Source organism: Sparus aurata, chromosome 21 (assembly GCF_900880675.1).
Source record: "Sparus aurata chromosome 21, fSpaAur1.1, whole genome shotgun sequence".
Taxonomy (NCBI): Eukaryota; Metazoa; Chordata; class Actinopteri; order Spariformes; family Sparidae; genus Sparus; species Sparus aurata.
The window spans coordinates 3,537,149-3,609,237 of NC_044207.1; the positions used below are offsets into that span (position 1 = coordinate 3,537,149).

Genomic DNA, 72,089 nt, shown 5'->3' on the forward strand with positions numbered 1-72,089 from the left:
GCTCTATCACCAGGCCAGGATAGTGTGGTTCCTTGAGAGATGAGCTCCTCCTCTGCCCTTAGCTGTCACTAACCTCCACCTGTTGCATTGTTTGGTCAATCAAATGTTACTAAGCCACAGAAGAAGCCAAACCTTGATCCCATGCCCTCCCAGCTCCCTCCTTTTCAACAGCTTTTGACCTAGTGTGAATCAGAGAGGGAGGGATGTCACAGCTAAGATGCCATCAGTGAAGGGGATTTGTAGGTTTTAAGTCTCTGCTCTTTGGCCTCCTCACAGTAGGACTTCCTGGGGGCATGGGGCTGCTATGTGGCACAAAAGGTAAAGCTGCCTGCTGCAACAATGACACATTTAAGGCTTCCACAGACATTGAACTTAGTTGGAGTGGTGACCTGATCTCATAGTGATCAATGGGAAGTCATGCATTGAGAATGAGAGGATGTATCATGACATGGTGACACATAATATCATAGCCCAGAAATGTGACCAAGTGAGGGGACATGTGGTTTACTTTTGTTTAATCTAATCCATGGAGGTTATGCATTTTCTTTCATTCTTTCTCAAAGGAATAGTTTGATATTCTCCCAAATACAAGCATTTCACTTCCCTCTGAGAGTGAGATAATATCCAGGAGTGTTGGCCGCCAGATGTGAATAATTTATACAGGTTTTAGGTTTGTGTTCTGCTCAGGCACAATAGTACCAATAAAGACGACTTCACTGTAATGAGACTTCAGAAAGCTGCAAACAGCAACTTTTCTCCAACAAAGCATAGTTCCAGCACTGCAGCTAAAGCCACCAACTGTGGATTAACAGCTAATCCACTGGTTAACAGTTACATGTATTAAGTTATTGGACAGCACAAGAGGCTCAAACACTGTACAGTGTACAGTACAAAATGTACCATGATATTGCTGCTAGTGTTAGCTACCTACAAACTTACATACATTTTGTAACTTGCTGTGAGACCTGACTTGCCGCGAAAGAACTGCACAAAGTTTAAAGGAGCACTCTGTAATTTTGGGGCAGAAATGTTATTGAGCAGAGAAAGATCTTCATTGGCTGATTTTTTTTTCTGCCTAAACAAACTAAATAATCAAACTGTTTGTTTTCATCACTGAATAAACTCAATAAACAAACTGACCTTCAAGGACAATACAGTTTATGCAATTTTATTCCTGTGGCGCACCCTGCCACCTTACCAGCTTCAAACAGTGTTCTGGGAAGTGATTTCCCTCTGAGAACAGCTGGTTTATTCACGTATGGGAAAATAAATATCTCTGACTTTGTATTATTACCTCATTATTATTGTTATTATGTAAGTCAGAGTTTGAATTTCTGCTCCGAAACTACATAGTGCTCCTTTAACCGTGTAACAAGTAGTGTCTAAATCATTGTGTATCTATTACCATCTCCTCTAATAAGTTGTTGGTTCACTTCAAATTCCCAAGGTTTTCTCCCACTACAGTGCCGCAATTATCCATTGGTGGCTGATAGGGAGTAGAGCAACAAAACCCCAAATCTGTTAAATTTGTTTGGAAATACAGCTTGTCTTTATGGATCATATACAGTCATGGTCAAAAGTTTACTTGAAGCTTAATTGGCGAAGTTTCAGGAGCAGGACCACACCTCAACAGCGCCAACTTCCGCATTTCTATAAATAACCACCTGACCCTCTCCTCTGCTTCGCTCTCGTATTCTGCGCTCTCGCACCCAGAAACGAGATCACGCGACATCGCCTCGTCCGAGCACATCCAAACTTTTGTACGAGCAACATCAGGCTCCACTCACGTCATCATGGACTTCGTATCACTATCCCCGTCGGACAATCTTTCAGACGAGATGAGGATCACATTCATCTGAAGCCGACTACTTTCCCGTCACCTCTGTACCTGAGACCCCGATTCCAGTGGCCCAACAGCCGCGTAGGACGCGAGCGGGTCCGAAGAGCACCAACTTCGTCTCATCCATGGTTCGCATCCCGCCTGGTTCATCTCTCCTCAACATCCAAAATTATCATAGTTCGTCCGACGACTCTCCCGTGTCTCCCAGCCCACCTCCTTCCGCAGCAAAGAGAGTACGAGGAAATTCCAGAACAGAAAGTCACCGTCTCTGCAGTTCGCCACAGTTCGCCGACTCCTTCACCTCCAAGAAGCGAAGCCTCCCGCCATCGTTCCACCAACACCGGCCGAACAACTCGCCGGTCGCAACGTCTCCACGCTCCGGTGAGTTCCCCCGACCGGCTTTCATCTTCTACAGTCACCGATTGGACAGTAGCCACTCCCCAGAAAATTTTAAACGACAAATTAATTCTGTTTCACCGAATGAACTATAAAGCCAAACTTTCTTCACACGCATGTGAGCTTCTTCCGTCAACACCAGCTCTCTTCCGGGGGACGTCATCACGCGCACGCAACACACCGCGACGTCGACGCTCCTGTTAAAAGGGACAGTACAATTAAATACTACAGCCCAAAGACAGCAGAAAGCTCATAGACAACAGAAAGTGCAGCAGCAAAAGTGGAGACAGTGATCCTCAGCCAGATCAAATGACTCTAGAGTTTCTGCTACCACCTCTCGTCATCACTCCACTCCAAAGGGAGTACCCAGATGGATTTCAGGACCTTCCAATCCCCATCAGGATTTTCATCATCGACACCAGCAACCTACAACATGGTACCCACTGCCATCCAGTTCTAGCCACCACAATATCCAATCTTTGAAAAAAAAAAAAAAAAAAAAAAAAATAATAATAATAATAATAATAATAAATAAACTCATGGCTGCTCGTTCCGTTAACACCAGATCGCTTCCAGGTGACGTCATCACGCGCAGCCCTACAGGCAGTGACGTCTACACTCTTGTTAAAGGGACAGTACAATCAAATAACACAGCCCAAAGAAAACAAAGAGCAGCAGCAAAAGCAGAGACAGAGATCCTCTGCTTGATCAAACAAATCCAGAGTTTCCGCCACCACTTGTCGCATCACTACACTCCAGAGGGAGCGCCCAGATGGATTCCAGGACCCTCCAACTTCTATCAGGATTATCATCATCAGCTACAGCAACCTACAACCTCAAGGGCCAACGCCACAGTGCCCACCGCCATCCAGTTCCAGCCATCACCGCAGCTAAACTTTGCGGGGGCTCCTGGCACAGGGATGCCAGTGCCCCCTACTGCCCACTGCTAGCAACCACAGCAGCCTGTTTCAGCGGAGGCTCCTGGCACCGGGATGCCAGCGCCCTCTGCTTCCTGTGTCCAGCAACCACAGCAGCTCGCTTCAACCGGGGCTCCTGGCACCAAGATGCCAGCGCCCTCTGCTTCCTGTGTCCAGCAACCACAGCAGCTCGCTTCAACCGCTCAGGTCTGTATATTAAAAATTACTGTCCATTCTTGCACTACATCATGTAAATATGTATATGCGTCGATTCGATTCCATTTTCTTTCCCTTTTTAATTATAGTGTCTATTCTATTATCTATTTTGCTATTGCTCTGTTCTCGTAATATTCTGCTGCTGCGACAAACAAATTTCCCCGTCTGCGGGACATTAAAGGATTCTGATTCTGATTCTGGCACCGAGATGCCAGAGCCCTCTGCTTTCTGTTTCCAGCAACCACAGCAGCTCACTTCAACCGGAGCTCCTGGCACCGAGACGCCAGCGCCCCCGGCTTCCCGTTTCAAGCAACCACAGCAGCTTGATCAACCGGGGCTCCCGGCACGAGATGTCAGCACCCCCTGCTTCCCGTTTCAAGCAACCACAGCAGCTCGCTTCAACTGGGGCTCCTGGCACCGAGATGCCAGCACCCCCTGCTTCCCGTTTCAAGCAACCACGGCTGCTCGCTTCAACCAAGATGCCAGCGCCCTCTGGCGCCTATTTCCAGCAACCACAGCAGATTGCTTCAACCAGGGCTCCTGGCACCGGGATGCCAGAGCCCTCTGCTTCCTGTTTCCATCAACAACAGCACCTCGCTTCAACCAAGTCTCCTGGCACCAAGATGCCAGTGCCCTCTGCCGTCTAATTCCAGCAACCACAGCACCTCGCTTCAACTCCTGGCACCGGGTGCCAGCATCCTATGCCGGGATGCAGGGAGCTTCCATCTCCCAGCTCCATCAGTCCCAGCAGCTCATGTCGGCTGGGGTCGTCAGCACCGGGATGCCGGCACCCGTTCTTCCCCCTCAGCAGGCAACCACTAATTTCACTTTATACACAGCTATCCACACTGAGCTGCACAAAAAACCAAACGAGAGCTTCAGCCTTTTCTCGCCTGTCGTCGGCAGCTCCACCAGCACCCATACCTCCAGAACAGATGTCATCTACCCCTTCAGTCATCTTCCCGTAATCAACGGCGTATATAAGAAAGGCAGGCCCATCATGCACCAAGGAGGTCGTTCGATTTGTAACGGCTTCAACAGTACCGGATGCACCGTGTCCCAGTGCCGCTTCCTCCACGTTTACTCCTTCTGCAGCGGGGGCCATGCCCACCTCGAATGCCCGTACAACCTACCTCGCCAAAGCTAGTTTCTCATAAAGGACTTGAAGAAGGTCTTCACCCCGGACTCCCACACAATCATCTATCTCTTTTGAAATCAAAAATCTTCAGTCGACCATAACCAAGCCAGATTCAGTTGACCGCACGCTCGCTAAGGAAGTTAAGGAAGGTCCAGGAACAGACCAGTGCTCTTAAAGTCCTCCCTATTCACCCCGACTTCTGCCATTTCTTCAGCATCCACTGGCGTGGTATATATTACTTCGCCGTTAGGCTCACCTTTGGTCGCAAAGCAGCCTAAACTCTTCGACACCCCACCTGAAGCCCTCAGCTGGATCCAATCTAACAATTTCCCCCCACCTCATCGCCACCCGCTTCCGGCCTGATTACCCTGACTTCAGTCTTCTCCAACCTCGGGGTCCCATCGTCGCAGAGAAAACAGATGACCCCTCCACATCCCTCAAGTTTCTCGGAATCATTCTTGACACTAACAAGTTTTAGACTTCATTCCCGTCGGAAAGCTCAGCCGAACCTTCTTCTGCGCCCCGTACCGCACCAAACGTCAACTTCTGTCCCTTCCGTCCCATCACTCTTGACCTCCATCTCCCTGGATAGCTCGAGCCTTGCTGAAATCCGTCCATGACTCAACCCTCTCACCAATTGGAACGGAATCACTTTCTTTTACGATGACCAACCGACTAACCCACATGACATCCATCTGTACATCGATGCTGCTCCTTAGGCTGGTTTTGGGGGGTTTCTACAAAGGAAGATGGCTTGCAGCAGAATCGCACCCGAAGCTCACTAATGAATGCCAGAAGTTCAGAAGCTTGGCACTTCACGCAGATACCTTCCCTACGCCAGTTGGGCGTCGACATTCAACTCGTAAATCCTACGCTTATACCCCTGATAAGCGACTCCCAGAGCTCCACCATCAACAGCTTATCACCCTCGACCCTCTCTTCCTACTGGACAGCTTGGAAAGCTTCCATTACTTTCACGACCAATACAACACAACCTTTCCGTCATTCGATCTCATCACCACGACTTCTTTCAGTACTTACGCCCATTCCTCATGACAAATCACGCATCACCAAGCTTACCTTAGCGGTATCAGCTTCTTTCCAAGACAATAACCGGCTGTTCGTTAACAGTTCGTTAAGCCCTCGCCGTCTTCCTCTTAGTGCCGACTTGCTGTTAATCTGCCTCCACGCTATCCGTTCCGGATACGGCACTCCTCAAGTCGCCCAAACCCTGGAAGCCATGTTCTGGCTTGCCTTTTGGTTTCCTCAGATGCTCCGAATTCACCTCCTCAACCATTCACTTCGACTCAAGCTGTCATGCTTGCATTTCTGACTTGTCTCTCTTTTCAGACGACACTATGGTGTTCCACTTAAAGCAAACCAAAACCAATCAATTTGGTCTGCCTACACCCGTCTTCTTCTTCAAGGTCCAATGACCACTGAATCCCTTCGAAACCCTCACAAATTTCTAGCAATTTCGTGAATCTCACAACAACGACAGATCCTCTCTTCATCTCCAAATCCAGCCAAGTGGCAGTCGATTCTGGTTCCACCATCACTTTCGCCGGGTGCTCTCATTGTCTGGTATTTTGCCCGACAACTACTCTGGGCACTCCTTCAGAATCGGAGCTGCCACTTCAGCCTCCCGTAATGGCTTCCCAGAACACTTCATACATCTCATAGGCCGCTTTTCCTCCCAAATGTACCACCGTTGCATCCGTTCAGATCTCAAAGTTCTCAGATCCGCTCAATCTCTTCTCAAGTAATTGGAAGTTTTTGGGGGTCCAAAAACTTAAAAACATTCTCTACAAGAATCCCCACAACGCACTCCAAGAACTCAAAAGAACCAAGATCTTCGACACTTCGTTTTCCTTTGTCACTAATAAATCCTTAAACGCATCTCGTTGACGGTGTGGTCCTTGCTAGTGAAATACAATTGTAAAGAACATGTATATCCTGGCAGTCTTCAGTTCCAGTGATTTCTACATCTCTCTTGACAGAATCGGTGAATTCAACTAAATATTTTTGTCTTCCTGGCACAGACTTGTTTCCTCAGCGCAGTCCACTTGTTCTGATGGGGTTTTAGTCAGGACTTTGGGAAGGCCATTGCAAAACCTCAATTCTAGCCTGATTGATCCATTCCTTTATCACATCTGCTGTGTGTTGGGATAATTGTCCAGTTGGAACACCCAACTGCACCTGTGACCCAATCTTCTGCTGATGACTTCAGGTTTTCCTGAAGAATTTGGAGATAATCTTCCTTCTTCATTATTCCATTCACTTTCTTTAGAGCAACAGATCCACTGACAGCAGAACAGCGCCACATCATAATACTACCAGCACTATGCTGGACAGTAGGTGAGATGTTCTTTGGGTTAAAGGCCTCACCTTCTGCCCTCCAAACATATTGACGCTCATTGTGGTCAAACAACTCAGTGTTTGTTTCATGTGACCACAGAGTTTTCCTCCAGAAGGTTTTTTCTTTGTCCATGTGATCAGCAGCAAACTTCAGTTTCACTTTAAGGTGCTGCGTCTGGACCAAGAGCTTCTTTCTAACACAGCAGCCTCTCAGCTCATGTTGATGTGAAACACACCTGACTGTGCACACTGATACCTGTCTTCCAGCAGCTTCTCATTCATTGCAGACTTGCCTCTTGGTGGTTTTTGGTTGACTCTTGATTATCCTGACCAGTTTTCTCTCAGCAGCAAGTGATAGTTTGTGTTTTCTGCTTGTGGTAGTGACAGAACTGTGTCATGCACTTTATACTTATGGACAGCTGTTTGTACAGTTGATCTTGGAACATGTAACTGCTTTGAAATGGCTCAAAGTGACTTTCCTGACTTGTTCAAATCAACAATGTGCTCTTTCATACTTTCATATCAATGCTGAGCTCCTTAGACTCTCCCATTGTAGTGTTTGTGGCTGAGTCTAATGGCTGTATCGAACAGGTCCTATTAAAATGGGCCCAGAAAAGTCAGCAGCTGGTATCAATCAGAATCACTCAGACCAAGTTAAGAGGCCATGCTACAAAGAACATTAGATTCACACAACTTTCTGTAATCACCAGAAGTGATTGTTCAAGTTACTGTATGTACATTTTTGATCCAGCTGATTTGGTCACATTTTCAGAAGACCTATAATAAATCAATTATTGAACAAAACTTCATGAATGTTTTTGTGACAAAGTAGTTTAGTTTTGTGTTCAATCATTCATCACAGAAACATGAGAGCTGTAGAAATCACTGGAACTGAAGTCGACATGATGTACATGTTCTTTACAAGTGGATGGAACCTTTAACCAAGACTGTACATGACAAACTGACAAGAAGACTATCGATGCTTTTCTTGTTAAATAGGTTTTTACAGGTGCAGAAGGGATTATATAATGTTCTATATGCAACTTCCTTTCAATCAAACACTGTTTGTACAGTTTTAATGCTTTGTCACCACCACAGAAAGATGGAGTAATTGCTGCCATTCATTGATCGCAGTTAGTTATAGATAAAGTTTAACTGTCTTATAATGTGTGTTCATTCCAGGATTGGGATTAAACAAAAAAGATAGAACATCTAAAGCAGTTGACTTTAGATGTGTCAGTAGGTGTATTTTTCAACTTGAGAGGGTTTACAGACGATCACAATAAAGCTAAAAAAATTTCTATGACGGAACAGTGAAATCAGCATGCTAACCAACTAATCCTAGCATGTCCTATCTTGAAATTCCATTTTATAGCTCAAGAGGTGATAGGCATAATGTCACCTGTGAGACGCGTGTGAGTCGCAAGTTTTATAGATTTCACTATGGTGAACTTCCTTATTAAACAAAAAATAGAACTGCAACCTCTTAAATTTATGTTTCTTTCCTTTACCAAACTATGACAAGCCTAATAACGTTATTAGCTCATAAAACAAACTTCCTTCAAACTCGACAGTAACAAAATAAAATTCACCAAACAGTAATGTCAGTTTTAGTTTGATTGATACTCAGTACACCAAGTAAGATGAGTGTAGGCTGTGCTTGTCCTAGCGTGATGTCAAGCTGCGTTCAGTGGCACGCTGCCAAGCCTGGTTGAGCCCATGGTGACTCCCCCAGATCCAAGCTGCGCGGCCAGCTACAACGACAGCAACTACAAGCTACAAGACAAAGTATACAGTTAAAAAGTATAGTGAGCAGCAGTTGGTGGTTCCTCTGCTTATATTGCCTGGCTTTAATGATGCATGTCATTTACAATTGCCAGCTAATTACACATCGTTTTAATATTTCGCTCTTGTCATAATGAAGTGATTTTACTATCATCAAATCTTTGTCGTAGATATTCTGATTCACTTACCCATAATTGCTTAAATGGCATAATGATAAAATAACCTTTCATCTTCCCCTTTCACTGACTGCTTTGATGACAATATCATTATTATTACTATTTTCATTCCTCTTAATATTATTATTGCTATTATTATTATTACTATTATTACTATTATTATTATTATTATTATTATTATTATTATATATTTATTTATGTATCTATTTATGGGTGTCCACTGGTCCATATCACCAGGATAATGACATTTAAATACTGCTGGACAGCGGTGCATTAATGGCCCCCTGTCCAATGGGAACTGAATGGAGGATAGCATCCCTGAGAAGCCTATTCTCTGCCCCCTCCCTCCCCCATCCATTCTTCAAATAACACTGTGACTGACAGCTCCCTTTCACAGGGCTGAGAGTGGCAAGGAAAAGGTTTAATTTCAAACCATTTTGTAGCATGGTATAATAATGACTCAAACCCAAGCTCACAGGCTGAGACGGGCGGACATATCAGGCAGGGGGAGCAGTTATTCTGTTTTTAATGGGATTTGGATGACATTGAGCATTCAGTTTGGGTTTAAATATCAAACTAAATTTCGTCAAATTCAAACATGACAACAAAAGGTACTTTTGAGTCGTTAGACAATGACATGATTTAAGACGATAAAAATATAAGTCAAGATTTGAAGAAGAAAATCTATATATTAAGCAGAAGGACACTTGTACAGACTCGAACAGATACACTGTCAACCCCAATCCATTCATGAAACAAAATTGGAATATTTTAAGATATTATATATGTAAGACAACACAAATGTTTAGGCCTGTCGTGTCGACATTAAAACTTCATGTTCTCATGTCAGAAACAGACATCTCTTAACAAGCTTAAAACATTTTTTTCATGTTAATTTCTTATTTATTTTTACAAAGTTAATTTGTGAAAATGTTTTTAAGGTAATATAACCTAGCAGAGAGGGCCAATTAACAACACCTACCTTATGCACTTAGCATATATTCTGATTGTTTAATGAAGTAAAAATAATGTTGTTAAAATGCATTAAAAACAATTATGATCATTCGATAGGTGGTCGAGTCAGTGAAATTAAAAATGTGTGTTTACTCTGCATAACAAAAACAATCACTACAGCAACAGTTGCAAAACTATGCTGGACACAAAATTGTTCCACTTTCTTGCATCAACACAACTTAAATCCTTAATGTTAAAACTGAATATATGTTGAAGTCAATGGATGGCATATAATTTGTGCACTGTGTACTATACATTTTATTAGTTGTGGTATAAAACACATCTGCTCAATTTTTTAAACATTTATTTGAAAACTAGTCATAGTTAAAAAAAAAAAAAAAAAAAGTGATAAATGTGTGTTCACTATACATAGCAAAAACACAACATTACAAGAGCTGCAGAGCTATGCTGGACTCAAAAACATATTGCTGTGTTAACATACAACTGACGTGTTTTTACCAAGTAATTATTTTTAAGTACGCGTAATGTAAAGAAAATTAATTAAAGCAACGTTAAATTCAAAGGTTGGTCACAACTTCCATCTCCATGTGTCACTTAAATTTGAGTCAAACCAAAACCTGTAATTTGTGTTATATGTTTATATCAATACAACTTAAGTACCTAAAGCCAGAATGGCATATATTGTTCAGCATCTGGTTGAAAATTTGTCTTAAACTGACAGAAAAGTTCATACAGACAGGGACAGGCAGACTGGCAATCAGGAATCTTGAAGACAGGTAAAACCTGTTACCGACCTGAACAGTAGTGGAGACATGATAAATAATAACTCATAATTCAACCAAAAGCTATATATTATATCTCCCAGCATGCTTTGTGACAATGTGTTTGGGCCCATAAGCCCAAGAAAATGGTTTAAATGTGTTCTTAATCACCATTAATGTGTCTTGGTACACAATTATTATTGTTGCTGTTCTGGACATTAATTTGTCAAATGTTCCTAATAGCTAAAATTGCAGTTATGGTAAAAGACATTTTAGCGGCATGAATGAAGTGATCTGCACTGTTACTGATGTGTGGAATGAAAATGTAAAACGAATAATTTGTGTGAGGTCATCTGTGTGTCTGATATCTTTTCACAGGGTATTCTAGACAATGTGGACTGCTGTCACATTCCCTGCTTAGTAATTATCCCAGTCTACCCCTCCAGACAAGGGTCATGTGAATAAATGATTATGTGTCTTCATTATTATATATTAGACTTGATAAAAATTAACTATTTAAAGTAGTGACAAGTAGCTTCAGCTTAGCCAGCTGAAACACAAAAATGCTACTTAATGAGAAGAATCTGTGATATCTATGATGATAATCATAAAATCTATGCAATAATAAGAATTCCTGAAAGGGGTTGTTTTCCATTCATGTATTTTTAACTTTTAACTAATTACCCAATATACATTTTGCTGGCAACACTAGCTTATCTTCCAAAGTTGTAATTTTTTTTGGCCTTTTATGGCTTTTGTTGATAGAACAGCTGAAGATATGTCAGGAAACAGGGAGAGAGAGAGGGGGAGTGACACGCAGCAAAGGGACCCAGGCCGGGAGTTGAACCTGGGTCCGCTGCAGAGCCTCGGCACATGGGATGCGCGCTCTACCCACTGAGCTAAATGGCGCCCCGTTTTTATTTTATTTTTTCATTTTGAATCTGATTTCAGAATACATGCACTCTTTGCTGAACTAAAATATTTTTAACAGAATGAAATTAACAGGCTGAAATATACAAATAGAAGATAGTTATAGATAAAATGATTTCAAATACAACGTTAAATTTGAACATTCATTTTTGACATTGGAAAAGTGTAACTAAATAAACTGATGATTTTGATATGAATACAAATCATTTGAATGCTGGTGAGGACCATAGGCTGTGATTAAAAGTTTCAGTAAAAGCTGGTAGACAGAACTTGAGTAAAGATGACTTTATATGCCATATTTAGAGATCGAAGAGATTGATTTGGCTGATCAATTGAAAATTGATCACCAGTCATTTTTTTGTGGTTTAAGTGTAGACATTTAAATATGTCAACATGGGTTCTAGGAAATTGTGTTGGGCAACTTGAACAATTTCTGAGAGTTGTTTAGACCATAGGCTTTATGAACTGATTGAGACTGGAGTTTGCCCATCAGTGGATGATAAAATAATCAGCCACACAAATATTCATATGTGCAATTTCAATGCTAGATCTAATCATTGATTACACTCATGAATTAATGAATGAAATTTTGCCACTGGTGTCAAAGTCATCACAAATAGACTTTGATTGATAGGTGAAGCTCATCGTCATTGGCCTGCATGACCTACATCCCTCAGTGCTCGGCCTCCAACCTTTGGCCCTCCGCTGTAGCACATTCTGTTGACTTGCCAACTTCCTTCCTCTTCAGCACAACAGTGTTGTCAAGCTCAAGGGATCTTCTGCTGAATTAATTGGTCAAAGAGTTGGGTTGACCTTAAAGACAAAAGGATTAGTAATTGGTCATATCTTTACTGTGAAAAAGTTATTTGTTGAGCAGGGGAATGGGCAGAAAACAGAATGCAAAGGAAGGATTTGGTGGCAACAGATGGCAAAGGGACCCTTTGTCACTTTGTGACATCTCTCGGTGTGTGTGTGTGTGTGTGTGTGTGTGTGTGTGTGTGTGTGTGTGTGTGAGAGAGAGAAGCCTTGGCCTGGAAGGGAACGTGGCCAATTCTGAAATGAGACACAAAGGGTCAGGGAATAATTTATCTACATTGTTACAAAATCATGCACCAAATTGCCATCCCACCCTCCCCTCTTCCGGTCTTCTGTACCCCCCCACTCACATCCTGCCACCTTTTGACCAGGGAAGACAAGGAAGATTTCCTCCTTTGATCAGTAGAGGATGGAGGGGGATGAATAGGCCACAAAGAAGCAGCAGGAGCAGTGCGAGGGCTGGGAAGATGAACTGTTTACCCTGCACTTGGCTTCTGTTGAGGCCTCCTGCTTCTCCTGTCTCCTCTAGCAAGCCCACTATTTTAAGGAAACCAACCCTCCAGAGCATTTCCCCTGTCAAAGAACCCCAGCTGGGGATAGTGAGAACAAGGTATCGCACCTGTCTTGGCCTGTCTAGACATCACTGCCTTGCTGCCCACCAAGTTAGTAGGAGAAATGGTGGATGGTGGAGGGGTAGGGAGGATATGCATGCAGGTTAAAAGTCAGCGTTGGGATTTTAGTGAGGATAGTGAAAACACAGCAGAAACAAGAGGTCACCCAGCTGACCCACATGGAGCCTGTGGTGTAAAACAGCTGACAGCGGGGCAACCCAGACCCCAAGGAGGACTGTCGACATCAGAGTGGTTTATGAAGTTTTGCTTTGTGACTGTGACTGTGTGTGTGTGTGTGTGTGTGTGTGTGTGTGTGTGTGTGTGCATGTGTGTAGGGGGGGGTCTCACCGTAAGCTAACTGTTGTTTGTCTTGGCTGGTGTCCAGGGTAGAGACACTAGTTCCATCTCAGACTCGGGAGTGTTTTTTTTTTTTTTTTAGACTTTGAGGTTAGGTTTATTTATTCATGCATATATCTCCATCTTGGCCTATGTGTGTTTCCCCATCTGTCAAAAGTATGCATTTGAGCTGGTATAGCAGACTGGAAAAATCAGAGGGACGTGATATGACAAAAGATGAAGACCAGACTGGAGCCCACATTGTGACACTCACAGGACAAAACAGCTTTCTTCTCCTGTCTTCCTCTTCTCTCTCAGTTTTATGGGCAGGTACCTCTCGCCCACTCAGAGACACATATCAGAGAGCTCCTGGGGAGTGTGTGCAACAGCATGAACAACAATGCCCTACACGTAGATCCCGATAGGCAGCTCAGATAGTGTTGAGCTTTACTTCTAGTAGCAGCAGGGCCTTCACTGACGTTAAAACTTCCATTATGGTCAGACAAAGGCAACTAACATCCTGAAATCACAGTGAGTGAAAAAGTGCATTATCACACTGGAATATACGTTATTTGTGACAACTGTAGAGTAATTGAGAATGTTGGGTACACACACACACACACACACACACATATATATAAATATATATATAAACCGGCCTTTCTTATAACACCAGAAGCTCAGCTCGATGGATGACTTAAATGTCCTAGATTCTACTACAGTCCATTCCATTTGAGCAACAGCTTCAATTCTTTTTAAGCACAAAATTAAGTTATTTGTCAAAAATAATCAGTCATTGTTAGGAAAGATCATAAAAATACCAAAACACTCGCAGCACTTAAATGCCCAGATGGAACTGTTGACTGGAACACTGTTCTACAAGCTTATAATATCACCTCCTTTTAAAGTTCAGAACGTCCATTTATTCACTCATCCACCAAAATACATTTGCACATAAATATTTTTAAATGCTTGTGGCAGATATTGGCATATGCGATAAATTACAATTCATTACTCACAATAATTAACTAATCACAAAGCTTGTAAATAATTACATACATTTTTCTAATTGCTTAGCAGCCCTAATATATATGTGTGCGTGTGTGTTTATACATATAAACTGGCCTTTCTTATAACACCAGAGGCTCAGCTTGATGGATGACTTAAAAGTATATATATATATATATATATATATATATATATATATATATATATATATATATATATATATATATATATATATATATATATATATATATACACACATATATATCTATATATATATACACATATATATATATATATACACATATATATATATATATATATATATACACATATATATATATATATACACACACATATATATATATATATATACACATATATATATATATACACACATATATATATATATATATATATATATATATATATATATATACACATATATATATATATATATACATATACATATATATATATATATATATATATATATATATATACACATATATATAACCCGGCTCCATGCAGTTTGCTTTTCAGAGACCTCAAGCTGATGTGAACACCATGTAAACATGACATCATGTCCACGATTACAGCGTACGAGTGTCCCTCATTAAAATATTTTATGCACTGCTGCAGCATATCTGGTCCATCGATCTAACCCGCAAGCAGCACTGACAGTGGCGGTTCTAGACCAGTTTTAATAGGGGGGCCAGGTTGGGGCCGGCTTTTTTGTAAGGAAAACCCGTAAAAAAGGATAAATCCCTCATTCAGACAAAGCAGTGTTTACAATTTCAGCAATTTTGATTGGGTAGTAAACTGCTGAGACACTTTATTTCTGCCTTTCCCTTCAATACAAAATCATTGCAAGAAATCTGTCATTGTATTATTAATGCAGACTCACTGTCAGGGGGGCCACAGGGAGTTCCAGACTCAGAGTTACGGGGGCACTGGCCCCTGTTGCCCCCCCCCCAGAACCGCCCCTGAGCACTGAAGTGCTCAAATTACGTTAAAGCACACCCTCGAGGGTAATATTGCGATTATACAACTAATACCAACACAAATAAAATGTATAATCAAAATATATCCAGGTTGATGGACAATTTGCTCTAAAATTTTAAAGGTTTTCGCGAGTGTGCGTCGCGTATCCATAGAAACACATGGGGTCTGACTGATAACTGAATTAAAATCAGTCACGTCAGTTGACTCATAGCCTATGTGTAATGGAACGTAGTTTACCACTCCATCAAATTATCCAACCCTTAGTAACGACCTAGCAACAAAAAGGATTTTCTAGTCCCAGAAGAGTGAAGTCTGAGCTGACGTTAATGTTTTATCGCGATCACGGAATTTCCCGAACTAAATCAATACTGCACAGATAAACAGAGAAGGCTTATTTTTATCGCCCAAGTTATAACAAAGATGTTGATTTTTTTTCTTTTATATTTTTTATAAAACGTTTTCACCGCGGCCACAATAGTCAGTGCGTTTACATGCACAGCTTAGTCAGATTACAGCCATAGTTCGACTATGCTGCTCAGTCGGACAACTGCAATTATCCGAGTATACATGCCAGTGAGAAAATCGAATTACTGGCCGAAAGCATGTCATACCCCGGTACGCTAGGTGGCGCTGTACCCATTTCAACTAGTGTTAACGGCGCACCTCCGGCTGACCTCTTTACGTCACCAGCTGCCTCGGCATTCAAGAAAGATGGCGTACGAAGAGCGAGACGAAGCTACATCTTTGTACACTTCGTATATGGTGTACATGATAATGACACAAACTAGGGGCACTCTGGCGCTCTTTCTTGGCGTGATTTCGGAGGAAAGACGCCGCCGCCGCCGTCCGTCTACTTCCGGCTCACGGCCCCGGGGAAAAATCTCGCGCCTGCGCAGAACGCAAAATCCGATCCGATCCGCTGGAAACGTGTACATGCAGGAGTAATGCGACTTTCAATCGAATAATCTACGTAGTGTAATTCGACTATGAGAAATCCGATCCGGTCCGATTTTAGTCAGACAAAGGTGTATACATGCATCTTAAAAATCCGATCATAGTCAGACTAACGCAGTAATTCGGTTTTCTTGAGTGTCATGTAAACGCACTGAGTGTCTCTCACACTGAAGGGAAAATAAATAATAGCCGGGGCATTTATTTGTTTCAATCACTTAACAGACAAGGCGTTTATTTGGGACCAGGGGGCAATTTGGGACAGGCGTTTAATTCCTTCCTCTCAAAAATCCGGGATGAAAATGTCACAAACTTCGCCAGCTTCTCGGTTAATTCTCCGGCATCCTGCTGGGCAATAGTTGTCTTCTGCAAGTGAAGTTGTTGCGGCGGAGGAAATGATTCAGCCGACCAGCACTCACAGATAATTCCTCATCTGTGCTGTCACTCACGGTGGCGTACATTTGTTTCTCCATCGCCCTGATCATTTTGCGGGACACTCTCTCGTGTCGTGCCCGTTTGCTGATAACTCATTCCCGCATGTTTATCTCAGGCTCCTCACTAGCCTTCTTCCTCCCTCCAGCAGGCAGCCTGGTCCTGTTGCTGTCCTCCTCGGACAGCTCCATTTTTGTTTTGTTTTTTTTATCGCCAATCTCTCATTCTCTTGGGGTCGACAGAGAAATGTCTAGCGGCTGCTTCTCCCGACTTTTCCTCAGCATATTTTACGGCAGAAAGTTTGAATTTCAAGCCTACTTTTTTTCTTTTTTTTTTTTGCTCCAGCTCTGACAGTTACTATGTTGCCATGGAGATGGATACACTATTGCCACAGACTTGGCGGAGTAATATTTTGAGTAATGAGTCAGGCGTGTTGTCATGCTGATTTGAGCACGGTCAGAATGTCTTGTTGACCAATCAGATTGCTTGGTCCGAACTACTTGTTGTATCCACCTGTTTCCTCGGAAGCCTATGGGGGCTGCCATGACAGATAACTACTTCCGCCGGTGGTTTTCTGTTTCCGGTTGCCTTGCATGATAGCCCTAAACAACAAACGTTAGGTCATAAGTGCTATATTGTTTTTAAAATGAGCTCAGGTACAACATTTGCCGTTGTTGGTTGCCACAACAATTCATGAAAATTGAAGTTTTTTTCAGAAACGTCTCGTGTCGTACATCAACCACTTAGACAAACTTGTCCGTGCCCTGCGACCTACTCGCCATGCTGAGGAAGGAGGAACGGAGACTAGCGCGGCTCGCGGCTTTGACACTAAAATAAATATTTGGGTTTCTGAATATCTTCCACAGTATAGCTGCTGCATGACTACATGACTTCCCTAACCCGGCAATGTCCGAGCAGCCGCCTGTCTCCACGACTCCACTTTCCTTCAGCATTATCCACGCTGTATGTTTAGCTTGATTGACACTGTTGCTGGGCGCTACTGCTGCCTTCAGAAAAAAAACTTGCTGTGTTTCTTCAACAGTACTTTCCCTATGTTGTTACTGTGCAGGTAGTTGTATGCTTCTGTGCTTTTGTAACTGCGTAATTCTCCGCCGTCAACACCTTCAGAAAATATAAGATAAGCATTAGCCCGACGTTAGCTACGTCGATGTAGCTAACGTCGGCTAATGCCGGGCTAATGCTTCATGTCATCTGCCCACTCCGTGAGAACTGACGGGTGAGGCACTGTGAGAACTGTCCTCACGACTTATTAAAACATCTGTTCTGTGTATCCACTGCCGATTTTTGTCCATTCTGTCGCTTTCTTTGTGTTAAAAGCCGGTTTTTAAAGCGAGCATGACAGCTACGTTAGTGTAAACACCGAGGTCATCCAGCTCAACCGGAAGAGCATAACCGAATATCGCTATGAACCATGGGTAAACTCACGAAGTCAGGAATAAGGTGGATAATTCCGGTTCAACACCGGAGTTGGTATATTCCCTTTCGGGTTGATGTTATTAGTAAATTTGTTTTGGGACTTGTAAAAGTGTTTCACCACTTGTAAATTTGTCTTGGCATTTGTAAAAGTGTTTTGTATCATGTAAATTTGTTTTCTGAAATGTAAATTTGTTTCGGTAATGTAATTTTGTTTTATGATATGTAAAAATGTTTTCCAAAATGTAAATTTGTCTCAAACTTCGTAAAAGTGTTTCACATTTTGTAATTTTGGTTTGCACCTCCCGGCCACCGTAGCATTCAATACTCATAATACGTTTCTTACATTTTTATTGTATTGATTATTATTTTACTTCTATTATTGTTTATTACAATACCACTGTCCTTTGGCTGCTGTGATGAAGAAATTTCCGCGTTTGTGGGACAAATAAAGGAAATTTTTAGTCTGATTCTGATTCTTATTCTCTGACATACATCACAATGCCATCTGCCCTTCATTTTGGAAGAAAGTAAAGAACAGTTTGCATTACAAAACTAATGATTTTATATTGTCACATAGCAGAAACATGGACTGCAGAGAAAAACGTGTTCATCAGACAGCCACAAGGTTTTCACAAGGCAACACGGTTTACTTTTTTAAGTATGACAAGTGAGATCTTCAGAAACTTGACTGTCACTTTGTCCAGTGCTCTCTGCCAATGCCAGAGCTGCTCCTAGGAACAGGAATTTCATGAGTCAGTAACTGCAGCAATGACACTGTTTGATATTGACAACACTTAGAAACACAGTCATCTGTTATAAATGATGGTAACTAATAACCAACAGCAGAGCAAGAATATGAGAAATTCAATCAAACTGCAGAACCTCCGTCAAAATAAGACTGCTATGTTTTATTCCTCACATGTGGCGTATTTTTTTTAATCAACATTATTGCATACTGTGTTTTAGCAACACCACAGTAATGAGAAAACAGTCACGTCATGCCATTTGGAAAGTTTTTTGTCACAGTTTGTGTTGCTCCATCTAGGCCTACCAAGCCGTGGTTATCTCAATATCTCAATAATGCAATACATAGGCATTGACATGATGCCTCAACTGTTGCTTCTTCACAGTCTTTTGATGGATTTTTATCGTCGTTTTTCGTTACGTTTTACACTAAAATTATTTCCAGATCTACAAATCTTAGAAATTGTACCTTGGGCTAGGGTCAGGAGAGTAATTTATGTCCATGATCCAGCCCATAAGTAACTGTCGGAGTCTTTGTCTACCGGCAGAGACATGTTAAACCTTCAGCTTGTGGTTGTTTATTGGTGGGATTTTCTATTAAGTTAAATGTAACTGTAGATGATCACTGAAAGTACTAGGATAAAATTGTGTTTTTGAGAGTTCAGAGTGGAGGGAAATACTAGTTAGAGTATAGGCTATCATGGAAGATGAGAGAAAAGTTTGAGTACTTTTTTCGTCTAGGTGGTTTAACATCTAACTATTGCCAAGGGCGTAGTTCTCCATACATGTGGAATGCCAAGGTCTAATGTTGCCTGCAGTGGTTGATTTGTCTATTAGTGGGTCTAAAACAGTGTTAAAATCACCTCCTATAATTAATTCTGAGCTTGGGAGATTGTTGAGAAGAGAGAATAGTTAATGACAGAAGGATGTGTCGTCTTTATTGGGGCCATATAGATTAACAATTGTGAGGGAATTATTGTGGACCGAGATATATCAATGATGAATTGTTCTTTTGGATTAGAGATTGCAGTGTTATGGGTAAATTGAATTTTATATGGTATACAGTATTTTGATGACTGGCATCCAGACCAGACAGCTTATGGTCTATCGATATAAGTGTATAACTAACCATAGGAAAGCAGTCAGAAGTATTGTCTGTTTGGATGAATCTTTGAATAAATCTTAGCTGAGTGACATAGTACCCTGCCCTCAGTACCTCAGTCAACTGTCTTGTTTACTGTTAAGCTGTTAGATTAATATTTAATTGTGTGCTTGGTTGGTCTATATTGAAAAGAAACACGAGTCAAGAAGTTGGTTAGAAGATGTTGCTAGGGGACTTCTAAAAGAGGCATTTGACACCCTGACTATGTGGAAGGAGTTGTATTTATTCCAGTCCCAAACATTACAGCAACATTACTATGCCCAGTCACATTATTATGATGCCAAGATCAGCACTGACACATCATAATGTACACAGTCACATCTTCAGTTAGCCAGGGTTAGCAAAATGCTAGTTAAAGCTGAAGTCTGTAACTATTTGTGTGATATATTTGCTAAAATTGTCATTATGATATGACAGTAGAATAAGATACAGGTGAGCTGTGTAAAAATCCACTGTCTGTGGCTCCACCCAGTGGCTGTAATTTGATTTGCAAGAATCCACCACTCCCGGCTCAATACAATCAATAAGAGCCAAGGGGATAGTCTGAGAAGTGTCAATTACTCTTGTGCGTACGCTGCTGGCAGCCCCTCTCCTTCAGGTACTGGGCAGTGCCCCTCCCCCGTGCAGGCGCAGTTCTCTCATGGCAGAAAACAACAACAGAGCCGAAAAATGCCCAACCATTGCCCACGTCAAAGAGAAGAAATAAGAAGACTAACTATGGAGCCAGAACGGTGACTTTAAAATTTGTCATCCAAAAAAAAAATTGGCATTGAAAACAAAACCAGTACTGAAAATAGAAACATTGTCATTGAAACATTTGTATTGAAAACAGTTGTATTGGCATTGAAACAAGTATTGGCACTGAAAAAAGAAAGTAATTGAAATAATTCAAGTCTGAAAATCTTATCATTTTATTTTATTGGGATTTTTTGTATTTTTCAGTGACAATCTTTAGATTTTTTCTTCATGTCACTTTTTTTTCAGTGACAGATTTTTTCTTCATGTCACTTTTTTTTCAGTGTCACTGATTTTCAGTTTCAACTTTCTGTCACTGTTTTGGCGTCGAGAGGGAGGGGCCTGAGGGGAGGGGCAAGTAGAGCGTGCTTTGCATATCATTTGAGAGGGTAATGGCAGCAGCCTGCGGGAAGGCGGGGCTGGACAGTCCAGCCACAATACCGTTGTATCCGGCCGTCTCTGGGCAACACAGAGTCCAACTACCTCGCAGACTTTTCTTCAAGCTCTCTCCTGATGTGTCCAAGTCTCTGTGTATCTGGTTCTCTCCCTAGCTTCGGTCTCTATATGCGTATGGAGTGTGGTAGTAGTACTGGGGCGCCGAGCACGGAGCATTAGCCACAGTTAGCACAACAGTAGAACAGCCTGTTGCTCCGAGCCGGGGCTGCAGCGCCAACAGCAGCGCTCTGGTCTGCTCCCGAGCTCTATGCCACCATACCGCTACCAGAGACCGGAGCTCCCCTATAAACTAAGTTCATGTGAATAATATCACTATTCCTACAATGACTCCTTTGAGTCGAAGCGAATAAACTCAACAAGTCAGTATGCGGGTAAAGTAAGCTGTGATTGTGCTACTGTGGTTAATAGTAAAGCACGACAGACTGCTGTAATCAAGTTACAGACACATATTTTCATAACTGACTGACTTTTCTCCAAGCACTCTCTTTTATTGTCCGGTCTCTGTATGCGTGTACAGCGGTGCGGTGGCACAGAGCTCGGGGAGCAGACGGAGGGCTGCTGTCGGTGAGGCAGCCCCGGCTCGGAGCGACACAGCTGGGGCTAATGCTCGTTAGCTCCATACTACTACCACACTCCATACGCATATAGAGACGTCTCTAGTTGGACTCTGTGTTGCCCAGAGACGGCTGGGTACAACGGTATTGTGGCTGGACCGTCCAGCCCCGCCTTCCCGCAGGCTGCTACCATTGCCCTCTCAAATGATATGCAAACCACTTGCCCCTCCCCTCAGGCCCCTCCCTCTCGACGCCAAAACAGTGACAGAAAGTTGAAACTGAAAACTAGAAACATTTGCATTTCCTACAAAAATACAGTGTGAATGCTAAAAGCTGAAGTGATTTCGGAAATCTGCTGAATGTCCTGCCAAAATGCATAAAACTATACGCTGAATGGTTGGGAATTTGCAGAAAAAGCTGAATTTTCAAAAGCTGAAAAGGCAGAAAGGCTTAAAAGTAATGGGTTGAATGGGCTAACAAAGGTGAACATTTTGATAGCTGAACAGTTTATCTAGCTGAATATAAAGCTGAATGTATGAAAAAGCTGAAAATGCAGTAAGAAGAATATTTGAAAAAGCTGAAAATGCAGAAAGGCTGAAAAGTAATTGGCTGAATAGGCTTTAAAAGTTGAACATTCCTAGAGTTGAACATAAATCTGAATATTTGAAAAGACTGGAGAGTAAGAGGGCCGGGGGAGCATAAAAAGTTAAAGATAAACATTTTGATAGCTGAACAGTGTCTTTAGCTGCTCATATAACTGAATGTATGGAAAAAGCTGAAAAGCCAGAAGGATGAATATTTTAAAAAGTTAAAAAGCAGGCTGAAAGAGCTTAAAATGGTGAACATTTTGATAGCTGAACATAAATCTGAATGTTTTAAGGAACTGAAAGGCAGAAAGATGTAAATTAAATTAATTAAAAAAACACAAAAAGGGCAAAGACAGTCAGGGGACAAGCGGGAGACAGTACAACGGAGAACAGAAGCAATGGTGGAGTGTGGAATAGATGACACTGTTACAGAAAAAAACAGACAAAACAGGTACAGCAGCAGTCTAAAGGTGGCAGGGATGGATTGAAGAGCGGTGGGGGGCTGATTGGTGAGAAGAGTAGAAGGAGAGCGTAGAGGGGCTGTAGAGTAAGAGGGCTGAAAGAGCTTAAAAAGGTGAATAAAGGCTGAAAAGGCTAAAAAGCTGTGGAGAAAGAGGGATGAAAGAGCTTGAAGGGGTGAAAAAAGGTTGAAAGGAGAAAAGTTACAGGCTGAAAGAGCTTAAAATGGCTGCACACATGGTGGAGCAGGAGCAGAGCCAAAGATTGAAATGTCCCCATTAGAATGAATGGGAAAATGCCTCCCAAACCCCTGCGATTTTTGAGAAAACTGTAACGGTTATCACCGAAATATTTATATATCATAAAGTTGGAATGGTGTCTGTATTTCAAAAGAAAGATGAATATTTTAAAAAAGCTGAAAAGGCAGAAAAGTTTAGGAGGGCTAAAAGAGTTTGTAAGTTTAACATTTTCATAGCTGAACATGAAGCGGAATGTTTGAAGGAGTTGAAAAGGCAGAAAGATAAATATTTATAATATAAAAACCTTAAAGGGCAGAAAGGCTTAAGGGGGCTAAAAGATTTGAAAAAGTTGGACATTTTAATTGCTGAACATGAAGTTGAATTGTTGAAGGAGCTGAAAATACAGAAAAACGGATGTCTGAAAAGGCTAAAAAGCTGTAGAGTAAGAGGGCGGAAAGAGCTTAAAAAGGTGAAAAAAGACTGAGAAGCCCAAAAAGTTGTAGAGTAAGAGGGCAGAAAGAGCTTAAAAAGGTGAAAAAAGGCTGAAAGGTGAAAAGTTAAAGGCAGAAAGAGCTTAAAATGGCTGCAGACATGCTGCAGCAGGAGCAGAAACAAAGACGAAAATGTCCCCATAAGGAATGAATAGGAAAACGCCTGCCAAACTCCTGCAATTCTTGAGAAAACCTTAATAGTTATCGCCAAAGTATGTACATGTTGAGTAACAGGAGGCATTGCTGAACACACTCATGTCATTTTTATTTCTTTAGAGTGTATAATGAGGGCACAGGAGCGAGAGACAAAACATGTACCGTCTGCGATCCTCCAGAAATTTTGGCTCAAAATTAACATTGCGGCTTATGGGGAAGATTCAGGAGTGCTTGTCGCTCTCGGGCTTCTAAATCCAAAACCGTAAGTCCTACAGCTGAAATGAGACCATTAGCTGAAAGCCAACAATATTTCCTACATTTATATGCCTATATTGTCTATGTTAATTGAAATATGTGGTCCAATATGTTATCCAAATCAAGCTGAAGCAAAAAAAAAATCCCGCTTTCGGAACTGCTCCACACTCTGGGGTGCAGCAGTTGATGATGTCACGCACTCTAGCTGACGCAATACACACCCATTATAAACTCAGAAGACAGGCTAAAAAACCTTAAAACTAAAACTGCGACCATTTCAAAACCGTTCAAGATTTTTAAAAACTGACTGCATCGCCAATAGGACAAAGTTTTGTGATTCATTTAAAGTTTGAATGGTGTCTCTGGCTCAACGTATGAGGAACAAGAAGAGGTTGAAAGTCGATGAGTTTTGAAGAGGATTTGAAGCTTTTCCCATTTACTTCAATGTTAAAATTTTGGGGGAAAAAGCTGAATTGCTGAAAAAGTTGAAAGGTTAAAAAGCTGAAAAGTACCAGGCTGTTTGAAGAGCTGAACATTTTAATGTTTGAATGGTTTCTATAGCTGAAGGTATGCTGAAGTTATAGCAGAATGAAATTTAAAGAAATCCCCATAAGGATGAATGGGAAAAATTTTGCAGAAAAAGCTGAATATTTCCACGTGCGTCCAAGTATAAAAGATAGAAACAAGAAAAATAGACGCCATCATGTCCTGCAAAAGCTGAACATTTTGATATTTGAATGGTTTCAATAGCTTAAGATTTGTGGGAGAAGAAGCGAGCCAAAAAACGTACGGAAGAATAATAATAAACTCCAGAAGAACAATGGTCTGTGTACTTTGCGGCCATCCGACTTTCGTTTTGAAGTCGACAAGCGGAAAACGGATAACAAGTCATTTCCCGTTTTTCGCTTCAAAATAAAAGAACGAAAAACGGAAAATTACTCATATCCCGTTATTCGTTTTAAATTCGGAAAACGAAAAACGGAAAACGACTCGTTAACTGATATTAGATACTGTGTTCATGAATGGGAATCGGGGATGAAATAACAGTGCCATTTTTCATTCCAGATTTTGCCGTACGTCTATTTTAATGACCGGAAGACGCCGTGTTATGCCGCGAAAACACTTGATCTAATCCGTAGACTGATTCGACATGTCTTTATCTGAATATTCAGAGTTTATTACAGCCAGGAGATCAAGTGGGATGTCTTGTGGCGATATAGCCGCAGCACTGACTGACCACTTTGGTCTTCTGCGAGGCTTTTCCGAGAGGAATGTGTGAGGAATGCGACTGGAAGGCGAAGTTGCGAAAGCAATTTACAGAGGTAGGTCAATCATTGTCACTGTCCAATTTGGCTCACCACTGGTTCGATCTACTGTCAATCAATAGGCTATAGGTCTATAAGAAAGCCGGACACTTGCCTCTCCCCCATAAGATATTGCATGTGTCCTTATGATTATGGTGATGACTTTTTTTTTAATGGCATGGGAAGTAACGATGCCGCTATGGAGTTCATAGTCCAACGTAAATAAACAGGACACTGTGAAGAATGTATTATCCTTTAGTTCATGTTTGCTTTGGACCATAAACACTGACTACGCATGGGCTACGAACTTCATAGCAGCATGACATAAAAAAAAAAAAAAAAGTCATCACCATAATCATTAGGACCAGTGGGGTAACTATCGTCTGGGCCCATGAAGGAAGAAAAACAAAAACAAATAGTTGTCTTCTGCAAGTGAAGTTGTTGCGGCGGAGGAAACGATTCAGCCAACCAGCACTCACAGATAACTCCTCATCTCTGCTGTCACTCACGGTGGCGGACATTTGTTTCTCAATCGCCCTGATCATTTTGCGGGACACTCTCTCATGGCGTGCCCGTTTACTGATAGCTCACCCCCGAATGTTTATCTCCAGCTCCTCGCTAGCCTTCTCCCTCCCTCCAGCAGGCAGCCTGGCCCTGTTGCTGTACTCCTCGGACAGAAGCTGAAGCTCAGTTTGACTTTTTCGCCAGTTTCTCACTCTCTTGGGGTCGACAGAGAAACATCTAGGCGCAGCAGAATGAATGAATGAATGAATGAATGAATGAATAAATAAATATAAATAAACAAACGGCTGTCCATCGGCCCAGAATTGATCGGCCCACCGGGAAAAAAGTGGCTGTGCGTTTGTTCAGGGGCACAAAAAATATATTTGCATCGGGGCTTATCACCATGATGTTACGCTACTGATTAGGACACATGCAAAGTGTCCGGCCTTCTTATAGACATATAGTCTATAGATTGACAGTAGATTGACTGTGACGTCTCCAGTGTAAGCCAACGCAAAGGGGTGCCGTGTATGTCAAGGGGTGTTTCTTATCTCAACCTTATTTTTTTTCATAATGAACAGTAAGAGCAGATAAACATACTTATGTGGCCAGTGATACTGTATTTTCGTGTTTGAGATAAATAAAGACAAGTCTTTCACTGACATTTGTGCAGCCAGGGCATAACCTAGTGATTTTATCGTCACATAGCCAACATATATATAGTCTGGTATAAGATGCACTGAATAGATAGATAGATAGATAGATAGATAGATAGATAGATAGATAGATAGATAGATAGATAGATAGATAGACATTCCTTATTTACTGGCTCTACTGTTTCTAATAAACCCTCTTTGCACAATAGGTCTTAGACTTATATCATGACACATTATTAGGTAATGTGCAGTAGATCAACATGCACAGTATTTGGACATTTAAACACATATGAATTAATTTCAATAATGTCATAAATAAAAATCCTTTCCTCAGACTGGGCCTTCCTACGGAAGAAAAATGATGACCAGATATCTTGCAGCCAAAGGGGTCAAAGCTTCCGAGGGCAGAGTGGGGAAAGTCCTACGGACCATTCATCAGCCTTACCATACAGCAAGGCAGCAGGTAAAGCCAAATTCAGTGTCTGTGCATGTCATCGTAACATATTGAGAATTTATTCATACCAATGATCATTGAGTTTTCCATAATTTTCTTCAGGGTTCCAGAAACCTTAACCCGGTGCCTTACACGGCTGAGTACATGGGTCACAAAATCCACATTGACCAAAATGACAAGTTGGTGATGTTTGGAGTGACCCATATCATGGCTATTGATGGGTACAGTAAGAAGATTGTTGGGCACTCCACTATGCCCATCAAAAACAACATTATCATTTATGATGAAGTGTACAGGTAAGAAAATAGAAAGAAAAAAAATGTGCTTAACTGCTTAAATGTTAAAGGGTTAAATGTATTTGTAATGTCAAAAAACAGAATGAGTATGAAAGTTGAAAGTTTTCCTTCTATTTGTGTATTATCTTCAGACTATCACCAGCCGTGTTGTCCTATGGGATATGGGACCAAGTGCGGGTAGACTGTGGTCGGGAGTTATTCCTGAACCTGTATATGCAGCAGAAGCTGGCTGCATACCGTCACAACAAAGAAAGGCAGCCATACCTCCAAACTCCATCTACCAGGGTAAAATACATGTCATAAAAAAATAAAATTGATGCTTGTTTGCATTCAGGGGCCTGCTGCATGACACTGTCCTTGTAATCTTTTAACCTACACAGAATCATGTTATTGAAAGGATGTGGTCAGAAGTGAACAAAAGGGTAAATTTCCCTCTGAAGGCCGCACTAGTCGAGATGTGTGACCAAGAGGAAATTTGTATGGAGGACAGTCTGACCAAATTCTGCGTGTCCAACCTGACATGCCACATGGCCCGAGCTGGCCTCACAAATGTTGTCAAGGCATGGAATGCCCACAGAATTCCAGGTGTGATTTCTCCCATTTATTACGTTTTCTTTCCATTTTCATTGATAGAAACATAATATCAAGCACTTCTTTTTTTTTTTTTTTTTACAGGAAAGGGGATACCAGATCTCCTCTGTGGACAAGGATGCCCAGCTAAAATTCCAGAAGGTCTCCTTCCTGCTGGTGAGGTTGCAGCAGACCTCTACCAGCAGGATGTGGGGACAGCACTGACCAGAGAGGGTGTGTTTGGCACAGACCCTTTTGCCAACGAGGAAGCCCAGCAAAGTGCTGAAAGCGAGTTTGGATCGCAATTTGACCCTGTGTCACTGTTACACAGTACACTAAACAACAATTTCGCCCCATTTCAGAGTGCACTAAAGTGTCTTATTGACATCACGAGAAGATGTGCTATGTCTGAGGTGTAAAGTGTAAATATACAGAGAAGAAGAAGAAGAATTGTAAATAAGTTTGTTTCATTGCATAAATTGTTCCTACAACTTTAGAATTGTATCACACTGTCACACTATCAAATAGATAAACTATCCTACTATTCTCTGTATGGTGTCATGCTCGAATGATCTATGGATGGACAATGAGGAATCCTTTAACTTACCATAACATTTATTGGTTTAAATCAAAAAATCAAACAAACTGCAAACAACAACAAAACAGTTATAAAGCAGTGAACGAACATCTTCAACCCACCTTACACTTCATGGTGGTCTTCACTCAGCAGCATGATTAGGTCATGCACTCTTAAAAAGTAGGAGAACTGCAGAGAGACCCTTTGTCTCATGAACATTAAATCTGAATGCTTCGGCTCTACATTTGAGGCAGTGCTCGGAGTTGACCAGCCACTGCTCCACACAGGTCCAGCACCCCACAAGAGATCCACAACAGGTGGCAAAAACTGGTCTCTCCATTATATCTGCAAGATGTCAAACAAAAGAGTAAGTAACAATGAAAATGTTGTGTCTATGTATGTATTTGTGTGTCTTTGTGTGCATACTTGTGTGTATGAGCACACTAGTAAAGTAAACCTAAGAAGAACAGTGAAGCAGACTGCATTGTTTTGCACGCTAATTATAGAAATCAGCAGCATGCCCATGCAGTATGTATAAACATACCTTTGCAAACAAGGCAGGATAGACCTTCCTTTGCTGGCTGCAGGCCAGCACTGGTCAGTGCTGCCGAAGTTGTGGCCTTGACCACCTCAGACAGCCGTGTCACGTTATCAGTCAGTTCTCTAATTTGCTCAAGGGCTTGCTGGACAGTAATGCTGTCCTCGACCCTGCGACTTAAATGTACAGAAAAACCATGTGTCCATACAAGAAATGATTTAACAAAAGGAGTGAAACCTTTTTCTCCACACTAGCATTTGCTTCATCTCATGTTGCATTACCTTGTTCTTGATCTCCGCCCTGACCTGAACTCCTGGAAGTCCTCGTCCATCAAGGCAAAAATTTTCCGCGAATTTTGTTTCCAGTAGTGGATAGCTTAACAGTCAGAAAACATTTAGTCTACTTCTGTATTTCAAAATTAACATTAATTCAAAATAATAAACTGCAAGCAAGTGTTAGATCATTTTACTAACTTCTTGTGCCTTCAGAATCAGAGATTTCATTCCCCTGAGAGTCAGTAAGGACTACTGTATCATCAGTCCCAAGGGCATCTTTAACTTTGGCTGAGATGCCTTCAACTGTGGTCTCAGCCTCAGTGAAAAGGGATAACAATTGTGCGTGAGGTTGTCAGCCGGTTGTCGACTACATCCGCAAAGTGTACTGACCTGAGGTTAAAATGGATTTGTTATGTCAGACATACATTCTTATGTACACTACCAGTTAAAAGTTTGGACACACCTTCTCATTTGATGTTTTTTCTTTATTTTCATGACTATTTACCAGACAACTGTACGAGTCCCTCCGATCCGAGTACGAAGCGAGTAGCAAGTCATTTGGTCCAAGTCTCAAGCAAGTCTCAAGTTTTTCTGTTGTGGGCAAGTCAAGTCAAGTCGAGTCACAAGGTTATGTCAAGTCAAGTCGTGTCGAGTCACAAGGTTGTCAAGTCAAGTCAAGTCACAGTAGCCCATATCAACGTTCGCGACAGTGGTGAGTGAAATTGTTTGTCTTATTAGCAACAATGTTCAAAACGCGATCAACCGACATATCACCAACACACACACATGCACGCGCACACACTTCGAATAGTGTTAGCTTGGTTTCACTTACTTGGCTTCATGCGCTGTCTTTAAGTGGCGGATAAAGTTTGACGTCGTTCCCTCTTTGTCGTTGATTTTCGCGTCGCATATCTTGCATTGAGCGTTCCTCCTTTTTCCATCGGAGTGGAAGTTTTTATATGCAAACTGCACTACTTTTGGAACTTCAGCAGAACTGGCAACATCAGGGTCAGGGGCAGTCGCCATTATTAGCTAGCTAGCTAGAAACAACCGCACTGTGTTGTGTGTGCACACTGATCAGAGTGTTTGGCTGCTTGCGTGCTTGTGCTCTCGCTTCACATGCCTGTCTCCAATCAATCAATCAATAAAAGTGTGAACCTATAGTGTGGCGTTCACGACTGCTCTGGTGAGTGGCGTAACGTTGATGCTCACGATCGCCCTGCCGGTCATTTTAGAATGATATCCCATGGAAAAAAAACATAGCCTACATGAAAAAACAACATGCTACAAGTCGTCCGAGTCAGCTTCTCTGAAGTCGAGTCGAGTCTGAAGTCATTGTCTTCCAAGTCAAGTCGAGTCTCAAGTTTTTACCCTTAAGTCCGAGTCGAGTTGCAAGTCGTCAAATTTGCGAGTCTCTATGACTCGAGTCCAATTGTCTGCTATTTACTTCAACACCGCCCTTCCCTACACGCAGAACAAGCGCTGTGCGTAGGGCCCCACGATCCATGGGGGGCCCCATATTGCGCAACGGGACGCATTCTCTGCAAATGCGCAAAGGATGTACCGCTGACAGGCAGTGGGATGCAGGTGGAGAGATGGCCTCCAGACGGCAATATGAATCAGGAGCAAGCAAAAGAAAGAAAAAGTCAAAACAAGAGGAGGCTCATGCTTCACTTGAAGTTGGGTATGTTGTTGAAATAAAAAAGAAAAACTTTGTAGCTTAAACACCCCAGCTGCTAATCATGAGACAGAAGAGAGGATAATTCTGTCTAGATGTGGACTGGAGATAAAAAAAAATTCCAGCTGCCCTGATTATCATTTATTGAATGTCTTGTTAACTGCATATACATTCATCTCTGTTGAAAAAGGAGTGCTTAATTGACCAGTTGGTGGTCTATGTTGGCTCAGGTTTGTAGCCTATCAATCTATGCTAGCAATTTGGGCTATTTTGATGGAGGTAAAATGTTGCCATCTCTTGCTGAATTTAATACATAACAGTCATATAAGATTAGATAAAATAAGATAAATTAAGATAACCCTTTGTTTGACCCACATTGGATAAATTTAAAGTGTTGCAGTAGCAAACAGCAGTGTATGAATATAGAACCTAAGTACAAAATGTAAAAAATAAGTATATAAAAATATTTAAATATAAGAAATATTTATATATAAGTTATATCATCAAATCAAATCATAATGAATATTAATATTAGTTGTAGTCGTATTTGCATTAATTGCACACTAAGCCAGCCCCCAATACTTCAGTAGGGCCTTCAAGCAACATCCTTCAGCTACAGAAGCTACTATTACTACTCCAAGTGCACAACCAGTTGATCCTGCTCTGTGGCCAGCACATCTCAGACGTCGATTGGGTTGAATTTGTGCGCCGAGGGCCGTTTAAGGTTGTGTCAGACTTCACTTCCATTGTTGAAAGAGGCTGTTCATTTGATTTGTTCCTACTAATAAAAGGTTTTAAACTTAAATGGCATTTCGTGGTTCAGTCATTGTGTAATGGGGGGGGGGGGCTCAAAATAAAATTCTGCTTAGGGTTAGTTTTGAAGCCTTCAGTGAGAGTCTACCATGTAAATGGTCATGAACATAAAGAAACAAAAAATTAAATGAGAAGGTGTGTCCAAACTTTTGACTGGTATTAATGCATGACATTTCAGCTGCAGAGGTCGGCTGCACTTGACACGTTTTATTGTCGTATAACATTACTGGATGATATTTCAATAACAGATCAGTTGTGTTTTACAAGTAGCCTAACCTTTGAAAGGTTCTGGCATACATTCACTGTCGTGGAGGTATGGAGGGTGGCCACCTAAAACTAAAAGGTGCAAAGCCAGAAGTTTGTGCCGCAGGGCTTTGCTTCTGGTCCCCATGCGACTCATAGTGTGCACGGCTAGCAAGACTTGCCTGCTGGAAATGCCCTGTGCCCTCTGGAAAAATTGCCATGTTTGTATCGTCGGTTAGATACAGTGAATCACCACTGACCTGTGGAGTTGGATAAAAAGTAATGAGCATTGCAATGAAATAGTGTATGTAAAAAGTAAAATGACTGATGTTATTTCCATTACAAAAACATCTGCATTACTTCAAGTGTCAACACCATTTTTCTGAGTATCCAAACAGCAATTTTTTGTTAATGGTTCATATGCAGAAAATGCAATATTTTGGACATTAAAGGGTAAATTGCACTACATGTCAAAGCACTTTACTGCAGTAGTGAAATATTTTGGACATGGAATTACTGTGATCACTCATCTCTGGTTCTTGTTTGAAAATGTAAAAAAAGAAAATAATTCAGAACATTTGTCTAATCATCTCTGTTGCCATGTAGGCTAATGGTGAATATGAATAGGCTTGAGAAAAAGCTTGATCAATATAGTAGCGACAATAATATGATTGACTGCGGTTGTTAGGTTTATATAGCAGGCTCCATGAGTTGGACACCGACGGAGCGGCTCCCGGTCGGTCAGAGCGCAGCCGACCACGGCAGTCACACCGAGGATCAACAGCTGAGGGGATGAGGTGGAGGCTCTGATTCTCCCCGCCGCGGTTTTTAACCGCTTTTGTGTCCGCGTCATAACGCCTTTGGTGCGTGTTTAAAACAGTAGGTTTACTTCAAAACGCGAGCGTCAGACGCTGTCAGAGCGTTTATGAACTAAATGTCTAAAAAAAAAAAAAAATGCATAGGCTCCCTGCCATATCTATCTATCTATCTAGATAGATAGATAGATAGATAGATAGATACGGCAGGGAGTCCTATGCATTTTTTTATATCTATGGCATAACCTCGGCTAATCAACCCTTTACACTTAGCATGAATTTACTTGTTCATGCTAGGTGCAAAACTATGACACATTGACAACTGAACCTGGAAAAGTTGTGCAATTTTTGTTATAGTCATGTCATCCTCCCTGACGGCCAGTCTCTTGGCACCTCTGAACAAAATGTAACTGTCCATGGCTTGCAACTCTAAAAGGCTATGTCCGAAAGATGGATTTTATTGTTCGTTTTGCTATTGTTCTTCTAGTCTTCAAATTTGCTGGGCAAAATCTGGACATGCAATGACTTCTGGGTCATGAAAAAAGTGCTGCGGCAAAATCTGGACACAATGACTTCCGGGTCATTAAATATTTGTCGTGCAGATTAAAATTTTTCGTCCAGATTTTGCCGTGGCTCCACAAGACATCCCACTTCACCTCCTGGCTGTAATAAACTCTGAATATTCAGATAAAGACATGTCGAATCAGTCTACGGATCAGATCAAGTGTTTTCGTGGCATAACACGGCGTCTTCCGGTCATTAAAAAAGACGTATGGCAAAATCTGGAATGAAAAATGGCACTGTTATTTCATTTCCGATTCCCGTTCATGAACACAGTATCCAATATCAGTTAACGAGTCGTTTTTCGTTTTCCGAATTTAAAACGAATAACGGGATACGAGTAATTTTCCATTTTTCGTTCTTTTATTTTGAAGCGAAAAACGGGAAACGACTCGTTATCCGTTTTCCGCTTGTCGACTTCAAAACGAAAGTCGGATGGCCGCAAAGTACACGGACCAAAAACAAGCATTCACACTAATCAGTGACACTGAAAAAAAACTGACATTGTAAAAAACATCTGTCACTGAAAAAAAAGTGACATGAAGAAAAAATCTGAAGATTGTCATTGAAAAATACAAAAAAATCCCAATAAAATAAAATGATAAGATTTTCGGACTTGAATTATTTGAATTACTTTATTTTTTCAGTGCCAATACTTGTTTCAATGCCAATACAACTGTTTTCAATACAAATGTTTCAATGACAATGTTTCTTTTTTCAGTACTGGTTTTGTTTTCAATGCCAATTTTTTTTTTGGGATGCCAAATTTTAAAACTATCTGGCTCCATATCTAACGAAGAAAAGCAGTGTAAAATGAAAGAATTGTACCGAGCCAGAGAGAAAACAAGGAGTGTCATTTCAGAGGTGGAGGGAGCTAGAGGATTTGTAAGGACTTTTCTGCTGGACAAGTAAGGACCGCTGCTTGATACATGATGCATTCTATGTTTAAAACCACAAGGCTATGGTGGTGGCAGTAACAGTAATACCCGCATTTCCGCATATGGCCATACGATGTTGCAGTCGAGCTATGTAGCTTGTTGCTAAATCTAGCTTGTTAGCTTGTATGCTAACTCAGGTGTTTAGCTCTGTCTTTATCGCTACTGGTTAGCAAAAGTGTCTTTCAAGTGACCAGCAGTTATATTGTCATAAAGTTTGTGTTCAGTACACTCTGAAGCGGTTGAATTGGTTTAGACAAATAACGTTAATAATGCTTCAGAAAGGCAGCATGGCAAACATTTTGCAGCAGATAATGATTACATGGTAACTCCGTCTACAGCAATGTGAGGAAAATTGTTTGTTACTCGGGATATCAACAGTGATCTGCATGAGGCACTCATTGTAATTTAGTTGTATTGGCTGTGAAGGCAGTGCTGCAGAGAGGAAGTAGGAGGGACCTGGGAGCTTTGCTCATTCAAATATTCTGACTAAGTCCAATTTTTTGCTTGTCCTACCTAGCAACAGTAACTAAGGAGGTCGTGACTTAGGATCAGGCCAGTTCTGGCAGGATTTTCTACCAAGCTGACAGTGCTCATTTCAGAGACAATAAGTGTGAATAAGAAAGTGATTGCAGTGAGTTGGAAACCCCACGAAAATTCAAATTTTCAAGAAATGAGTTTGAATTTTCCTTGAGGTTACATGCAGTTATCAACACCTTGTAAAAATGGGGCCAAAGATGTGAATCTGAATACATGGCTCGTTGCACCTCAAACACTGAAGGATCATTTGTGAATCATTTATCTGCCAGGATGTATTACTGCCTGGTATGTACTCGATCCAAAGTCAATGTGCTCATCCTTGATTCTACACTAACAGTCCTACAGTTCCTGGGGATGGGTCTTTTTTCATTGCTTTTTGTTCGTTCGTTTTCTTTTCCGCTTTCCCGTGAGGGTTGCGGGATGTTGCCGCTTTTTATCCCCCTGTGGGGTTGCGGGGCTTACTGGGGCCAAATCCAGTTCTACTCATGGGCGAAGGCCAGGGTACACCCTGAATGAGTCGCCAGCTCCTTGCAGGACCCTTACTGATGGCAGTGGCTGCCCCACAGGGTGCCAACTGCACATCAGGAGCATTTCTGGGGTTCAGTATCTTGCTCGAGGATACTTCAGCATGTAGCTCAGTCCCACCCCAGGGGAGCCGGGGATTCATTGCTTTTTGTATTATACTTTAATCTAAAAATATTTGGCCAAAAAACAGATCACAGGTAATTTTTTGCCTTTACACATTGCATTATTGAGCAGTTCAGGTTTAAAAAAGGACTATGTGCTGAAATTAATTCAATAGAATATATTGTATATCAAGTTCTCAGTGAATTATGTGTGCACTTTTACGGAGATGCTTTTCAAATCTCATTGTACTGTGTATAATGACAATAAAGGCTTTCAATTCAATTTCAATTCAATTCAATTATAGGGGTTGTGGTTTAGCAGTGTGACCATTGAGTGTCAAAATGGCTGAACAGTTTGGCAAAGAGAGGGGAAACATGGTCACCATGCAAATGGCATGTCCACCATTGTGCTAGTGTGTGTGTGCACGCGCACGCGCCTGTGTGTGTGTGTGTGTGTGTCTGTGTGTGTGTGTGTCTGTGTGTTGTGTACGCATGACTGAGCAGCTTGAGCTTTGATTCCCCCAAGCCAAGTCTCTCTTCCTCAATTGTGTTTGTATCAGTGTAAAACCAAGGTGGAAGAGGCGAGGGATGAAATCATGTAATCTATGCCAAAGTAAATTACTTTTATCTATTATTTATCAATTTATCTCTCTATCTCATGAAACTTTGGACAAAGGTAAAATATGATGGAAATTTATTTAATGGGTTTTAGCCATGGGCAAGGCAAAATGGCTTTCCAACCCCCCCTAAAATGCAGCCCCCAAGGCTATTTTCACCTACATGTATGAAATTCGGTACACATGTCTATCACACCTAGACTTACAAAAAAAATGGTCTTGATGTCATGACCTAAACCCAACAAGAAGTTGGCCATATTTGATTTAGTAAGGTCAAGGATTAGGTCAAGGCTGATGATAACATGTCTTGGATGGAGGCTGTATGCATTGAGGTAGCATTTTCATGAGGCACAACCTCGAAGCCAGCAGACAAACTAAGTCTTTATTGTTGCTATGAATGTGTAAACCTGTTAAATCAAGAGAAAAACAAAGGTCTCTGCAATCAACAAAACATATGCTCTGTAAAACGTGCAGTTACAATCTGTCGATGTTTACGTAAGTACTTTATTTTGTCATAGGTTAAGCCCACTTAGCAAAGCCTTAATGCTTACAAGTGGCTAGACTCTAGCCTGATCATAAGTTACGTTTTTCACCCAAATCAAAATAACAAGGACATCTGTCATACATGCAACAGCTGAAAAGCTATTAAGATGGAGTAGTACGACAAGAATGTAAGCTCCAATTTGACACCACATGGAAACTGATTAATAAATCCATTCCATCCTCTGCTGTCTTCATCAGTCTGTCAAAACTTGTGCCAGAATTTTTTATTAACTGGTTTTACAGCATACGCTGTGGCAATAGCAGAGGCTGCTTGCTTGATCAGATTCCCAGCTTGAAGACATCTGATGAGATTCAAAATTGTGTATGGTAAATGGTCTTTTTTAGAAGGCCATCACTCTCACAAAAAAATCGATAAATGTCTGTCATCAAATATTACTAGAAATGGACATGGACATTGTAAATAAATATTTAGTGTGTTAGTCTTTGTTCAGATTGATTAAATAGTTTGTCAGCAGTGATAATAGAAATATCTTGCTGTGATTATTACTGTTTGACAACATTTTTAATTTCATTTGATTTGATTTTTTAATACATTTCACCAAACTGCTTGACAATACTGAAACCAACTGAAACCAGCAAAATGGTGTGTGATTTTCAGAATGTATCACAAGCAAGTCCTGTGAAATTTTCACTCATCATTGTGTTTTCTCATTCAGCGATAGATAGTGACTTAACTAATTAACTGTTGATATTAATTTACTTGAAAATCTTTGAGATTATTACTATAATGTACAAAACCAAGGAGCAGATATCAGCTTGAAGTTCCTTAGAATCAACGTCACAGAGAAACTGCCTTGATCTTCACACATTGCCACTCTGTTTTGTTTGTTTTTTTTTTTTAAAAAAGGAAAAGGAAAGAAATAAAAAGAAAGCGAAAACCATGTTATAAAAAAACAGTGGAAAGGAAAGGAAAAAGATTTTCAATCAAGTTTTAAGGTATTGGAAACATCTTTTGAAGAGACAAACCCCACATAAATACTTAAACTTTTTAATGAAACAAGGAGTAATTGAAAATGCCTACAAACAACTGAGAGTCCATCACAGTATTCTCATCAGGCTTGAGCAATTACAGAAATACACTCTGTGGAAACTTTCCATCAAAAGTCGCTAGACATGCCAATGTGCACAAGGGTTACAGCTTTAATTTCATTTGAAATACTTAATTCATCCCTCAGGGTTCTGTCCATTATAAACATGAAATAGAATAATGGCAGGGGAATGTAGATTTACACACAGCCCAAACCCAGTGCAATGGGATCAACACAGTATGACAGATGAAAAAGCTTTAGGTTCCTTTGTTATACCGTCACTGACCATCTTGGTCATCACACCTCACCACCTTGGTTAAAAAGGCACAGAGAATAGAATAGATTTTAATTGTAATTGTCTCAGAAAAAAAGACGAGATACTAATAGCAGCTCTTTGACAAATAAATATAAAATATGGACAAGTATGAAAAATATTTAAAATAGTAAGAATATTTACAACAATAGTAAAATATATACAACAATAGTGTAATACATACAAGAAGATAAATAGACTCAAGATTCAAGTGAGTATGTAAATGAGGTGTGTCAGGGGTGGTAGTGGGGGGGTTTATTGCACTCCAGAGTAGGCTATACTTTCTACAGAAACATAGGAAGGCTAAATTCCAGAACCAGTTGGTCAGATTTGACAGAGGAGCAGTAGAAAGCATCCTGACTAGAAACATCACAAACTGCCATGGTTCATCACGGCCCAGGACAGGGAGGCTCTACAGCGGGTCATTAAAACCACCAGAACATCAGTGGTACAATCTACAGAGCATCAGGGACATCACTGAAGTGAGATGTCTGCACAGAGCCCAAAGATAATAAAGACAACAGCCACCCAGACACAGTCTGTTCACCCTGCTGCCACCTGACAACAGATACAGAAGTACCTGCTGCTGTACCACCAGACTACACAGCAGCTTCACTCCCCAGGCTGTGAGACTCCTGAACTCATCCTCAACACTCCTTTTTCCAACATTTTCCAAGGACTCAAACATAGTTTTGAATTTACTATAACCAGTCGAAAGCAGCACAGTCTGGTGGTATTCTAGCTATCTTACCTTACCATTTACAGACCTCATCCAACACTGAACGTATCCCTCTAACAGGTGTTGTGTTCGTATCCACAGCCTAAGATATGTTACTCCTCAGAGCTTCAATGTTCAAAAAATAAAAACTCATCACTGACTGTTACAATGGGTCGAATGTACTTCATTACCATGTACATACACCGTGGTTTATTTTTACTCATTCCGTCATAGCACATCTTGCTGGCCCAAATACTGACTATATGTTGATTAATCCAGTGCAGAAAATAGTCCCAAACAAATGCATTCTTTCCGTCTGTCTGAGTTGTGTTTGTTAAAAGCTACAGTGCCCAGTTCTTTTGGGAAATCACTGAGCCTTTTTTGGCTGGACTGCAATGTCAGCCCCTCAACTGCAGTTGTCCATGACTGACTGACTAGCTAAGGGGCTGGTGGTGCAGCCAGCTGAGCCTTGGAGTTTGCTCATTGGATGTTGCTCTATCATATTATCATATGTCTATTATTATCACAAATCAATATTTCATTTTTTTTAACATCACGTCTCAATATCAAGTCTCAATCTAACATGAGCTCAAGGGCCGACACGCCATTCTACACACGTTTGCTGAGGAAAAATGAGACTGAGTGCCACCCCTTCTTTCTTTCACAGTTTATCGTCATCTGATTAATAATCACATTAATTTGGTGTCAGTTCATAGGTCACGAGAAAAGTGCTTATCAACTCAGCAAATCATGTCAATATTATTTTCAATCAACACATAGCAGCATAGTAGTAGCAGCAGTAGTAATTCTGATTATAATGGATAAAATAGATAATAATAATAATAACAACAACAACAATAATAATAATAATAATAATAATAATAATATAGAACTTAAAATTATGAACCCAACAACATGTATATCAGAAGGTTATTTGTTGATTTCAGCTCTTCATTCAGACTCTTACCGATGAAACTAATGCAAGTGGTGAGAGCAATCTACTGTTCAAAGTGGCAATCCCGATGATTTCCAGAAGCAGTAATTGCGGGTTTATTTTTGGACCTCACTGCTTCCCGGAGATCCAGTGTTGCCTTTGTGACCTCAGTCAGTTGGCAGCTTTGCCTCGCCTCCATAATAAACTACATGGAAGCGTCTTCTGAGACAGTAATTATAACACTTACTATCTATTGAATACAAAATGGTTGCTATAAAAGTAAAGTTATGCACATACATAGGGTTAGACGATGGACGATGGTATGTTGTTTATGAATTTGAGGCAGCGTGTACCCTTAACTGTCTCACCCTGCAGAGGAAACTATTTCCCGTTACCACTGACATAGATGACCGACAAACCTGTGCCAGGTTTAAAAGCATCCTCGTCTACACTCCACATGACCGTAACTGAGCTTTGTTCTGCCTCATACACTTAAAACAACGATTCCAACTAGCTAAGCTAAGAAAACTGTCTATATAAATAGCACAACTGAGAGAAACAGTGGCCCACAGGAAAAGAAACACTTTTTATTTCCTCTCCCCACATATGACAAATAACAACAGCTATTGCCCTACGGAAACTCTGAAGGGACATGCGACCTGATTGTACTCTGTGGTGGGGAGCCTTCTAAATCACAATGTTACTGTGGTCAGGGATTAGTGGTCCAAGGCTGTCAGCCATTGGCCCAAAACTAGTACATACTTATTGCTTTCCTAACATTAGGATAACCTACTTTGGTCATTATAAAATGCATCACTAACTGCTGCTTGTGATATTTTCCAGGAAAGTTTCCACCGAGTTTACATCTTTGGTATTACAGCAAATGTAAGGGTTTTCATCAATAGGCCAGAGGCTCAATCATCACTGTGTTATCTCATTCAGCGATAGATAATGACTTAACTAACTGTCTAACTAACTAACTTTTGATATTGATTTACATGAAAATCTTCAAGATTATTACTTTTCTATGATAAGAACTCCTTGGTTTTGAATATGTACAAAACCAAGAAGCAGATTGTTGATTTTAGAACAAGGAAGCGAAGACACACACACTCCTGTCTACATCAGTGGAGCTGAGGTGGAGCAGATATCAGTTTGAGGTTCCTTGGAATCAACATCACAGAGAAACTTCACACATTGACACTCTGGCTGAAAAAAGGAACAAGGAGAGAATAAAAAAGAAATAGAAACTCCACTTCTTAAGGAGGACACTAAGAAGTTAGAAACTTACTAAAGATAAAATCCCATGCCAAGTTCTCGTCAGTTCTGAGTGGAAATCAAACTTGCGTGGTTCACGCAGCAAGTAGGGATTTAACAATGAAAACAACTCACGGTCCAATATCATCATGATAAATAGTCTACAATACAATATTTATCACAATATTAAATAACCCATGGGTCCCACTGATCTCTCTCCCTCTTGTTGTCCAGCAGACTACCACTGACACATTATTATTTCCCAACCGTATGTTCAGTGTTTGTCCGATGTTAATTGGTTTACGTGTTGTTTTCTTGCAGTTATCTTGTAAAAACAAACATCCAGCGGCTGATGGAGTGGATTGTGAGTCATAGTTGTAGCAGGTCCGGAGGATGAGGGACCCCGACATGAGCAGCAGAAGACCAGGAGAGAGGCCAAAGAGGTTGATGCTCAAACACTGCTAAAAACAAACTATGTCAGAGTTAATAGTTTCAGTCAAGCTTAGAAAACGCAACCAACAAAGCCAACCAATCAGAGGCAGAGTAGGGTTGGTCAGGTAGGACCCATAATCTGTCTTCTTGAGCGGTATGATAGCACCCGCTGCTGTTCAGAAGGAGAAAGAGTAGAATCCATTTATCACTTGTTTGTTATTCTCATAATGCTTATCGAACTATGTGAAAATGTTGGTAGATATCGTTATAATCCCATGATGGCATCATAAAAGAATTGTATTGCGATATCCTGAAATTCGGTATATCGTTAAATCCCTAGCAGCAAGTGATTAAAGTTTACTAGAACATTAAAGCTACACATCTACCAAACATTGGTGATATCAGTGAGGTGCGATGTCTGCACAGAGCCCAAAGGATGCGAAAAGACAACAGCCACCCAGCCAGTCTGTTGACCCTGCTGCCATCTGACAACAAATACAGAAGTATCCACTGCCATACCACCAGACTGCAGAGAAGCTTCATTCCTCAAGCTGAGACTCCTTATCTCATCTGCACTACACCATACCAAATAGTTTTAGTATAGTGTGCAGTACATACTTATATACAGTCATGGTCAAAAGTTTCCATCCACTTGTAAAGAACATGTACATCATGTCAGTCTTCAGTTCTAATGATTTCTACAGCTCTCATATTTCTGAGGTGAATGAGTGAACACAAACTACTTTGTCACAAAAACATCCATGAAGTTTGGTTCCAAAGCAAAAAACACAAACTATTACCTGCTGCTGAGAGAAAACTGGTCAGGGTGGTCAAGAGTCAACCAAAAACCACCAAGAGGCAAGTCTGCAATGAATGAGAAGCTGCTGGAAGACAGGTATCAGTGTGCACAGTCAGGTGTGTTTCACATCAACATGAGCTGAGAGGCTGCTGTGTTAGAAAGAAGCTCTTGGTCCAGACGCAGCACCTTAAAGTAAAACTAAAGTTTGCTGCTGATCACATGGACAAAGAAAAAACCCTCTGGAGGAAAACTCTGTGGTCACATGAAACAAACACTGAGTTGTTTGACCACAATGAGCATCAATATGTTTGGTGGGCAGAAGTTGAGGCCTTTAACCCAAAGAACACCTCACCTACTGTCCAGCATAGTGCTGGTAGTATTATGATGTGGCGCTGTTCTGCTGTCAATGGATCTGGTGCTCTAAAGAAAGTAAATGGAATAATGAAGAAGGAGAATTCTTCAGGAAAACCTACAATCATCAGCATAACATTGGGTCACAGGTGCAGTTGGGTGTTCCAACTGGACAATTATCCCAACACACAGCAGATGTGACAAAGGAATGTATCAATCAGGCTAGAATTGAGGTTTTGCAATGACCTTCCCAAAGTCCTGACTAAAACCCCATCAGAACAAGTGGACTGCACTGAGGAAACAAGTCTGTGCCAGGAAGACAAAAAAAAATTAGTTGAACTTTACTGATTCTGTCAAGAGTAGTGGTTAAAAATTCAGCCAAAAGATGACCAGAAGCTTTTGGATGGTTATCAGAAGCGCCTAACTGAGGTGAAAATGACAAAGAGACATTTAACCAAATATTACTGTATGTATATTTTTGATCCAGCAAATTTGGTCTCAAATTACAGTTTACAAAAGTTAAGCCACAATAATCACATGTCAAAAATCACTTATAAATGTTGAGACAGAGTCTCTATCTGCAATCGTTGGCTTACCAGCCTTCTTGCGTTCAGCTCCACCACAAATACAAATTTGAACGGTTCATTCTTTGCCAACACTGTCTTTGGCAACTAGGTTGTCTGTGTGGACACATATTCAAATGTTTCCTATGAGTTCTATAATTGAGCTTTCAAATAAGTCAGACATGATTACATAAAATGTTTCAAAATGAATACATTTTGAGTGGACCTAATCCGAGATTAAGCAACTTTATTAGTACACAACATTGATGATTTGCATGGTTCTGCCAAACCCCAGATTATGAAGCCTGACACCACACGTTTTCTTTCTGGTTTACTACATTAAAATTACACCCAATGTCCACAGCGACTCACTGATGCTGAAAATTGGCCTGATACATAAAAAATAGGTGCACAATCTTTCTCTGAGGAAACAGAATACTGGGTGGCTAATGAGATTTTTCGGTGTGTAGGAACAGCTCTGTATGAGAAACAATCAAACAATCAACTAATCATAGTTTGAATATTGATTATTGAGCGGAGCACTATTTTTCAAGTATATGCAGGTTTATCGATATAGTCAATAGAAGAATATACACCACACCTAGGTCTATCAGTTAGTGTAGGACATGTACTTAATGATCTCACAGGTTCTGGAGAGCTTTATGACAGAAACTATTTGATAATTGCTTACAGGTTTTTTTGTTTTGTTTTTTTGTTTTTTCTGTGATTCAGCATTTACTTGTTGTGTAAACCCCATTTGAGACCAATTGTGATTTTATATTCTTGTATCCTTCTACTTTTATTGCATTAAGTTTGTTCACTGAGCTGACCCATTATCTTGTATTGTAACAAGATTAAAAATATATTTATCCTGGAGATTAGCATAGTTAAGTCTCCCTCTTGTTTCGGCTTTTGTTGCTGCTGCAGCAGGCTTTGATCAGTGTAGCGCGGCGATCCCAGGCTTGGCCTGCCCATTGGAGGCCTGGGTGTGAAATTGGTCTGATGTCATCCCCCATTCTCTACCTTCACCAGCTTTTAGCAGCCGTAATTATATTTCCGCCACAAAGCCCCCATCTCTTTCATTCCATATTCCAAGTTTGACTAGGAAGCATTTAGAGAACTATGGCTAAATTACTCAGTGGGGGGAAGGGGGACTTGATGGGCTGTCTTTTGTCTGATGGAAACACAGGGGACGTCAATACTTTGTGATATGTACTTTTCTTTTCTTTGCTCGTCTGCCCTTTGCCTCTGACTGTTGGAGAGGTTAAGTTTATGACAAGAGGATGGATGAACTTTAAGTAATAATAATAATAAAAATGTTTTATTGTTTTTCTCCTTCATATGGGACATGTTGCTGAAATGTTACCATGGAGACATATATAACACTTTGCTTTCTGTCTCAACAAACAATCAAGACAAATTGTATATGTTACTGTTACCACTCTCTTTTGAAAATATATATATATATATATATATGTTATATTATATTATATTATATCATATTATATATATACATGTATATATGTATGTATGAATATATGTATTTATATATGAATATAGTATATACATGTGCGTATGTATATATGTGTATATATATATATATATATAAATATATATATGTATATATATACACACACAGATCTATATATATATATATATATATTATATTATATTATATTATATCATATTATATATATACATGTATATATGTATGTATGAATATATGTATTTATATATGAATATAGTATATACATGTGCGTATGTATATATGTGTATATATATATATATATATATAAATATATATCTATATATATACACACACAGATCTATACATAACCTATATATATACATATGTATATATATACATATATATATATATATATATATATATATATATATATATATATATATATATATATATATATATATATATATATATAAACACCTTAGGTGAAATTTCGCTCTTGGGTAGATAGATCGCTAGAAAAGAGACACAGTACATAAGCACAGCAGGAACATCAGATAGCTTGGACCACCATGTTTTACTTTATATCTTTGAACATTACAATTATGCTGTAAAACAAAAATAGGTCTGCCAATTTCACATATTTACACGATGCAAATCAACTGCTAGTTGTCTAGCAGGAAGTGACTGTTGTTGTTAGCACGACGTCATGGTGATTCGGTCTATGTAAAGTAAAGCACAGATTGAGGGGCCATTATTGCTTCAAACACAGTGGTTGACAGATCTTTTAAGTAAGGGATAATGCCTGCGGAGGACAGTTTTGGCCTCCACAATGTCCATTAATTCCTGATATTGGACACTCCCAAGGGCATGCTTATACCATTGTCACTTGCCGAGGCAAGAAATTAAGATAATTAATTTTCTATTATTATTATTTTAAGGTGTCAAAATATTATGGTTTTCACAAGCAAAAAGCTTTTTCCCCTGGCAACACCTGCTTGTTGAACTAATAGCTGGAACAATCATTAGAATCCCATTAGATTCTTTTGAAATGTAGAAATTTTGCACTACTCCAGTAAATTTGACAAAAATTTGATGCTATTTAATAAACCAATAAATCAATCCACTCAGCTCATTGAGCCCTTCGGCTCAGCCATAAGCCAGAAAGCTAATGTTATGCTAGCAAGATTCAGGTCAATAACATTGCATACACTCGACAGACATTACATTTAATTTGATAGTATGTTCAACAACAAGACAAGCTAGCTAGCCAGCCTTGTCCTTGTTTTCAAATCAGAATCAAACAAATGATAGTCCATGTGTACCGTCAGCCGCAGCCTGGAAAAGCACGTTGAACAGTGAGTAGAATGAAAGATGATGGCCTGTGTTCACAAGGACAGTGTGGGCGACATCTTGCAGCTTGTATGTTACAGGCGCCACTCTGTGGTGTTCAGAGGATGGTGCACTGCAGGACTACACTGCACACTGGCATAAAATAACATATTCTGATTTTATGTTCATTTAATTAATTTCTAACATTGAGCCAGCTGATACCAGTGCCACTCATTTCAGATACAGGATATAACATATTCATTTTGAACGAGGAACTACTGTAGTTTCCACAGGTGCCGTATGTGAAAAGTTAATAAATACCCTATAGCCAATCAGACACTTTTGCTTTCAAATATATCAAAACATTAAGTGTGTTGAGCTTTGGATGGAAGGTGGGAATGTGGCATATTTAACCTGTATGTGGTTGACCTGGGCAAACGTCTCAGCCCTGTGATCAATTTCTGCTTCTTCTTTTTTTAACCACAATCTTTCACTTATCTTAACCATAGTAGTAGACACTGGCAGCCACAGGACAGAAGAATACATTTAGACCCAATGGCTTGATGATGATTTCAAGAGGTTGTATATGATCATTGCTGACATTTGAAAAGTCACAATATGCAGAGTCAACATATCAGAGCCACAATAACAACAAATGAGAAATATGTTTCAGTTTGAACAGGACATAAATGGCATGAAACCTCAGAGTCATGATGAACAATAATAAAAGTTGTCTTCTCTACAACTGTGCATTTGGAATATCCTCTGTTCTCCACAGTGGGAACGAGAGGAAAAAGACATCCATTTCTCATCAAAAACATTTCTCCCCTGCTGCTTTTTGCATGGACACCCAGAGCAGTTTGATCTTCATCCAGGTTCTCTGGCCATTGCACCAGCCACCACCACCAACCCCCACTTTACTAAACCCCTTGACACCCCCTTTCTACTGAAAGTCCTACATTGTGCATAGAAACCCAGTGCCTAGCTGTTTCCCCCTTCCCTTGCACAAGTCAAGAGTAGCTCAGTTCATCAAGTCAGCGACCGTTGGGCTATACTTCCAAATACAAGCCAGCTAAGAAAGGAAATGTAGATGAGGGCTCCTGCTGCCGTTCACAGAGCCCACGTCAATGCTGCTGCTGCTGCTGCTGCTGCTGCTGCTGCTGCTGCCAATGGACATGTAACAGACAACTCTCAGGCTTTTTGTTGATGGATCTCCCACTGCTCTCCATATTTATTTTCCTTTTCTGTTTTATTTTTCTTGACTGTGTCTCCACATCGCTCAGATATTAAGGTAAAATATGAGTGGGAGGTTCAGAGATTTCAGTTATGCTGTTGGACGACGTATTTGATTTTGCTACTGGATCAGTTGTGAAGAGGAGTTGTTTTGGGTTTGCAGATAAATTTGACTTCACACCTTTAGCCTTCATCAGTGTTAGTTTGTGTGTGTATGTTTCCACCTGCAATGATCTGTGCATTGTGTCGAAGACTTTTCTCGTGTGTCATAGACAAACTGATCGGGACACTAAAGTGAAAACACTAATCAAAGTAGTAACTAAGTGGCTTATAGTTTTTTTTACCACTTCATCCAGTCTCACAGACGTGATAAAACACTATTATAATAGCATTTCTGCGGTATTTTGCGTATTTGTTGTGTCATTTTTAGAGTCAGAATCCGGTTTATTACAATATTACAAGTACATTTCTAGATAGGAGTAATTTGCAAGACAGAGGCACTCAGTTTTTAATGGAAAATACATATTGAAAAATTGACTGAATAACCTTCCTCATCAAAGATTCCATTTTGTACTGGCTAAAAATGTTCACAGTAAAGAGTTACAGTAACTTTCAAATGAATTGATCTGGGGTGTTATTGTGTAAGGGTATGAATGCAGCTAAGGTATTCTTCCAAAATTATGTTGTCATTTGTTTTGTTGAATCTTCTGTTTTTGAGAACCATGTGTTGGACATCTCCGCAGTCGCAGTTGATGAGAACCGGGTATCAGCTCATTGGAGTTATTACTAACTGGTTTTGCTGGTGCCTATTTATTGCCAGCTCTGTTCTCATTCAAAGTGTGTTTCATATTTTATTGGTGTGCCCAAGAAGAATTTAGCAGAAAAACACAAGGTTGCACAATACTCAAGAGAGGGGCCCACTGCCCACATGAATATGAATATCAGTGAAAACTGTACATGTTGGATGATTTTTGTGTTTTCATACCAGGATTGTATGTTATTGTAGACTGAAATGGTTGTTTTGAAACACTACTTTATAAAGAAATGCATTATCACCACACTTGAAATCATGCTGATCTAAATTCCTAATAAATGGACATTTTGAAGATGCGGTTCATAATTGACAGATATTGTGTCTGTGGGTATGATAAACATCACAAAGCTAAAAACTCAACTGACAAAGCTCAGAGCAGTTACACAGTTCCCATGTCATATTCTGTAATTACTAGTGTTGAGTTCTGGATGACAAGGTCTTGCAGATTTGACCACAACTAAGTTCTCTGCTTTAATGTAATAAAGCACAATGTAGCTTCATAGTCAAGTGCATACTCATTGCATCAGAATGCAGTTGAGCCGAAATGGAGTGGAACTCCAGGAAGATTTTCAGTGCTCTGAGGTTGTTATGGAAAACTTATGGAAATGGAAAGGTTGTGGAAACTGACTCCAGGGCCACTGCAGGCATGAATATCTAAGTGAAAATGCTCTTTACCAGTAAAACCAGATGGTTTACAGATGCTGAATTGTTTTGGGTCAAAGCAATCTGCTCCCACTAATCACTCCTCCCTCAGCACACTGAATTTTTAATCCTGCTTAGCTCAGCTTACACTGTTTCCTGAAACTTGTCACATGTTCAGTATGGATAGCTTTGTTTAAAATGTGTATTATGGATGACCTCTGGCCATAGTCAGAATAAGGAAAATGACTGCAGTGTAAAAAAAAACAAAATTTTTACTTGGAATGTAAAGGTAGCTGCATGCTTTATGTGTGTCCCCGACAGTCACATCACTTTCACACTATAGTCCACTTTATGCTATAGCAATCTGTTTTAGCCTAAATTATATTCTAACTTTTCTGGAACATTGCCCTTTTTATAGCGAGGCAACCATGTTTTGTTTTTTTTTTCAATATAATAATATACATTTTTTATATAAATAATGAAAACAGTATGGTTGTGTTATTCTTTTTGCACCAAAGTTAAGAAAAAAATGGAATTGTCATGATTGTAATTTTAACGGACGCTCATCTTTTCAGCTGATGGAGAAAATTGTTGTAAAATGTGCATCATTTGAAGGCACTCCTCACTGTGATTTTAAAAAATGTTTTGAACTTAAAGGAGCACTATGCAGTTTTGGAGAATAAGTTCAAACTTTACATTTTAATATCTACAATATTAATGAAGTAATAATACAAACACATACATATGTATGTTTTCATAAGTGAATAAACCAGCTGTTCTCAGTGCAAAATAAGGCCACAGAACACTGTTTGAAGCTAGAAAGGTGGCAGGATCAGCCACATATAAACAAAGTAAAACATTATAAACTGTGTTCTCCTTTAAGGTCAGTTTGTTTGTTCAGTTTATTCAGTCATGAAAACAAAGAGTTTGATTATTTGGTTTGAAAATAAACAGCCAATGAAGATCTTTCTCTGCTCATTAACATTTCTTTAACAAAACTACAGACTGCTTCTTTAATAAATGAGCCTAACATACACAGGAGGCTTTGATGACTAGTGATAACTTGTGCTTTTAATTCAACAGTGTTATAATGTTGAAGGTGAAGTGTGAATATATTGGTGAATACTAGAAGTGTCCTCCGTGCTGTGTCAGCTCTCACTGTTGTTTCTTTCATTATCAAGATATTTAAGGAGAACCACCCGCACACTCACTTCTCAGCAGACAATTTAATATTTATGCCATTCTGGTTTGCAGAGCATTTTCTCTTGATGTGTGTTTAAGGTCAAATAATAGAATAACCTTGTGAAACGTCACATTTGCACCGTTGTCTTTTATTTACCATCACGCCATTAGAATATGAATTATTTACACAGGATCATATAAAAGAGACACAGCTGAATGTGTTCATTATTTTATCATTTAAAATCCTAATGTCAAAACCCATTCATAGAAAACACAGCTGCTCTGTCTTTATAACACTGTAAATATTTAGGGCGTATGTACAACTTTCAAGGCAGGAGCCCGTCCGAGTTTGTACCGACATACAAGAAACATGGACTCCCTGTAAGGCAGAAGAGAAAATAAAGAAAATATTAATTCTCAGCACCGGTTCTGATCCATGTCAAGTACACCCGACAAAGGCCTGAGTGGCATTCAGACAGAATGTTTTCAAACTGGAAAATAGGCGACGTGAACGCCTCAGAGCCCCGTTTCTATATGGCCAGGCCTATAGTTATCCACCGTATCATAAATAAGCATGTAATGGTATTTGTTCTAACAAATAAAACGTTGCTTATTTCATTCGACATTCCTAAAAGTAGGCGCATGTGACAGCCGATAGGTCCAGTTTGGCCCAGCGGCGCGGTGCAGGAGTCACCAGACCGCTTGATGTCAAGGGACAGGAAGGCCCTGGCTGGTCATAGCCTGGCTCTGAAACATACTGGGAACTGTTGTCAGCAGCAGGCTGAAAGCTGAGTTTGGAAAAAAATTCAAAGTGCTGGTAACTAAACGGACGTTTCAGATGTGCGGTTCCTGCGCCGTCATGCAAAGTAATACGACCTGTCTGTCGGAAATCAAAAAACACATTGAAATCAACACTTTAATGGGCTTCTGTATGCAGTTTGTCAAGGCTATTGCGGTATTAAAACACGATCCATCCTTAATGGTATAAATTGTGTCGATACAGTTTCAAATTTCGGGCGCATTTTTGGGCCCTTTACAGGCTGCAAAAGGGGTCTCTTACACACACACACACACACACACACACGCACACACATACACCGAGCACACCTGCAGGTCTGCTCAACATTCACGGCAGCAGGCCACAGACACAAACAGCAGGAAGAAGAAAAAGGGCAAAAAACACAGCCGATAAGTCAGAAAGAAGGAAACAACAGCGGACAGTAGGCAGCGGGCTGTTCGTCACTGCGCACAATACGGCCGGAACAAATCTTTGGATCTCAGCATATAGTTTTCAGTAAAGTTCATCAGACACAACAGCTGAGGCTGACGTTTGACAGGGCTGCGGAGCGCCTGACTGCTGTCCAGTCCACTTGTCAAACCATCGCTGCAGACATGTGATGGGAGCTACCATCAGTTGGATTTTTCCATTGCGCTCCAATTTTCATGTTTAGGCAGAACGGTTCTCACAGGCAGGCCACCTCTGTCTGCACGAGTATGCTGCTGACAAAGCACAGCCTACTATGACTAGACTACCTTTTATTTCCGATGGCAACATTCCAGCATGCGGGCACGCATGTTGACACTGTCTAAACATCTGGCTTAAAAATGTGCAGTTTACTGTCCAGATGTGTGTCTGCCTCTTGTGTGTACCTCGTTTTATAACCCTCACATTAGACCCTCCGTCAGCCTATGTACTTAGAGATGAACTGATGTTAATGAGTAAACTGTCAAAATGAGCATCACAGTTAACATGGCTAACGTCAATTTCAATTCATTTCGATTCTAACATTTTTTTCAGAATTGATCTTAAATGACTTTTATTTATTATGACTTTTTATGTGTGATCTTAATCCTGGACACGTTTGTTCTGGACGTTAGTGGGAGCCTATCTAAAATGAACTCTCTTTTTGTTTTTGCCTCATCTGCCAATGGCTGGTCAGCTGTTGCAAACGAATAATAGGCTACATGTTTGATACAAGACAGATCTAAATGGTCTACAGCAGCTCCTCAACATGGAATTTGGTTTTACATTCAAATCCACATTATTGATGTCGCCATACGGATGGCGACATCCGTGGATCTTCATGGTGGCGTGTTAACAGCATCCACTGCCATGTTTATTTGGACCTCTGAATGCGCAGGTGCTGGGGTTTGTAGGTTGTGACCGGTGATAGCTGCCGGGGACATGAACGCAGCACCATCTTTGAACTGGACATCGTCATCGCTACAGCTCTGCAGACACACAGCCACAGAGTCACACACACTGTCTGCTTACACACCACAGAGAAACACAATGTCACAGTATCGTCTCTTGATTCTTAAATATGAATGCTGGTACTGAGGTGATTATTAGTGCCTGGCTCAGAGCCCACGCCCTGGCCCGTGTCTCCCCTAGTCGCTGTCCGACTTGGCGTCCTTGGACGTGGAGTGGTCGTACAGTCCCTGCGCCATGAGATGCAGCGCCAGAGAGTTCTTATTTGCGGTGGTTTTCTTGATTTTGGCCCGTTTGTTCTGAAACCAGATTTTGATCTGAGACTCGTTGAGGCACAGCTCCTGGGCCAGGCTCTGTCTGCGCTGCTCGGTCAGGTACCGACTGCCCTGGAACTCAGTCTTTAGCCGCCGGAGCTGCTCCTCGGTGAACGCCGTCCGGGGTCTCTTGTCCTCTTTAGTCGGTATCGGCGTCTTCTTTGGTTTGCGGGATCGGGGCCCTTGAGTGAAGACAAAAACGAGACCCAGTGGTTTTGAGTTATCTCACATTTTAAAATCACAGGCACACACACACACACACACACACACACCGCCTAAATTACTCTGAGACACAAGAAGGAAGGAAGGTCAGCAAGTTAATAATGTGTGTGTGTGTGTGTGTGTGTGTGTGTGTGTGTGTGTGTGTGTGTGTGTGTGTGTGTGTGAGAGAGAGAGAGAGAGAGAGTGTGTGTGTGAGAGAGAGAGAGAGAGTGAGAGAGAGACTATTGTAACTAGCTGTAGCTTGGGGTTAAACGGAGGATATTCGATTTATAGAGCAACAAGCATCAAGTTTGAGGGGAGGCTGTCTGTCCTCGAGCTCTGCTGCTGCACACTTTGGTGCGCCCGGGAGGAGGAGGGTGCAGATGGGGGTGGGGTTATTGGGATATGATGGAGGATGGGGGAGTTAGGCGCCTCTTTCCCTCCCTGTTACCATAGGAACTCTTTTTTTGTTTGTTTTTTTGTTGTTTTGTTTTGTTTTTTGGTAAGTCCAAATATCCAATAAGAGTAATAAAGAGTCCCAATCCATTTTTACTTAGCCTATATAATATTCAGACGTTTCTATCCGGATCAATTCATAAGCGAGAGTGGATAGAGAATGTGCTGTAGCTTTGATAAAAAAAAACACAGCAGGCCTGAATCAATGGTGCCTCCCAGCAGCCTGGAGGTGTTCAGACCGCACTCAAGAGAAAGGCTTTAAAAAACTATCAATGATCTTTTTTTTTACACTCTTTTTGCACAAATCTGATACAATCGTATTTTCTTTCATTCATTCGCTCGCAGTTGGGCCTCGTCCCGCAGGCCGCACACTGCAGGAGGAGAGCTGCTGACCTCTTTGTGGTCACCTCCATAAGTTAACGTGGGCCTTCACGGAAAGTTGTTTGCCTTTCCATACAACAGTAAAACAACATATTGTTTTATCATATTGTTTTTTTTGTTTGTTTTTTGTTGCTAAGTCTCGACCTCTCCTTGAACGTCTCTTCGTTAGATCGCAAAATCTTTCCCTCCGCTGGTTTTACTTGGGACAAAATGATTTAACGCTCAGTGCAGTTTCAAATCATGACAAAGGAAAAGTCCAAGTTCACCAGCCCGTCACTTTAAAAATGAGCCCGGCTCACCAGAAAACATTTAGCCTACTTTATTCATAAAAATCGAATAAGAGCCGTTTGGCCTTTTCAGTGCAGAGACTGTGATGTGGGGTTCGGCAGGAGATCATGCTTTATGGTAGACTGAACTGCAAAACGCTTCAGATGCGATCATTTCATAGCCCGACATGAGAACGCGGCCGAAATGACTTTTATTTGTTTTATTTCGTTGGGAGTGAAAGGGTTTTAAAGTTCTGTTGTTCAGCATTTAAACGTCGAATCCTTCTCTTCAGGGACACTCGGCCCTCACTTTTTAGACCCCCCCATTGTCAAAAAATATGCTAATGTGTTATCAACAAAGAAGACTGAGGAACAATGGCGTTAAACTTGGTTTTAGTCCGATCCTTTACATTACTATCTTTACTTTCGACTTCTATTTCATTTCTGCATTATTTCCTCAACGCTTCGATGACAGCTTCTCATCTCGTCCGGTTTCTCGTCATTTTAAGGCCAAACTCCACATCGAATTAAATCCAAAGCAACTCCAATTAGTTTTGAATCTCATCTTAAAGTACGTTATTTCCTGTGAAATAGGTTGCTGTCTATTCTGAGACGCCTGCTGTCATTTATAAAAAATATCTAAAGTATTAAATAGCTAATAACGCTGCTGAATATTAGGCTGAATTAGAATAATTATTTGATTATATTGCAGCAAGGACTCGATTGTCGATTGTTTCAAGTGATCTGTGAATGAAGTGGGAGTGAGGTTCGCGTCAGAAACAGAAATAAAGCCTCTCGCTCTGTTTTGTTTTTTTGGGGCCTTTTTTTCTCCTCCACAGGTTTTAAACTTGGAAATGATGCACACGGAGCTTTCTTTTTTCTGCCAGATTTCTGCAATTCAGCCCTTTTCTGACCGACTCACATGAACTGTCCTAACTGCTCCGGATTAACACCATTTATTCATATTCTCTTGCTTACATTTAATGGCAACTAGCTGAGCAATTTCTACCAACCTGAGGACGGACGGTCTGAGTAGCGGGTACAATAAACCCAGGCTGGCCACAGCATCGGCTTGGCCGCAGGGGCCGAGCTGGCTTGGGGGCTGCGGAAGCGGTCCCCACCGCCCCCCCGGCCCTTCACAGCCACACCAGCGGCTATCAGGTCAGGCCTGCTGGCCTCAGTGTCTGGATGCCGGTCGTCGGATGCTCCCGTGTTCTCATCCTCGCCTCCGGCTCCACCCTGCTGCGGGTTGCCAGTTTTGGAGGACTTTCTCTCTTGCGCCTCTCTTCGTATGATCACTCCCAGACTGTCTCCCTCCCGAACCAAAGTCCCGTTCTTCCTCTTTCGCCCGAAGTCCGGCCTTAATATGTTGTCGATATTAAAGTTGGAGATCCTGTGGGACTGCTGGTTGCCGGGTGGCTGGAGGAGAGGCAGCATGGCCCGGTTGGACTGCTCCTCGCAGTCCTGTGGGCGCTCTGGGTCTTGTCGAGCAGTTTCTTCCATAATGATGAAGGCTGTGCCCCTCAGCACCCCTCTCTCTCTCTCTGCACCCCTCAACAAAGTAATATTTCCAGTGTTGTGCGGCGTCCTGGCCACTTTAATAAAAATAAATCAATTAGTCTAATTACTCTATTTTTTCGATCCGAAAAACCAAAACGGCGATGAGAAAAAATATTTCCTGTTGTGGCAGATAGTTTATATTGTTTTGTACTGTGGAAACGCGCCTGTTATGATTTTGACAAAGAAAAATCATGCTCCAGCTTCTGCTAGAGTCCCCATGGCTCGATCCAAATGCTCCGATGTTTTGTAGAAAAATTGTGGAAATAGATGAATAGAATAGAATCTGTTGAATTTTTCAGGTTGCCTGCGCGCAATTATTGACGCCTCCAGCAGCACTAAACTGCCCCCATAAAGACTGCGCTCAAATACTTTCTCTACGGATTTTGGTTGTCATTTCTGATTGGCTGCGGGACGCTACGATGACGTTGTACTACAGGCCTCTCCGACACGTGCCTCGGACCAATAAAGCTAGAGAGATGGCGTCATGTGAGGATCCCGGAATTCCCTTGAGGAGCAAATTAATTCAATCCGCTCAGTTGATGATGCGTTCAGGTTACAGCACAAACGTCTCCCCTTGCACGTAGGGCACAGATTGAAAAGGCCACAGGTTCAAAATATTTTCAGCACATCTGGCGGTAAAAAGCAACCTAGGTAAAGCCCATCTCGCTTTGAATCATCACGTGAACGTTATGTTGTTATGAATACATAGCAATAATGTCACCGTGCAACACACAGGCTCATCTGACCGTGGTTAGCCAGTGGGCTGCAAATAATTAACATGTCCGGTCAAAGTTTACAGAAGACAGGAATGCAACACATTCACACACTCTGATGGCGGAGTGTGCAAGGTGCCGAACTTCAGGAGCAATTTAGGGTTCAGCAACTTGCCAAGTAGGCTATATGCAGCCACGGGAATCGATGACTGGACGACCTGCTCTCCTGAGCTGCAGCCACTGAATGTGTTCATGATTACAGGTTGTGAGAACTGGTCAGCATGATTTCAGTTCATGGAGGCACTGTATCAGGATCTAAGTATCAGCGCTTTTAAACTGAATAGGAATAACCATTCAACAAATACATGGGATTGTTGGTGGTGGTCTGTATTCCTTGACGGAAGTGTCAGCTGTAGTGGACTAAAAGCACTGATTGCTCTGTCTCCTTTTTTTTTTCTTTGAAAGGCTCACCCAGTCATATTTTGGTTCATCTGAATATTTCACAGCCATTTTCCTAAAGAAAACAAATGTAAACATTTTGCAGCTATGTGGTGTGTCTTGCTGCTGAGACTTTAATGTGACAACAGGTTCTAATCCTTTGTTTGGAATCAATCCCCGTGTGGGAAATCACCCTTTTTGTTAATGGATTATGCCTCTAAAGCAGCACAAGCCTTTAAACTGTGGTTGCTTTTAATACCTGGATTTGATCTGAGGAAATGTAGGCTACATGTAAATTCCAGTGTTTCGTGATTTGAGAGGTTTCTCCAAAGCTTGTCAGTAAAGTCAGAAGTGTACAGGCCTAGTGGACAGAGCTATCTTATACATTTTTGAAAATTAAGGAAAATGCTGAAGGTTTTAATCCGACCTGAATTGACTTTGGTTTACTAGATTTATTAATACAGTTTATTGGGCTGTGTACTTAAAGGAGCAGTCTGCAGTTTTGTTGAAGAAATATTCACGAGAAGAGACATAATATTATAGTATTGCTATGTAATGTACAAAAAGAATGCACCGTTTAGGGACATTGACAGTGTAAGAAACATCAGGATCTTGTACTCAATCTGCTTATTTTTTGTTATTAATATTATTTTTTATGCACATTCTTAACAAAAAAAACCCATCAGGACAGTTTAATGGTAAAAACTGAAGAAATTAGTTTCAGTCAACACTTTCTATAATTTTTGTTATATGCAGCAGCAGACTTCAACCTGAGGAATTTAATTATTTAAATAATCTCAAAATGTGATAAGAAATTAAAACACTTTGGGAGCACTTGCAAGAATGCTAGATTATTGTGATCTGAGACATGTTTTCCATTTATCCTTTCATAATCTTTTTTTATTGTTACTGTTTGATATAATGATCAATAATCAACCAGGTGTTGCATTGATCTAAATAGGCGATATGAAAAGGAAATGGCAATGCCAAGTTATATGCCCATACCTTTGAAACTGTGGCCTGATGATCTCAAATAAATAAAATGAATCACAAAGCCATGAAATGTAGCACACATGCTGAATTAAATGTTCCCTCTCCGCATATGACTTTATGTCCTATCATTTCCATTATTTTAACCTATGTGGAAAATAAGAAATATGCTAAATATGATAATAATCAATATAAAAATTTTCATATGGAGCTGTACTTTTACCAGGTGTAATTTTAGTCTGAGTTCAAATATGATTTAGTATTTTTTAGAGCCCATAGAAAAGCTGTGGTGCACTCTGAAGTGCTTCTTACAGAATGCTTTGCGATCCCAAGAGAGCAACAACAACCTGTTAAGTACCACATCTGGGATGTTTAATCTGATATATAGATCCTCATTGTGATTACACTCAATTTTTGATTCATCAACGTTCTACATAGAACTGTTAATATACATGTTTATCAGATAATATTTGACAGACTTTCCTAGCTGTGTATAGGAAGCAACATCAGAGTACACTGTCAGATCAGTATCATTTTTTCTAAAATGAATATCCCTTCAGACAGTACAGAGGATTGATGGGGAGGACGGATGGGGACCATCATATTCTGAGGGGACAGCTGATGGACTCTGTGGTCACATTATCATCACACTCACCAAGATCTCTAAATCCATATCTGTAATATTATTTCCATATGTCAGCCTTTGGTGAATGAGCACCCTGACGATGATAGGCAGGTTTTGTGAGACTGTCGTTGCATTGTGTTGGTGGCCAGATGTGAGATCAGCCCTGACAAAAAACTGAGGTCAGCTGGAGCTTCCTGTCCGCTTTACAAAACCTCCTTAAGGGAAAAGGATGAAGGGATCTCTGAGGTCAGGGGACACTTCCTACTTTGCTCTATCTGCTCTGTTTACCCAGGGACGGGGGATTTAGTGTAGGGAAAGACCATAATCAAACACATTTTGGCTTCCTGGCAGTGGAAATGAAAAAGCTGGTTGAGCTATGACTGCCAGTTGGCACTGATGAAAAGAGTCATGAAAAAGAACAGAATCCTTTTGGGTGCCTACAACAGTTTATAATACTAATGCATGTTTCAACCTCTGACATCACCTGAGACCCTCTAACTGCAAGAACAGCTCTCTTAGAAAGTCTTTATGTTTCAGTTTCATTCAGCCTACCAAAATCCATGTCACTAAAAGAACAGATGTAAAATAAATAAAATATAGCATCTGAACATTAACTGAAGATATAGTTATCAACCTATAAAAAGGGTAAGGCACTATTCCAAATCAGACACTATTTTCTCTCACAAATATCTGGCTACTCATGTTGATATAAAACCGAACTGATCACAAAACATTCCGGCTTTGTTTAAAAGTGAACAGACCAGGTTGTTTTCTCACAGGAAACGTAATTCATTTCAGGTCAATTGGAAGCATTTAAGTCTGTAGTTTTGGGGCATCAATGTCAATGAGAAGAGTAAGATCCGCATTGGCTAATTTTTTTTCTGCCTAAACAAACTTAATAATCAAACTCTCTTTGTTTCCATGACTGAATAAACTGAATAAGCAAACTGACCTTAAAGGACAACACAATTTATACTGTCTTACTTCATTTATATGTGGCGGACCCTGCCACCTGTCTAGGCTCAACACCTGTCTAGGCTCAAACAGTGTTCTAGGACCTTGCTGTCCTCTGAGAACAGCTGGTGTATTCACTTATTGAAAAATACATATTTCTGACTTTGCATTATTACTTTGTTAATATTGTAAATATTAACGTTTGAATTTCTTCTCCAAATCTACATAGTGCCCCTATGAATGTTCTGCGCATGTTTCCAATGTCTTGTTTGATACTGTTGCATGTTGGGGAAACAGCATTACTGCCAATGACAGGCAAATGGTTCCAATGTGCATTACAAAGGCTTGCTCCATATTTAGTCTCAGTAGTAAACATTTTGGATGAGTAGGAGCATTTGAACAAGTCTCCAGTTTAAAGATCGGCTCCTGTGTATTCTTTATTAGCAGCTTAACCCCTTTAGACCAAAAACGTATTTCATGAATTCAACTCTTTTTTTTTTTTGTGCAGAGTTTTGTCAGTTTGCATGGCACCACTGTATTTAATTTGAATGGCTCACACTTTTCACACAGTCAGCACAGAATGCCCATCCTACAAACAGCTGTTTGTAGACTCAGAGTCAACCCTCACCAAACCTCTGCGCAGGGACACTCTGACACCCCACATGATCATATGTCCTTCTTCGATGCAGTGGCTGCTGGATGAATGGATATATCCAGAAAATCCTGAGATTCTGGCAATTACACACTAATGAAAAAGTCTTTAGGAATATTATCTGTCATTTCTGCCAGTATTATTTTAGTGTCTTACCCAAAATCCCCAGAAATGTTACAGTGTGGACCTTTACTTTCATGCTTGATTTTTTTAAAACTGTACACTTATACTAGAATATATTTTTGAGCCATTATTCTACTTTAAAACTTCACTACATTTGTCATCTATGCCATTGTTACAACCAGTTTGCTCTAAATGCAGGGACTGAGTGTTGAGGGAGATAGGGTGTGAGCAACACCTTTACTACAGATGTATAGTTGCCAGCTGCCTGCAGAGCGCACCAGCTGTCTCTTGATTATGATATGTGATGATGGAGCAGAACAAGAGGCAGCTTCCAGTGACCATCCCTGGCAACATCTGGCCACACATTCTATTCCAAACAGTGAGAGCTTATGTTCCATAAACTTCTCTTTGAACCTTAACAATCACATTGAAATAACATGCACATATTGTAGGTCAGGACTGTCCAAAGTTGGCCTGCTATAAGGTTAAATGTGGCCCACCAGAGGTCTCTGCCATAATTAAAAGGTAAATATCAAATGAAAAAAAATGCTCTTTACATTTGTAGGATCCCTACTTTCATAATCTGACAATTTTCCTGTAAAGGCTGATTTGCATGTAAGCTCTACATAGAGCTGACGCCACCAGCACAGGAATGTCACGCCGGTACTAGCTGTTAAAAGCTGGTTAGCATACTAACTTTATCAGATAGCTCTGCAACACAATACATTGATATTATAAAATTTGAAAAATTGCTCTCATAAATCATAAGAAATTTTATCAGAAATGTTCCAAGTTAACTAATCTTGAAATCAGTGATTTCCACTGGACAGGAAGGGGAGGGGGAACTGTCATCTGAAAAATAACTAACAACTAAAGCTGTCAGTCAAATGTGGTGGTGTAAAAAGTTTAACATTTTACCTCTTGTCTTAAGAGTGCACCTAAGCCGTGCTCTTGCATCCATGCATGCGCACGCACGTATGTGATGGCCACTGGCATGCACGCACAAGGTTACCAATTAATTCTCAAAGGAGTTTTTAATTACTGAGGTCATGTAGTCTGACCAGAAGGAGCAGCATTACATATGAATTAGACAATTAGCAGCAAATTGACCCAGTTAAAGCAAAATTCTGTATATGAGTCAAACCTTCATTGGGTCAGGCTCATTTTCAATGGAGTGCTGGGGCACTCAAACACTAGCATCAAAATCTCTATTTTTAAACAGTAAGAAGGCTCGACACAACATGAAACTTTGCTCGTAGTGTCACCAAGGTCTCTGCACAGTTGTTAGAAAAACCTTCTTTTTAGTAAACTGTGTACACAAACAATGTTCTCAATGCTCGTGGCCATGTGTAGAGACCCTCATAATTTCAACTGTTTTTTATAGGCCTATCTCATAAATATTACTTTTCATGTCATAATCTCTATCTGCCGATTATGCTTTTCCTCCCACAGTTATGTCTTACCATGGGAATATGTATCTGCCAGCCTAGTTTTCATCTTTAACTGGTGGAAATGAGCTCCCATACTTGTTCATACTGGTTCAGAGCCTGGACATGTCACGTTTTAAATGAATATAGGTTCATAGTTTGTTGGCTCAGGTCCTGAACACAGCTGCTGCTTCTGTTCCTGTGCTGTAACTCTTAGCTGTTCTGAGTGTGTTGGTCAGTGACGTTCAGCCCCTCGGCCCTCACACACACTGAATGACAGGACGATACTGTATGGGTGCTGCTGGCTACATATGTCACATAATGTAACAAACAAGATTAAAGAAATGGAAGACAACACCATGAGCTCTGATATCTGCAGCTCCGATCCCCAAACAGTCCACCTTCCAGTCCCACCTGGACACACTCCTTGTCCTCCTCTCTCCTCTCCTTCAAGCTCCATGCAGCTGACTGACTTTCTCTCCTGACCTCTGTCAGCATGTTCAAAAGGCCATGAGCGGGTTTGTTGCTATCAGTTACTGCTCTAATCCTCCTGATCATTGTGCTGTGGATAAACCCGCTGTGAAAGCAGCCTGCAGGCCAGACTGATGGGCCTCCATTGAAGTTCGGCATCCTGGACCGTCGCTCAGTCCTGCATGAGTTCACAGCAGTGCTGGCTGACAATGGAGGGTTTTGCTCTGCTGCTCTCTGTAGAAGAAAGGGATGCAGCACACACATAGTTCTACATCTGGGCACAAACCATTGTGTTGTTTCTCAGTCCAGAAAGGACTAAAGGTACAATTTGTAAGATCTGGAGATAATTTCAGTTTAAAACATTCCAAAAAAATAAACCAGCCTTGTCAATAGCATGTAAAGAAGTAACCATTTGGGCATTAAGTCCAAGATGCCTATGTAGCTATTGCATTGCAGAAATATTTACTGCAGACAGAGACAGTCCGTCCCTTCCTGTCTAGGACTGTGGTAAGAAGCCATAGTGAGTCAGGCCTCTAGTCTGCTGCAGGAGAGGAAGAAAAAGTTGAGCTGGGCCCTGAAGATGAGAGTTGTGACACCCTCTGATCTCACCCCACCCATTCACTTGGTTCACTTAGCCATATAGCTAATAGTTCCAAACAGTGCCAGGACCAAAAAGGCTGGACAGGTTGCCGATAAATACTATTTATTTGCAGAAATTATGTATAATGTACATTATTGATCATCTGATGTGAATGACTACAACTTAAGCTTGTTATTAGTGGTGTTTCCACCTTAAATAACAATTATTAGCATATCAAAACTATCAGAGATGTAGCTCTTATTTGGCTGGGTGCAGACTGTTTTCAGAATGTAAGTTTTTAATGGAGAAAATGTCATGACTGTAGATTCTTGTTCGTTGTGTACTTGTGTCTGGTTTTGTCTTGTGGTTTCTTGTATTTGATTTCCATGTCTTTGTTCCTTGTCTTGTGTCTTGTTCTTCCATGCCCTCATGTGTCCTTTAAGTTCTCCTGTGTATTTTCCTGTGTTCCCTCTGGCTCCCTCTGTCTATTGCTTTGTTCCCTTCATGTTCTCATGTGCTCCTCCCCCCTTCGTTATCTCACCTGTTGGTCCACCTCACCTGTTCCTCGTCTTGTCATCAGTGTCTGTGTATTTAGTCTCTGTGTTCCCTTCACTCCTTGTCTGGTCATTGTATGTACTCTGGATGTCTTCTGTTTGTTTCTTGTCAGTCCCTGTCTATGTCTATGCTCTCGTCCATGTTCTTCAAGTCCCGTTATGGTAGGTTTTGGTTTTGAGTTTTCCATGTTTGATTTGAACTTTGCCTTTTTCTTTGTCTTGCCTTTTAGTTGCTACTTTGCCTCTTGCCCCTGTTTTGTCTGCTTCTGTTTTTTGTCTTCACCTTCTCAAATAAACCTCGCTTTTTGTTTCCCCATATCCTTGCCTCTCGTGTAACTGCATTTGAGTCCACCTTCCCCTTTCCATAGTCTTCCCTTTAACAGAAAACACATCTGAGAACTGAAAAATTGACATATTCCTTAGTAGAACTCACGGCAATCAGCCATCCACACCATAAAATCTTACATGTTGTTTCAACTTAAAAATATGAGTGAAAGGGCTGCCTTACATTTTGAAGTTACATTTTGTTCTCTTGATTAAATATCCCTGTGTAAACCAATGTGTCTGTTTGGTTGATTTGGAATTGTTTGAACTGCTCAGGGATTTGATTTAAATAGGTACATTTCTCCAATTCCAGTTGTTTACACTTATTATATAATAATATATCAGTCAGAGGGGTCGAACCAGTACTTTTACTTCATAACTTTACTTACATTTAGCTACTGATACTGTGGTACTTTTACCGTAGAATCTGAATATTTCCACCACTGGCTATAATGTGGCTTAGGTGCTAATACTGGCAATATTACAGTGGTCATATATACTCCTCTTCAGATGCACTTTTGAAATATTTTGTTCCCCAGCCTGCAGATCCTCGGCCACCTGCAGACATCTCCAGCGATGCACCTTACGGTGATGCAGCAGCAAGTGCTCCTGTCCCCCTCACCTCAGACAAGACCAGTGATGCAGCATCAGTTTCTACTGTCCCCTCCATTTCAGCAAAGCCCAGTGATAAAGCATCAAGCGCTCCTGTCCTTTCTACTTCTCAAGAGCCTGGTGATACAGCATAAGACACCGCCATCTGTTTTAACTAATAATGTAAGAACAGAAAATGTTCTCACTGATTTTTTTCATACCATTTTTTTTTTTTTTTTTTAACATTACTTCTGTATATTGTATTAATACTAGTGCAGTGCCCGTAAGAAAATGTATTCCTATAGAAAAGTGGGAGGTTAAGCAGCTTTTTCATGGATGGCAAAATGAGGCTGTGTTTGAAGGTGGGACGTCAGGGATATTTAGGTTTGTTGTGAAATCCGATATTCCAGGGTATAATTGGCTGTTTTTGACTATTAAAAACTATTTACTTGGTGTCATTATTTTTTAAGCACAACCTCACATGTGACTGTAGAGTTATTTTTTATTTTGACATACTGTATTAACACAATGGACCTAAAATCACAAAAAAACATAGAATTCGAGTAGAAAAAGTTAGATTTTTTTACTGTGAAAACCACAAATATGTTTACAAACCATTTTGTATTACTTATAATATCAACAATTTATATTTGCATTATATGTGCATACATTTTAAAAATGTACAAAGTTACATGTAACTATTTACATTCAAATGCAGGCAATGCTTGTTCAGCAGTCTCCTAATTGTTTTGACTCATTAAACAAAAAAACGACTCCACTACACACTAACACACACCAAACACTACATAACACACTAACTATACACTCCAAACACGCTAAATGTCACAAATCTCTCAACTCTCAGTATCAGCTGTCTCTTACACCGACCGTCGTTGCCTGTCAATCATCTGCTTACGTCCCTCCCACAACTTCCTGTTCTTTAACAACCAAACTTGCTGCTTGGACACTTTTGTGACAAAAGCTCATTTTTACCGTTTCTTCCTGCACCAGACACAAAGCAAACGTGACGGCAATGTTCGCGACATTATTTACCCTAAGTCCGGTTTTGGACGTGCCGGTGAGTCCAGTCCATCGCCTCGATCGGGAGGTGGGCTGTGTAGCTAGCGGATAGCAGCTAGCGGCTAGCAGCTAGCTACACACGAACATCCACAGATCTGATTCCACTTTGTTGTCCGCGCGTCTCCGGATCTCCTCAGACCCGAACAGACTCGATCCGGACTCTTTTAGTCTCATTAATCCACAACAGTCAGTTTAGATGCACAGAACAGAACGGGACCGAACCGCCGGCAAAATCCCGGTCCAGCTCGCGGTATAAGTCTGCTTGTTTCTTAAGGTGGGGGGTCGTGGTGGGCTCTGCAGTGATTGGCTCTGGTGCGCACATGGCTACGGTGTGCAGTGATTGGCTCTGGTGTGCACGTGACTGTGGTGGCTCCGGTGGACAATGCTCGTGGAATTTGTAAAGCATTTATGAAATAATTTATTAACGGTATCATTGCAATCCAAACAAATGCGAAATAGCACACCCTTGAACCACGCAGCAGCCATGTTGAAACTCTCAGGTCAGTCTGATCCTGATCCGCAGAGATATTTGAGGAACACACACACACACACACACACACACACACAGACAGACAGACAGAGGTTAGTCGCTTTTATAGAGAGATTACGTTTTATGCCAGTGTTACTTCACTGTTTCTATTGCGTGCATGTTTTATTTCTAAAATAAAGAAAACCGTCATAAAGCAATGCCGTTTCTGTGTGAGTGTATGAACATGATTGGTGTCCGATGACAATTGTCTATGATGCAAGGGGCACCAGCTTAAATATTGCCTTGGGCACCGATAGTTCAGGGCCGCCTGTCACAGTCAGTTATTATCTGTGGTGGATTTCTGCTGCAGTGTTTTTTTGCTTCTTTGCTTGTCGTGCTTGCAGAGGTGCAATGAGAGGCTTGGCTAGGTTTCCCCTAGCTGCTGACACATATACCTGCAGCTGCATTAGCACCTGCTGTTAAGCTCTGGTCTTCACTCTACCTGCTGACAAATGATTTCCTCAATATTGCGTGGTACATGGCCCTTGCTTGAGCTAAACTCTTTGATTGTGTTTTTCCCTGTGGATTTAACCAAGAGATCTGACTTCGTTTTTACTCTTTTGCCTTCAGTCTTCCACTCTGTTTCATCTACCAGTGGCTCTGTTTCCAGTTACACAGCCTTCAGCACCTCTGCAGCCAACAGCCTTGCACTGAGTCCCCCTGAGCTCCACTCTTCATACTAATCACAGTGCCACCATGAGCTATCTCACCTCCTCCTCCTCTCTGGCAGATACTTTTGATTCACATGCTACTTTTGTTAAAGAGATGCTGAGGGTGTCATCCTGTACATGGGTCAGGAGCAGCTAGCGGTCCTTTCGCCAGGGCTCCAGGTCAGCGGCAGCTTACTCCATTGACTTCCATATCCTAGCATCTGAGAGTGGGTAGAACGAGCCAGCATTCATAAGTTTTTTTAAGAGGGGGTTATCTGACAGCCTACGGGATGAGCTAGCCTGCTTAGAAGAACTAATTACCCTGGTCATACAATTGGACAACCGATTTAGAGAAAGATAAAGGTCAAGAGCATCCACCAGTCGTAGACAAGCTACAAACACCCCGAGTCAGATCTCCCACTCTTTGCCAGCACCTCAGATTCCTCCTTATCCCTCCTGGGTCCCCAGAACTCCTCCTGCTGTCCTGGAGGAATCTATGCAGGTGAAAGACATCGTCTGACCTCTGACGAACATCAACGTCGGCTGGTGTATAGACTATGTATCTACTGTTTTATCTACTTTGTTTTATTCAAAAGAATCATCATAACACAAATAAAAGTACATTTAAAGTAAACTATACTATATGACTGTTAGTTCTGCCCACAGAATATAGCTTAGGACCATATAGGCACAAGTAGTCCACTTTGTAATACCCTGTGAAATATACTCACAGATATTCCTTCAGTATCATATAGTGCTCATCAGTCATTTAGGCTATCTTCATTGTATAACTCTCTAAGAAGTACAATGTGTTGAAAACTGCTTAAAAGTGACAACTCTGAAATTGGGTGTATGCTTTAAAGGGACACTGTGCTGTATATTGCAATGTTTAATATAAAAACAGATAATGAATTTCTGCATTAATGCATAACATAACTCAATTAAATAGTATGAATATCTGCTTAGGATCTATTTTGCTTGCTAACCTGTTTAGTTTTGTCTTTGCAGGAGCAATTCTGAAATATTTTGGAGCTGCGGACCAGGAAGCAGCACGGCCACATTCAGCACCAGCGGACCAGGATGATTAAGTTTAAAAATGTTTTACAATTTTTTTTATTTTTATTTTTTTAACGGTTTTCTGGGGGAAAGTTCCCTGAAGTCTCGGTCCGGAGAGCTGACGGTCGCGGTGATTTATTTTCGTCACAAACACTTGGTGAGTTCAAGTTTTTTGCCGGTGACAGACGCAGAAATGTGAGGAAGAGTCGGGAGGACAGGCGGGAGGACAGACGCTTCTCCACCTATAGCTGTGGTATTTGTTTTCCTCATATAAGTTACCAAAGACAGTTACAGTTAATACGTTACTGTTGTTCGGTCCTGTAACGTTGCTCTGTGGGACATTTCTCTGTATTTAGTTGAGTGAAGGACCTGTGTAGTTATCAGACTGTCAGACCGACACGCCCTCGCTCCGCGCCTCCGGATTATCCGTTCACACTGGGACGGCTCACCAATAATGCGGCCTGATACTACCTCCAGAGGCGGATCAGCGCCGGAGCCAAATTTCCCCCCTCTCCACATCTGAAACTTTCAAACAGAGGAGGGTGCGGAGAATTGGCGCAGGATCCCCGCATGCAAACGGCAGTGTGAAAGAGGCTTGTGAAAGAGGCTAATGTAATGTAATGTAATGTGGAGATGGTAGGGCATACCGGGGATTCAAAAACTTCAGATGATGGAGAAAACCCTGATCCTCTACCACGGAGATGAGCTGGTTATCCAGAGCGATTCATTTAATTACCTTCTCTGTAATATTTTATCGTACCAAAATGTGTAGTATTAAATGTAGCTGTTTGGTTACCCCCTCGCTAAACGGTCGTATTGCAGATGTTAGCCTACATGTCGCTGCTGGACAGCTTTAGCTTTCTAATTAATTTCCACACTGCAGACACTTATCATCAGGTTTTTCAGAGTTACCTGCACGTCTGCGTTCTGCCACAAATTGTGCTCTGACGTTAAAAAAAACTAAACAAACAAAAACTCGGCATTGGGTCCACGTTCAGAATTGCCGATCCCCGATCAGTGGAAAAATGACGATCCCGATCCGATCTGAAGGATCTAATGTAAATAGAATATTCTTGATTACGTTTCTGCAATGCCTTATTTATATTGTATTTTAATTTATCACTTGTTTCTTTCTTCTGTTTTTATTTGGTGTGATATTTTTGACTTACAGGAAATAAAATCCTAAAAACATGCAGTTTCTGTGTGGCTGTATGAAAATGAATTGTGAAATTGACCGCAATGCAAGGGGGCGCTTGCTAAAATCTTGCCTATATGGCACCAAACTGGTCACCATCTTCATTCAAATGGACAGACAGAAAGAGCCAACCAAGACCTGGAGACTGCCCTCCGCTGCATCACAGCCCATCATCCCACTTCCTGGTCCTCTTTTCTTGGGTAGAGTATTCTCATAACTCCCTCACCAGCTCCAGGAATGACACATGTCATGGCTGCCTATGGCTTTCAACCACATCTTCTCCGTCCAAGCTCATGTCACCCATTGTAAAGAGATTTGGAAGGCTACCCATGATGCCCTCAACCGTTCCTCCCAGCGAAGACAGCATTTGGCGGACCCTCACCGGTTTCCAGGCTCCCAATATCAACCAGGACAAAATGTTTGGCCTTCCTCCCATGACCTCCCTCCGAGTCACGCAAGCTGGTTCTGTGGCTTGTTGGTCTGTTTGACGTGGACAGGATCATTAACCCTACTGCTGTCCATCTCAAGCTGCCTGCAAGGTCAAGTGGCAACCATCTACATTATAAAAGGTTACCTCGCCAATTTTACACATTAAAGAGTGTTAAAAGGTCTTAGGGAGTACTACTGCATACTGTAAGTTAAAAAAGTAGTACAAAGCATGATGTCTCTCAGTGAGAATGTTGCATTGTGGGTAATGTAGAAGCCAGGTTTTAAAAAGGAAGAACAATGTGTGTAATAATAAAGATCACATATCTATCTTAGTGTGTTAAGGTCTTTTAGGATCAAAGCATCTACCATCTGCATTTCACTTTATAGTGTTTGTGTGTCTATTCTGCGTGCATACCTACCTGTGTATGTGATTGACAGTTGGCCTGTCATCTACTATTAAATGATGAATTTAACTACTGCAGGAAAGAATTGTAGAAGACACGACATCTTGTAAAAACTAAATTACACATACTTCAGAAGAAAAGCAGAAACTTCCTGATGGTGGTTGTGACAAAAATAGGCTGCTGGTGGTGGAGATGTTTATGGTAAAGTGAGAAAGATCATGTTGGTTACAAAAATAATGGTAATGGACCTGATTGCAGACCTACTACTCCCCTCCTATCATACCAGGCACTGCTAGTAATCAGCATTGCTGTTTTTCTGTATTGTGCATGTTCATCTGCCATGGTTGTACTCTTTTAACAATTTGCTCTCAATCAATTTCTGGATTTTTTCATTATTTATTGTGCCAAAAACCAAACCACAGCAGAATGTCCTCGGGACAAGACCTGACTAAGAATGTCCATCATTAACCCTATAATTTTCCAGTATGTTTCCTGGGGTTAGGATTAGGAGAATACATTCTCATAATGTTGTTTGTTATTTTGAAGATGTGTATTCAATATGGCAGGTAACATATCATTGTCTAATATGTATTATTTTGTTCCATTCTAACCAACAAATTTAAAGTATTCTAACTACTGTCTTACATTCTCAGAGTAGTAACATATTGTTTTATATTTTTAATTTGTTTTAATATCATTCTTTTAATATTGTTTTAATGTCAGGGAGTGTAATCTCAATTTTGTCATATTGTTTTCTTGAGCAGTAGTACAATGACAATAAAGTTTCTTGAATCTTGGAAGGAATGACTGTCCAAAAGACATTCTGCAGACCCCTGCACTGTACCAAACCTTATAATCAGTTTCCATTGGGAGAAGTGGACAAAAGATCTCTAATCAATAGCAAGATTCGCTATGTTTGAACTAGCTCTAGGTTCTCAACCCTGCTTCTTAGTGACGATATCGGCCCTATGAGTTCAAGTAAGAAATAATAATAATAATAATAACAATCATAAAACCTTATTCTGACATTTGTTGCCGCTTTCTTAATGTTAGGTGTACCAGACCTATTTCTATAATATATCATTATAAGATACGGCAAGCGTGTATCTTTTTATAAGTTCACTTTTTTGTTTAAGTTAAATTGTGAATCAAACAGTATACTGAAAGCCTTCCCCACACTGTCTGGTTGAGATTATCTAGGTTACACGTTTAGATAAAAACATAAATTTTCATATTACAGGGGGGCATACAAATATTATTAAGTTCCGTACTTACGAATATCTCGGATAATTAATTGCCATTAAATCATCTTTATACAGACGTGTTTAAGGTGATATATGGCATTAAACAGATTTTAAAACAGACAAAGTAGATGAATGCAAAACTATAAATATTTTACAGCCCCCCCTCTCAGTATTTCAGAATGCTGCAGTCCAAGGCGCGCTCGGCGATTTGGCGCTCGGCTGTCCCCGGTTTACTGTACGTTCCAAACCAGCTGCTGTAAGAGAGACAGTTCACTCCTTCACCCTTTTACTGGTTTTAAAATATATACTCTGATGACATTAATGGACAGTCATGTCTGAAGAAGAAAACAAGGTTTCCGAAGAACTTTTCAAAGACGTCAAATTCTACGTGGTAGGGGACATTGACCAAAAGGTGAGGCTCCGGACGTTAGCTTCTTGTAGCAGGATTGGTAGCATTATAGCTTACTAGCATCATTCAATCTAACTGCTGGTGCTGCAGGAGAAGCTAACCAGCTAGCTAACTGACTGACTGACATGCTACATGAAAAACATTGAGCTTGCTATTGGGTCAGTGTTTTGTCGATCCTTACGTTATGCTTTGTAAAGTTATGTTTCGGATTGTGTTGATGATACTCGACATGACACAGTATTTTGCATAAACTAAGGTTACTTAGTCCTACACTTCCAATGCAGCCTCTAAGCATTAGCTATGAGTTTCGTAGTTTCACAGATGCTTAGCTGCTAGCGTATAGCCTCCGGTTTATCTGTCACTGTCCTTTTAAACTAACAATAAAGCGAGCGTTTGTTAGCCTGCGTTTTCGAAACCACTACCGCTTCACAGCCCCCGTACTGATACTGCGCTGATCTGGCGTGTAATGATATAGGGACTTGAAATGGATTGTGCACGGTGTTATTTAGCATCAACTCAACATCTTGCTCAATTGGGCGCCCCTTACTGCGCATGTATCCCTGCTATTCCACTAGCTGGTACTGGAGACCTGTGGCATAGCGCTGTACTTCCTGCCAAATAGTGGGTCCCTTGTCCAACCTCTTTTACCGTGTTTATACGCAGATGCGACCTTTCAGTTGTTGTGTTCCACTAAGTAGCTCACGTGAAAGGCAACAGCATTTTGATGCGAAGTGATACAACACTGCGAGTTTATGCTATGTTGAATAAGCATGAGACCACACATTATAGTAGTTGCTGTAGTGTCTTCACCAAATTTGTAAACTTTGAATATAGGCCAACCCAAATCTTATTTTGGATTCTGAGGGAACTCCGTTTGAGATATTAATGAATTATATCATTTTCTGGTTGTGTGAAATATCCAAGTCATTTTGTATTAATTGCTTTGCTTGTCATCTGTGCTGTGAAAATATCAGAGCACTTGGAGAAAGGAAACGTGTGCATCAGGTCCTGCATATTGTTCCTATAAATCGTCCATCACAATTGATGGCAATAGAAGTCATCAGTGGTTGCAAGCAAACTCCTGCACGCAGTCTAACTTGCATAAATACATCTAACTGTGATGTTTCAGTACCAGACCTTAATCACGCAAATCGTTTGTGCACTTTGGAGCACATGTGCTCCTTTGGAAAAAAAAGTTTAGTTCAAAGTGGTTTAGCTGACTTCACTGACAGTTATCATTCAAGCTGAGTGTTTCTGTACTCGACCTTTTAAGAGGGTCAATACGTCACAAATCGATGAATTTTTTCCAGATAGAGAACAAAGTAACCAGATCCGAGCAGGGAGCATGGGCGGAGTCCTCAGTATAGTGGCTGACAGCATTTTGGAATATAGCTGAAGTTTAAACTCCTTGCAATAACAATATCATCAATTCCATAATCTGTAATTGAGTGATTTTCTATAGGTTCAGGTTGTTTGAATATACCAAATCCATGTATAAAAAGGTGACGCTTTTTGTTTTTGTTAAAATTGTCACCCTTAGTACTGCTAACTGCATGATTTAGGCTGGGGACGTTTCGGGAGATGATGGCTCAGATGTAAATAAAAAGTTGTATTGCTCCTAAAGATTTCAAAATTCCTTTTGTAAATGTGACCATTGAGTGACATTTACATATACATAACACTATTGTAAATTTAGGGAAATCTTTCTT

General features: G+C 40.8%; 3 protein-coding genes across 4 annotated transcripts in view; 2 read left to right on the top strand and 1 right to left on the bottom strand.

Moving 5' to 3' along the window:
- The first annotated feature begins 24,956 nt into the window (after nt 1–24,956).
- LOC115572164 (uncharacterized) lies at nt 24,957–31,580 on the top strand. The gene is made up of 6 exons (XM_030401993.1): nt 24,957–25,245; nt 26,722–26,850; nt 26,944–27,137; nt 27,269–27,422; nt 27,518–27,722; nt 27,813–31,580. The coding sequence occupies exons 1-6, from the start codon at nt 25,195–25,197 to the stop codon at nt 28,124–28,126; spliced, it is 1,047 nt and encodes a 348-aa protein (XP_030257853.1). The 5' UTR covers nt 24,957–25,194; the 3' UTR covers nt 28,127–31,580.
- An 18,004-nt stretch (nt 31,581–49,584) lies between these two features.
- Nucleotides 49,585–55,303, bottom strand: LOC115572052 (homeobox protein engrailed-2b-like). The gene is made up of 2 exons (XM_030401819.1): nt 54,396–55,303; nt 49,585–52,260 (listed from the first exon to the last, which is right to left on the bottom strand). The coding sequence occupies exons 1-2, from the start codon at nt 54,883–54,885 to the stop codon at nt 51,944–51,946; spliced, it is 807 nt and encodes a 268-aa protein (XP_030257679.1). The 5' UTR covers nt 54,886–55,303; the 3' UTR covers nt 49,585–51,943.
- Nucleotides 55,304–70,167: 14,864 nt separating this feature from the next.
- paxip1 (PAX interacting (with transcription-activation domain) protein 1) overlaps nt 70,168–72,089 on the top strand; it is a 28,230-nt gene continuing 26,308 nt past the window's right edge. For both annotated transcript variants that reach the window (XM_030403265.1, XM_030403266.1), the window contains exon 1: nt 70,168–70,383. In XM_030403265.1, coding sequence (XP_030259125.1) covers nt 70,303–70,383 — 81 coding nt within the window. In that variant the 5' untranslated portion in view covers nt 70,168–70,302. The remainder of the gene's footprint in view (nt 70,384–72,089) is intronic.

Bases quoted from the DNA above. Each gene is read 5' to 3' on its own strand.
- LOC115572164 (XM_030401993.1), top strand. From the start codon at position 25,195: ATGTGTGAGGAATGCGACTGGAAGGCGAAGTTGCGAAAGCAATTTACA. The intron at 26,851-26,943 runs GTAAAGCCAAAT...AATTTTCTTCAG, and splicing joins ACCATACAGCAAGGCAGCAG to GGTTCCAGAAACCTTAACCC. The intron at 27,423-27,517 runs GTAAAATACATG...TAACCTACACAG, and splicing joins TCCAAACTCCATCTACCAGG to AATCATGTTATTGAAAGGAT.
- LOC115572052 (XM_030401819.1), bottom strand. From the start codon at position 54,885: ATGGAAGAAACTGCTCGACAAGACCCAGAGCGCCCACAGGACTGCGAG. The intron at 52,261-54,395 runs GTTGGTAGAAAT...TCTTCACTCAAG, and splicing joins CTCAGACCGTCCGTCCTCAG to GGCCCCGATCCCGCAAACCA.